This window comes from Chiroxiphia lanceolata, chromosome 3, assembly GCF_009829145.1.
Source record: "Chiroxiphia lanceolata isolate bChiLan1 chromosome 3, bChiLan1.pri, whole genome shotgun sequence".
NCBI lineage: Eukaryota > Metazoa > Chordata > Aves > Passeriformes > Pipridae > Chiroxiphia > Chiroxiphia lanceolata.
This window is the reverse complement of record NC_045639.1, coordinates 12926460-12998548: the sequence shown is the minus strand read 5'-3', so window position 1 is coordinate 12998548 and position 72089 is coordinate 12926460. Positions and strand designations below refer to the sequence as shown.

The 72089-nt window shown below is 38.6% G+C and overlaps 1 long non-coding RNA gene across 2 annotated transcripts; it reads right to left on the bottom strand.

Moving 5' to 3' along the window:
- Positions 1–20921: 20921 nt before the first annotated feature.
- On the bottom strand, positions 20922–43051 carry LOC116784562. Of its 2 annotated transcripts, none has more exons than XR_004356136.1 (3): positions 42871–43051; positions 41502–41581; positions 20922–21320 (listed from the first exon to the last, which is right to left on the bottom strand). It is a non-coding gene; the product is annotated as an uncharacterized LOC116784562 (long non-coding RNA). The 2 variants fall into 2 exon arrangements; XR_004356137.1 differs by lacking the exon at positions 20922–21320 and adding an exon at positions 37341–37467.
- Positions 43052–72089: the final 29038 nt, after the last annotated feature.

The following is a 72089-nucleotide window of genomic DNA, read 5'->3' as shown; positions in this document are numbered from 1 at the left end:
CTGATTGAATCTATTCTATTCAAGTCAATTTACACCATCAAAAGGTCTTATCTTAAGCATTGATCCCTTTCTCAGGAGGTAAATGTTTTAGACACTGTCATTATTTCTCTCATTTGAAAGAATATCATATATTTTAATTAGTGTTTAATAAAAGCTACTTCATACTGACTCACCATTTATGACTTCAGTTACTAAGAAAAAAACCTCAGCAAGCAAAAAAACAAGAAAATATCAGAAAGAGATGCTGGCAGATAGAAAAAACTGAATATGTCAAACTGTAGTCTTTAATAAAAATAGCTGTTCTCCAAAGTTACCTGCATTTCACTTATTTTACCTTCTTTAGCGTTTACAGCTACTTCTTCAATGGGCTTGGTTTTATTTATGTCCAAGAAACAACTTCCTTTTTGAAAGGTCAAACATAAAACATTATCTTTAACATGAGACAGAGAAAAATCTCTCAGCTGACTTAATACCCTGCAAACGGACCTGAAGTGCAGTTCAGAAATTTCAATATACCTGTTGTTCCCTGAAGTGAGGATACAAAACCTAACAGTAAGCCACTTCTTTTAACCATTTACCAGACAATAGTAGATTCAATAAGGTTCAAAGTTCTCATTGTTATGTCAGGTAGAATTCTTTGTGCCTGAATCATGAAACAAATCCTGAATCATGAAACTGCTCCTGGTATTACATTTCCCTTCCAGAGTTTAAAATTATGTTCATACACTTCCACAGAGGTCTGACAAAAAAGAACAAGGTATACTGGCATGTTTTCATAAATAGGCACAGAGTTATGCCAGTCTTAACAGTGATAATGATTTTGTACTTAACTGGAAATGAAATTATTTTACATAGTTATTAACAAAAGATATTTTTTTAATTTGCTTTTCTAATTCCCAAATCTACAGAAAATCTTACACACGTTTGTAATACCTGAAGATCCATTGCTGAATTTAGTCAGGGAAGAGTTTATCTGATTACCGCATAACAAACAATTTTATTAGCCCTCTCCAAAATCCATTACTAAATATGCTGTAAAAGCACTGCAATCAGGTACTATCCAAAACATAAGGAAGGAAAGATCATCCAGTCGTTTTCTGATAAGCAACAGAAAATATGCCTGAAGTTAAAAAGCTCTCCTAAAAACCATCATTGGTTTTGACTCCATGTGCACAGTTATTTCTTTCCTGAAGATTACCTGAGGAGAGCTGCCTGGCCAGCTCCAGACCCTGCGATACAATGCACTGGCCACCCTGGCACCACTTTGCCCACGCCAATTTGCAGGAAATGCCAATGGGAGGTGGCAAAGAGCGAGGAATGACACACCTTACTTGACAAACACCAGATTCAAAATGTTACATACTCCTAGTCAACCAGAGATGTTAAGAAATGGAAGAGATTCAACCACCTGCACAACTTTAACTCAGTCCCCTTCCCTCCCTGGACAGGCACTGTTTATAGGGAATTGCTTCACAAAAGGTCACCTGACTTGCTTATCACATTTGTAGAAAGAAATATATGGAGTAGTTGCTAGTATAATCAGGCTTTCTTGAAAAAAAGACACACACACAAAAAAAGAGTTTGAGATTAAAATCTAATCCACTATCACCTGCAGCAGCAACAGTTACTCTGAGTTTTGCCCTGGGTCCCTATGGTACATGCAGACATGTCCCAGTCCTCTCCTTCCCCTCCCTGTACCCATCACCCACCCCAAGCAGGACTACTCTAGTCCCACACGCACCTCACCTCCCTCAGATGGGACCCCAGCCCTTCTCAAAAAAGCACAACCTCCTTCCTCTGCAGCAAGACCCCAGCCTGGTCCCTTCTCTGAACATTCTGAGCCAGTCTCCCCCTCTCAACTTTCTTTGACCTCCATGATACAATCTGGCCAGCAGCCAAAGGGTGAATGACCAAGCCCCACAGGAGGCATCGTGGTGGCTTCTCCCCTTCATGGCAACTGTGTCTCCTTGAAATCAAAGAAGGATTCCTGAAAGTGCAAAGGACTAACTGGAAACCTTAGCCCACCCCCAAACTCCCCCAGCCACCAGTACCACAGTGATACCTAAGGAGGCATCACTGGTGGTGCCCCCGGGTGTGCCAGCAACTAGAGCCTTTGAGAAGGGCCTCTTCACTTCTGCAAGAGAGCCATGGCTTGCAGGTGTGGTACTACAGGTTGTCAAAAAGAAGGCAGTAGAAAGAAAGCAGCTCTTCAGGGAATGATCTGTTTTCAGCATGTTTTGTAGCTGGACTTCACTAACATCCCTCCAACGATCAAACAGTGCTGACATGTGCACACATGATGTGTGCGACTCAATCTCTCTTTTCTGCTCCTGTAACACCTCTCTGTTTCTATTTCCACCTTGACCATGTTCTTCCAAGCTGATGTCTTGGTTTGTTGCTCTATTGCAATTGCTCTTTGATAGACTCACTACAGAAAGATGAGGAGAAACCTATACAGCTGGTTTGGACATTTGTACTGATCTCAGGTGTTTGGACATTTGTACTGATCTCTCTCTGGACTACCAAAACTTGCTATGAATGTGCAAGAGAGTGGTTTCAGGCTGCCTCAGGACTAAAATGTATTTAATTCCAGCCCAAATCAAAAGAGGTCTTTTAACACTCAAAGTTGTTGTAAATCCTTTACTCCAGCATGGGGTCCATCTGCCACTGCCATTTCTTACTTATTATGTTCTTATTTCTCCAGGAATTGTTAGATGCAAAAGCAGTAACATCAGTGACACTGAACATTGTGACTAGCTAATGGTTTACCACTTTGCCTGGATGGTTATTTTCTATAATTTCCGACCTATGAATTAGCATTTATCTTGCTGATAGGGACTATTATCCAGTTGAAATCCATATTCTACTGAAATGAATCACTTAATTAAGACCATAGTGTGATTCTTATTGTGTAGAGAACTACTTTACCAGTCATTTACAGTACACTGAGTACAGTTATAGCTACAGGAGCAATGCAGTATAATAATATACTCTGGAACAATAATTTGCACTTATACAGTGTAAAGGTGGTTAGTATTTTTTGAAGAACACCACAGGATACGTCATCAAACTTGAACTTGTTTCATTCAAATTCAGCTAATGTGGTTTGACACATAAATGCATTTTCAAATAATATTCTCAGTAATTGCATCAGCTCTTTTCTGACTAAAATTTCAAAGAATCTTTGAAGCAAGTGTTCAGGCTGAAAATTCTAAAGCCATTCAAACAAAATAATTACTGTTTTCACAACCTCTAAAATTGCACTTTTTAATGAGTGGATTGTAGGCTTTCAAAATTAGCAGTTTCACATCTTATTGAACTTCCAGTAGCAGTTGATTTTTTCTCTTGGACACCAAAATGGTAGACTCCCACTGATCTCAAATGAAATATGTATAGTCTCATGGAGACAATGGAATTTTTCTTTCTCCTTAGAAATTGTCTCAAGCCTACAGCTGTCAAGACAATATCTAACAGTGCAAATATTACTTTAACATTGCACTTTCATAAAAGCAACAGCATCACTGAGGTGGTATGTAACTTCCAATGGGGGAAATATTGATCTCTATGACAAAAAAAAAGAGGAGTGATAGAAAATAATACACTTGCAGGAGTAAATATCAGAGCTACGCTTTGAAACATCCCTACTTGAAAAAAAATGCAATGAAAAATCTCTGTTGGATCAGCTTTGCGCGTGGCCTCATCCTTCAGTCATAAACAAACTGCAGTTTCTTCTTTCATAGGTATTCCCAAGAGTTCATTTTAGCACCTTGTTTTATTCAAGTTTTTCAATGGAGAGTAAAAGAAAAAATCCACATATAGTAATTCCATAGCAGTATAGACACTGTGAATACATGAAACATACGCAATATATATTTTTAAAATATTTTCTCAAACCTCAGGTTCATTCCCTTAATTATAAGAAGTGAGAGAGTTCAGATCTCAAATACAGTCTGTTTCTCCAGTGGAACTACTAACTCAAAACTGTCGAAGTTCCCTGACAATTCCCCTTCTTTCCCTGCCCTATGTCTGTCATTTCTGTGCCTGGTGTTGACTCAGAGCAGCATGGAGATGGAACTTAGCTGAGGACCAGCCGTCATCCCTTTACCAGCTCTTCAAACCAGCCAGCTCCTAGTGAACTTTTGCATCAACTCTTCTTTAACCCACAAAGAGCTAAAGACTGTAATCATTCTTTAACAATGATGTTAAAGAATGTTGTTTTATGATTGCTACCATCACTGCTACACAATTAAATATTTCACTGGCAACTGGAGAGGAGACCATGAATCATTTAATATGTCAGAGTGGTAAAGATCTTCAGCATGATCTCAACCAGGCTTCTCAGACTTTATAGTGAGGGTGAGCTATTTCCCTATTACTCCTTTTATGGGTAGGAAGCAGGTTGTGCACTGCAGGCTCTCCCTTCATTAAAGGATAATTCTTCACCTAAATTTCTGGGCAATTATAGTTTTACTCCAGCACTATGACAGTTTCAAAGAAGCAGTAAGTACCTTTTATCCATACCTTCTATTATATGTTGAATCTTCGGTGATGGAAGAGTAATATGATACAGAACCTCAAAGAGCTGATGCTTCAATTTCTTCCAAATTAAAAGCTAATCAAGTATATATGAAGAGTCTTTGTGTGATTAAAATCTATCATTAGTAAGGAATTCATTTTCATATCTACGTTTAAACAACTAGACTTAAGAAGTACCAAGGTGATCATAAAATTCAGTGAGAGCTTTTATTGATTTAATGGTAATAAACAAACCTTTTATTAATCTAATCTGTATAAGTAAATTGATTTATTTATATAAACTGTCAAAGGAAAAAGTAATATGTAGCAGTAGTAGAAAGTAGCAATAACATTGTTCAGCTACAAGGCTATTGTAGCTACTAGCTACAATAAAGCTAGTGAAAATCTTATTAACATACTTGCAAAAAGAAAATTTACAACGTTACTACTTAAAATTATTTCAGCACATTTCATGTGGTTTCAACAACAAAATGTGTCTTGAGAGAATGGGCAAAAAGTTGAAGGCACTTCTAAGTTACATATAGATGCTAAGAAAACAACCAATTCTTCCTGTTTGTGTTACTACCATAACAAAAAGTCTTGACTGCAAAGGGAAAAAAGGAGGGGTTTACTTCATGTGTATCTGAAGTGCTAATAATGTGGTGTTATTTAACAAGCCCAACAGGGCATTGAATTTCCAACTGCCTTGAACATTCTGACACGTGAAATCTTCAACACGTCTCTCGTACATTAGAATTCTATCTCATGCTACTAATGCCATATACTCTAGTCCGAGGTCAGATTACCATAATAAACGCACCAAATTTTAAACCACCAATTCACTCTATGCAAAGCCAAAGCCACACTGAAGGAGGAGAGATTCAGAGGACAAAATGACATGGAGAACAGATCCTCCTTTGAGGTCCCTACACATTGGCACATGAGTAAAGCAGAACGTAAAAAAATACAAGTGGTTGAGTAGTAAAAATGATTTTTCCAGTGTTTCACCCACCCTGTCAAGCTGTTTTTATGCAAGAATACCTCATACTCAGATCCATCAGAGGAGGTACTGAGGTGAACTCTTCCTAATCCACTCACATCAGAGTTAACTTTGTAGGTAAAAGAAGAATCTTTTTTTTTCTCATTTTGTCAGCAGTGCTGCCCACTGCTCACCTAAAGGAAGTTAAGTATTACCCATGTTTTACCACTGTGTAAGTCTCCACACTTTTGCACCTGAGCTTACAGGCTTCCCAAACAACTTGGGCTGGCAGGCTTAAAAAATCATTCTTGTTTTTACACACAGAAGAATTTATTTTGATGATTTGAAGCATACTTTTGCAAAATACGTTTATGGAGAAATGATCACACTAAAGTTGACAATCTGATTACCTAGTTTCCAAACAATGTAAATTAAAATGGCTGCATTAACATACAAAGCCTCTATTACAGAGATTTATAAAGGAAAACTGAGTGAACCTTAATTAGAGCAGCATTTCCCATACCACTGTATTACTGACAATACCTCTTGCTCCAAGGTAGGATTATGGCTTTACTCAAAGGCTTTCTGTTTGAGAACCTCTGGCATAAGGTTTCTACGACAAAGTGTATGAGGAAAGTGCCTAGAATTTCACTGTCTAAATCAGCATAACTCAGTGCTTTTAAAAAGGAAAATCTGGCACCCTGCAGGAGTCCTGATCTCTTCTAGAGCAGGTCAAGTCCAGCAATGGCACAAGGATCTGAGATCCTGGGACTGGGAGCCATGAAACAACTAGGTGAGATTGGTAGTATTGAAAAAAACATCAAAGCAACATCCCATTGAGAAATCAGGCACTCAGAAATCTGGAAATTCAAATATTATGATTGCTTCTTCACCATTAGCTCATATACCTTGTACATAGCCTACTTTCAAAGGCATAAATTAAACAATTAAGAAAAAGGTTTGGCCTAAGTAATACCCTGAGTCCCATCTCCAGCTGCTACAGAACATCCTTTCTTCATTAAAGCCACTGCAGTTTTGCTGATTTAGATCTCCTGAGAATCTGGTATAATAGTCAATAAGTGGCTGAGTTAGAAGGTGCAGAAGCAGGCCATAGATTTCAAAAGCCTGATTCTTTCTTTTCCTCACTTATCTCAGAGGTAGTTGCTGGGGGAGGGAAATCAAATTTGTGGATGTTTCCAAAGAGTAAAAGAAAACTTTAAGAGCATCTAGTGCCTAATACTGCTGAGGATGAAACAACAAGCCTTCTGTCCTCATGCCCTTACTGATAATCATCATAAAGAGTCACTAAAGGCCATGAATTTAAAGGTAAAGCTGACAGCAAATTGGTCACTGGGAACACTAAAAGTAAAGTTGAACATTTATAGACCTTTATAGCATAACAAACTCACAACTCACACAGTGCTTTCATGGATCTCTTCAGACTCAGTTAAGGCTGTTGGGAGACTGCATCTTGGTGGGGTTGTGTGACAGAGAAACAGAGGAAGGCAAATCAGAAAATCATGTCACCTTCTTGACTCAATTCCACCTGCAACCTGTGCACACATAAATTCTGCTTCCAGACAGCTTTAACTTCAGTCATTCCTTTGAGGTCATTAAGGATTTTCATACCTGGGGGACAGCCATACATGCAAACACAACCCTTACCCATCTCTGCACATCTTTCTACCAGAAAGGTTCTAGTGAAGCAAGAAATTTTCCCAGCAGAGATGATTTTCCTCCAGGTATGTGCTTTGGAAAGCCAGAAGGTAGCTGCAAAATCAAAATCCTTGTCTTTAGCAGATTTCTGCCTCACAGAACAATCTCAATACACACTCAGCAAAAGCTACAAAAAAAGCTCTGTATGCAAAAACTTAGGTAGTGATGAAACCATCTGTAGTTAGTGTGCAATTTCACACTCTATGTCCAGCTGAACAATCGTAAATCTCAATGTTTTTTGTGATATCTTAACAATTAAATGCAAGGTCTGCATAGCCAGTTGTGAGAACATCCAGAGAAATATACAATATGTGATTTCTTATGTCACTGACTTATGAGTGTTTATTTAGTTGCTGTTTGTACTTTCAGAAATCTAAACCTCCAGAAGATAAAAATACATGCTGCCCTGAGAGGCTGAAAATATTCTCATTAGTCACCCAGATGTTTTTATCTCACACCCCAGGGGCAGACCCGCAATGAAGGGTGTATTAAAGCAACACAACTTCACTCTGGGTCTCAATTCTTGAGTTATTGTAACAAGCTTGTCTGGGTCAACTTATTTATTGTAAAGTTATCACATTTGGACAGAAGTTCTTCACCTTAAACCCTGAAACTCATTCCTTCAAACAAGCGCCCTCTCCTTGGAATTCATATGAGTAATAAAGCAACCTTTAAAAGCATCACTTAAAAATTCCATCAAAGGCCACAGCTTTTCCTCGGACCAGAGCTCTCTCACTTCTGTATTAGCACCAGGATAGAGGGGGGGAAAAATCAGTCTATTATACAAATTCATAAAGGACAATTGGAGGGCTCTGACAGGGGACGAAATATTGACTCAAGACTTGTAATAATCACATTCTGAGACTCCTGGGGAGTCATTTGTAGGTTCAGAAGCACAGGGAGAACAGTTAGTTGAATAATTCCTTTGCTTTTTCTTATCTTTCAAATCCAAGAAGAGGATTTCCCTTTCTACTAATTCATGTTTCCTGATTTTGCAATCTGAAATCAATATAATTAAAAGAAAACAATGCTGTGGAGAAGTACCACACTCATGACCATATAAGCCATATATCTGTAAATATGATAAATCATCAGAACTAACTATCAATTCTTACATCCAAGTAGGAACGAGAACTTTCCAGTTTGTCTCCTGATCTGTTTCCACCATAAACAGAAACATCTTGCATGAACCATGCCAAGTTTCCTCACATACCAAAATGAAATCCCTCTTTGAGAATATATCTAATCTGAATACCAATGCTGTAAATGTTCTTCATAGGTGGAGTTCAGGACAAGATGGGAGGAGAACTGGTAAGACTTCTGCTAGCCCACAGAAATCTCTCACTGGTGCCTTTGCAACAGGGGCAAAGGCTATGAAGAATACCACTGTGAAGAGATAAGCTGAAAGGTGAATTAGAAAGGCCTTGCTGTCTGGGCCTGAATTTTAAAAAGTACTAGTCAAAGCAGCATTTAGCAATTCCAGTACCAGAATATTTTTGCATCCCTTGTCCTCTTACTTCATCAGAGCTTCTTTACATTTATTTCCTGCTCCTCTTTCTTCCTTCCTTCTCATTCTCTACAGCCTTGTCCACTCTATTACTTTTAGCTTTTCCTTGTCCACTTTTCTGTCTTTCTTTACATGCTATGAATTCTTATCTTATTCAGGGAAGCTCAAAGCCTACAAAATACCACCAGATTTATTCTGCATCCAGCATTCCTACACAATGTCCTAGAAAAAACCTCAGCATAAACCAATTCACTTCAGGACCCCCGAATAAGATAGTTAGAAAACCCTCGAGGGTTGTTTTGTTTGTTTGTTTGTTGGCTTGTTTGCTTTTTTAAGTTCTATATCTGTGGAGCCGGTGTTTTGCTAATACACAGAGTAAAGCTATTGCTTCTCTGCTGTAGCCCTGCCTGCATCCACTCAGGACAGCACATAATCCTGCTCATAATAGTCACGCCTCTCTCTCACATCACGCAGGGATGCTCATCCTCATGCATTCTGCCACTGCTGATTACGACTGTGCTGCCTCCTGGCTTGGTGGTTTTTGCTGAGATGGAGAGACTGGCAGGTATCTGTCCTCATGTTGCTCGGTAAGGAGCTGAAATTAGCAACGCCGAGACAGCTGTAATTCGGTACCGTCATTACAAAGGTGATTGAGCCTTGTTGATAGCAGGTGTATAACACCAAAGCAAACAGCCGCTGTAACTGGGATGGCTGTAACTCAGGGACCCACAGTGACATCTACTGGAATGGCTGGCTCTGAAGTACCATTAGAAGGCGTTAAAGCCCACACAAGAGCCTTTTTTTCCTTTCAATATCAAAGGCAAGGAAATTGATAATATGAAATCATCTGTAATCTTCAAAGCTGAGCGCCTTGAGTGTAAGGCAGGCTACTGAGTACTGAAAGTGGCTCACACTGAAAAATGAATCCTAAACCCTTTGGCATGCCCCTCTCCTACTCAATTGTTTTCTTCACACAGAAGCCTGAAAAACAAAGAATTCAAGCATACTGGCAGTGTAGTCAGAGACAATGTGTACACAAGCTGGCATCTTCTTTTCATCATTTCTTTCAGAGCACAGCTCCTGATCAGAGTGGGAGAATTGCCAGGTTTCTAACAGTGTTAAATTCATCCAAGTTTTCCCAACTACAGATATTTTTTTTTCCTGTTCCACCAAGCAGAGTATTAAAATCCTCCATATCTTAATTGACCAACTTGAGCATACTCCTACAGCATATCAAACACTTGGAACTGCTTTTCAGTAGCAGTTGTAACAGAATTTTAACAATATTAATTCCATTTAGCAGTTCTACCTCCATGGTCCATTTCCTAATTTTTTTTTTTTTTTGCTGCCGTTGTTGTTAATTGAAATGTCCTTCTTTAAAGCTGAAGTGCATCACAACATTAACAAGCAACTACTTTGGCACTGTGGGTCAAGCCTTTTCAGGTGACCTTTCTATATGCTGAGGGTAAGAGCAGGCACATACAAGCGAGATGCCTTGACAATCCTGGGGATGAGTGCACGCAGTTCATTTCAGGATACAGGAGTGTCCAGCCCCAGCGTGTAGACTGGAAGAGGAGTCCCGCTAAGTCAGGATTGCTTTTTGAACAGCAACATACAAGAAAAAAGAGAAACTAGCAGGGAACAACAAAATTCAGGAGAACAGAGAAGTTCACACACAGCTCACTTTGCAGGACTCAGAGCAGCCATGAGGTTGGGTACCTTGAAACTTCCAGGAGGTGGCAGCAGGAGAGAGAGAGAAAGGGAGGAAGCTACAGGAGAAACAGGCATCACAGGAACTGGAAAGGGAAGAAAGCTTTTTGACAGGTTCCTTGTAAGAAAAGCAGTTAACAGGTGTTACACACCTTTCTGCATAAAGAACTTGCAGAACCATAATGCCTTCTCTCCCTTAAAATTGAACGGGAAATAGGAAAGTGAGAAGGAGTTGACTCATGAATTTAGAAATCCAAATTAATTACCTAATTCTTAAATTTTAGTTACACAGGTACAAAGTCCTGACCCATCTATTGCCATGATCATAAATTTGCTGTTTATCCAGGAATGCAAACCCTATCATTACAAGCAGGTCACTACCTAGGGCACCCTCACCTCTAAAATGTGTGCCCAAAACAGTCACAAATAGCTCCTGTCCTGAAAAGTGTCAGGATGGAGTTGGCAACTTACCTGCCCTATCCAGCAGGGAAGCACACAGAAAATAGGCAATATGAAGACACTAGCAGGCCATGTGACAGGCAGATTCAGTACACTGTGCTATGAGGATTTTCTTGAAGTTAAGTGTATATATAGCTCAGTTGCTTAGACCACCCACATCAATTTACCTAGCCCATCTGAAAAGCTAAGAAAAGACAAAAAAAACAGAAAACAACCCCAAAATTACCAGTAGCCTTCTGATTACAACATTCACCCCAGCATGTGTGAGATTGTATTTCAAATCACAGTTACACAGAACAAGGATAATTGTATTTATAAAGTGCTTTATCTTCTTTTGGAAGCCTGGAAACCCCAACTACATCACGGCTGAACTAGAAAAACGCCTGTCTGGAGAGAGTTGTCACCAGTAGGTAGAACACTGTATGCGGACAGCTGAGGGAAAATTCAGAATATAAGTTACCAAAGGTGACCTGAGATGACCAAAGGGGCAAAAGGTGGTATAAATGGCTTAAATCATAGATTCAAAGAAAGCTTGAAAATGCAACAATTTTGTTATCATATCCTTGTGTACTCTAGATTCAAAACTGAACCGACACATTACACAGCTATTCAGTTAAAAAACAGAAACAGGGAGGAAAACAAAACAAAACAATCCCAGACAGGACAGCTGTCTAGATATTTACATAAACAGATCAGGTTTGCTGCTTTAATTTCAACAAAGCGATGTCTCACTGATGGAGGATCTGGCCAAGGTTTTCAGACTGCATGAAATTCTAACAAATTCCTATTCATGTGAATATGGGGAGTAAGAGATTTTTATTAAATTGTAAATCTGCTGCTAATTCATCAGTCTGCTCTGCAGCTGCCAATTATAAAATCCACATATTTTGAGGATAAAAATTAAATGTTTTGACTTTGATGAGACTATTCATGTTTATCACTGTTTATGGGCCCTTCTGGCTGTCGGTCTAACCAAAAATCCTTTATTCTTTAGTGTTACTGGAATAGAAAATAAGTAATAATACCAGTTTTCACTTTTCTCCAAGAAATTTTAATATTTGGCTTATAGTAGGTATTTTCCTGGGTTTCTCAAGAAACATTAAAACTTAGTGAACCCAGAAGCCTGGGTTTTTGTCTGCTTATTTGTTTGGTTTTACTGTATTTAAAATCTGATCTGTACTAATACATATAAAAACCATGGGATTTTTCTGTTTCGTAGAATTGGTCAGAGTGGATATTTTTATGCTTATAGGAGATCTGGGGAGGAGCTTTGCATATCTGGGAAAAGAAGCATATGAAATATATCTCCATGGTATATATACTACAGCAACACAGGAAGATTTAGTTTAATGTTTAAGCAATCCAACAAAACCCCTTCTGAATTAATGAAGCAAACTGAGCTACTTCTATTCAAGCAGTCTAATACAAAGATAATATTTGGTTTGCTGTTCATCATAGAAAATGTTTGTTGATTGACTTGGTTTCCCAAAATTAAGAAAAATTATTTTTAAATTACAAAAATAAATTCATCATCTTTTTCATTGAAAATTCAGTTATGCAGGAAATTCACTAACTACCTTTGACCAACTATCATCAACCTATTTATATGGGTTTCACTGCTATAATACACCTCAGCTGCTGACATTCTTACTGGATGAAAACATTTTAAAGACTTGATAACATTTCTATTCATTTTATCCATGTGGAAGTTGATGTTTATGTAGATGTACTGAATAAAATTCTCATTTTGTTCAAATCTTGGATCCTTGGTTCAAAGTTCCTTATTATGTCAAAATTTTAAGTTCCTAATAAAATAAAGTCTGAATATGTCCCATTTTCTTTTTATAATTGTTTTTCTTGAAAGCTATAAGTGTAAGGTTTATTTTCCAGAACATACATGGTCTGATTTTGTACATTCCCTTGAATGATTCCACATGAATACGAATGAATATTGTTCACTAAAAAAAAGGGGAGTACTTTATTTTTTTATAATCTCTGAAATTTGAGATTAAGGAACATTTTCTGAGTTGTTGTTTGATCAATGTATTCAACATAGTGAAAATAATGGTCTGATTTTCAATAACATCTTTTAAATTCTATGAATTACAAGAATATATTTACAAAGATGTAAACAATAGTTGAAATGTAAGGGCTTTTGTTTTCTTCAAGCCAGAAAGACCAGGATACAAACACTTCTTCAAAACAATGCAGTAATTTCACTGATAACTTCTATTAACACTGTAGGAAGAACCATTTTTAAATGGCAAATCCCCAACTTCTAATTCAGAGGACATCACCAAAGCTGAAAAAAAAAAAAAGGAAAATTATGAAACAGCATGGAATCTGAGCAAACTATTACAGAAAGACAATTTGTTTATTATTAAGAACAGGAAGTAAAGCCATCTCTGTACTAATATTACAGAATCATTTAGTCCAGCTGAGAGCTCTAACGCTTCAAGTGCTTCAAAAATTTCTCAACTAGAAATGTAGCAGTGCCAAAATCACAAATGGGCCTTTAAGAAGTCATTCTATGCCATCTGCTATGTTAACACTGTAATTTTTGATCACTGGCTTTAGCTCCAAGAGTTTATGAAATCCCTACAGCACAAACTTACCCTGTTATCTTGTCCACCCCGTAAAGCAAGCAAAATAAAAGGGACATTCTCTAGTTAGACTGCAACGTTATTAGCTCATCTGGAAACCATTTGGCAATAGATCACTCAGAAGAAGGCAATTATTCCTCTTTTAATCATTTCCAGCTGTTTGAGTGCAGTTGTCATTCCTTCATGCTTCAGACCAGTTCAAGCATTCTCTTAGGACCACCATGGCCCTGTCTCCTTGCAAGAAATAACACAACTAATACAAGGAGTTCTCTCCTCACTGCACAGTATGTACACAGGTTCATATACCCATTCTGATTTGGAACTATTAATTAATCAGACCCCTCTGTAGAATTTGTGCCTCAAGACATAGCAGCAATTGGTCTGATGCCAGATTGTTGGTGATTCCCTTTCTGATGCTATGCAACAAAGCACCTTCTTCCTGGCCAGTGTATTCCATCAAACTTTGGTTATTCAGTGCTGACTGGAAAGTAATTCTCCTTGTTCTCTGCTCATGATCACCTGCAACCAGCTGATGGTTCTCCTGGTCGCAGAAGCACAGGCCATTGCAGCAGAGCAACAGAGCATGCTCTCAGGCACACCATGTGATTTTGGGGCTGTCCTGTGCAGGGCCAGGAGCTGGACTTGGATGATGATCCTTGTGGGTCCTTTCCAGCTAAGGAATGTATGATTCTATGATTTTACTCAGCTAGCATACAGACAGGCTTGGTCATGTATCCCCTTCTGTTACCTGATAAGTATTCATGCTCTCACAAAATTTCAGACTTTTCTCACATGAATACATGATTATTGTTTACTGCCTAAAAGTCAAGGTGGGACAGGCTCACCTCCTGCTTGGAAGGCACAGCACCAACAAATGTCTTCTGCTTTTACTGGACTAATGAGTGATATGTCCCTTTACCTCCAAGAACCCAAATAAGAGAGTATTGGGCATCTCACAGACCCTCTTTGATGTAGTGGTGACGCTTTCAAACGTCATAATGAAACAGCCCCTACAAAGACCTAGGTAGAGTTGTTCTGCTACAGAAGTTGAAGAATTACAATTATATAAAGGCAGGTGAAGACATTGTACTACCAAAAATACCCGACCTTCAAAAATGTAAACCAAAATCAAACGCAGCATTATCTAAGAACACCTTTTTTTTTTTTTTTGCTAAACCGCAAACAACCTGGGAATGTTACTGCCTTGTAGGGTTAAGTCTCACTGTTTAATGTGACCGTCCCAAGTATGAACCAGTCCATTAGCAGTTTACTTAACAGGAGAACAGGCATATCAAATTAAATGTCAGAAACTAACCACCCCCAGCAATTCAAGGCCTGGTTGTTCCTACCCTGCCACAGTGATACTCTCAACCCAGAAATTCATTCTTTCACTTATAAATTAATTACTTATAAGTAATTACTTTGGCAAAGTGCAGAAGAATTGATAAATCATGGCAAACAGAGTAGCAGGCACCTCTGCTTCTGAAGCTGGTTATTTGATCATCCCAATTCTTTTCTGAATGCTGCTGATTTTAATCTGTATTTTACAGGGTAACAGACTGTTCTTCCATCTCTGCCAAGGGAGCAGGGAGGTAGATTTGAGGTAGATTCATGAAGAAACAATAGTCCTTGAATCAGTTGCAATTCCATCAACCTTCAGCCAGAAAATTCTCATTCTATTTTGTGTTTGAAGAACCCTGGTGGGATGGAAGTGGTGAAGGCACAGCCCGCTGCTGCGACAAACACAGAATGATGACTTCAGTTTTTAAAGTATGACATGAAAAGTCCATGCAACAGCACAAGACATCTCTGAATCATGCAGAGAGCTGTTCTGAAGCCTCCATCAGCTTAGTTTTTTCTTTCCTCTCCCTCTCAGAAGGCACTCATTTTCTGTAGACTCTACATATTTTTATCCATAGATTTATATGTCTTTTACTATATACAGACATTGTTGAAGCCTGCAGAAGGAACTAAACATACTCCAGCAATATTATTCCAGAAGATGTTCCAATTCAGCTACTTATAAAGCATTTTATAAAATGCCAACTGAAGTAAGCTCAGTAATAAATATTACTATCGACATCCTTCAATTTTTCACCCTCAGACACATCAACTCTGTCTCACAAAGTGGTTTCTGATTCAAACAGAATCCACAAATCATAGATTTGTGCTAACATGCTTCAGTCCAAACACATTTAAAGCTTCACAGTGATCAAAGACGACAATGCCAACACTTGCAAAAGATGTTCTTTAAAACACTCTGTTTGTGACACTAAAATTCTTTCCATAAACAGCCTTTTTTCCAGCATAAATTGTAAGAGCAACATTTTAACGGATGTCATATGTTGGTAGTATAATTTGCATTTCCTTCGTTGTGTTGTATTTTGCTTCCTCCTGCAAGCACCCCTGAAAGTTTTTCTCTAGTACAGTTTCTTGCTTTCTTCTAGAATTCAGCATTACAGAGAATATTTTCCAAAACCACAGCAATGCCGTATTTCTGTCTTTTGATAAAAACAACCAAGCCTCTTCAGCATTCTTAGGAAGTAAATGTATCAGAAATATTTGCAAGACTTTTCAAGAAATCACCTGGGAGGGTCAAAAGTTTTGAACCTCTGGCAGGCAATAAAGAACATTTCCCCTCAAAACAGAACATTTATATAATATTCACATGTATATTATAACCAATTCATACATCACAGTCCCAGTTAGACTGAGAGTAACTTTCACAGCTTGATGAAAACAAGTTTTTCTTTCTTGATTTTACAGGTAGAAGGGCCCAATTAAAATGGTGCAGCTGAGCTGCAGAACACCAAAAGCCACAGAAAGTCAGCCAGTGGTTTCCTTGCTGAGTCAAAATAATTCACAGGTGCACCTGCACACTCATCTGTCAAAAAGTATCCAGCTACGTTTAAAGACTTTACCCAGGGAGCAATATACCATTTTCTGCTTCTTATTTTTCTTATCTGGCTGATATCTGTATGTCATTGTTTCATAAGGGAATTTTCAGAGTCAGGTATCTCTCCCTCACACAAGAAATTTTAGGCATCAGTAGTTATTTTTTAACTTTTTCTTCAGCATATTAATATTTATACACTGTATTTATAAGTTAAAGAAGAAAATCTCAAAAATATGCTGCTTAGTCATGGGGGATGAATAGCATGACTCATAAAGACTTAGATGGTAACAAAGCTAATACTAATAATGCACTGTACCAAATGTTCCCATAGACAGGATCTAACAATCGTCAAAATTTTGCTTTCTGTGAAGAATGAAATGGCGTGATGTGTCTCATTATAAGGTTGCTTTAGTCATGGTGGTTTGGTTAGTTTCCAGGATTGCATATACAGTGCACATCGATGAACAAAGACACCTTTTCATCCATTTTCCATGCAATTTTTGTTGGCACATCATCCTGGGCACCTGTGAGTCACAGTGCAGGCTCCTCACAGCTCAGTGATGAGGTACAGAGATTCCCACACAGCTATCATTATGCCAGGAAAAGGTTTAACTGCACTTATCATACATTTTACATAAATGGCTTTCTGCTTTTTCAAACCTTTCAAAACACCTGTGGTAGTCTGAAACTCCCAGGAATCTAATTTGTAAGTTCAAGCCCCCCTCCCACAGTTTGCCCTTGTGAGAGGGTTTAGCGATGGTATGGACTTGATATCTTTTTCACCCCATGTGGAGAGGTTTCAGACAAAACACAACCATTCGTTATTGGGGGAAGGGGAAAATATTTACAAAGGTTTATTTACACCCACATATATATTTACATTAAATTAAATTTCTCCTCTTCTTCAATAAAAGTCCAAGAAGAAAAGAGAAAAGTCTTTCTATCACCTCTCAGGCCACAGTTCCTTCATTTCAGTTTTTTGTGGCACTGGTTAGTGTCCTTCATTTTCCTGAGGCAGCAGATGAAGTATGGCAGTCAGGATTTTATGTTCTTACTTGTGGAAATTCCATCCCCGAGCCTGAGCCTTCGGGGGATTTCCTTGTAGATCTTCACTCCTCTTGGGTTAGAACACTGAAGGCAGCTTTCAGTTCAGTCTTACCGAAGTTCTTTTGCTCTGTCTCAGCTCTGTAGCATGATAGAAACAGCAACAGCAGCAGCAGAGGGCACGGCCACCTCCTCCACATTCCGTCCTGGCTCAGCTCTCAGGACAAACTCCGGGTTTTCAGCTCCTTTCTCCCTCTCTCTAGCTGCTGCTGCATTTCAGGACTCCCTAAGGGTTTGGAAGTCCACCCCTCCTCTTCAGAGAGTCTCTGGTTTTGGGAAAATAATACAGTCTTACCCCAAACCAGCTCTGTTGAGTTTACCTCTGTTTTGTTGCCAGCTCTCCCTCCTGCAGGAACATCTCTGCGTCTCTCAGCTGGCTTCACGTTATCTCGTTGCTACTGGTTATCTTTTGGCTTTTAGCCATCGCTGTCTCTGTTCAGGACTGCTCTGCTGCCACTTGCAGTGTCTTCTGCTGCTGCTGACAGCAAGGAAGCTTTTCCAGCTCTTGATTACGGGACGCAGTCCAGCTTTAACACTATACCAGGTCTCCCGTAGCCTCGGCTGGGGTCTGGGGGCCCTTGGCCAGGAAAAGGTTTAAGTGCCCTTGGCCCCCAGAGGGGCTCACTGGTCCCCTGCTTCCTCCTGGCTCAGATCATGGCTACCAACCTTCTAAACTGTCTTCACTACCTTCTCTTCTGTTTCTATGGGTATGTAATTTCCGTAGGGTGCACGTGGACTATTGATTGGTCCAGTAAGAGTATTATCAGTGGTGCAAACCATTACTACCTCAAAAAAGGTTTTTCAAACCACCACAACACCTAATTCCAGTGCTAGTATTAGAAAACCTTCCTTTTGGCAAACATTATTTATCCCTGCACAGCTCATTAACACTTCTCCCTAATGGTTTGATTTTGGACGAAGGACAGGTGCAATTCTTCCTGCTTCTCAGGTGATGCTTTAAAAAGGACGGGATCCCCTTTAGGGTCTGTAGGTCATATACACTCTAACAAGGGTTCATGGACTCCTAAGGTATGCTCATACCATTAAATAAAAAGGCATCCAAGAAGCAAATCTGAGTACTAGACCTTTGATTGTTTGCATTGTTTCCTTGTAAGTTCAACATTAGATCCATTTTTGAATGCACTGAAAACCTCCGTAGACTCTGCTACCTATGAAGAAAACTCTAAGGAGTGTTAACATAAGCCAGTCAACACCACTTAGCCTTAAAAGCAAGAACTATTCTCTGGTCTTCTTATATTTAGCAGTAACTACTCTTTCTTATAGCCACAACTAGGGACATTTCTGGGTGAGACAGGAGTGCAGAAAACCAGTTTTTCATTTTGCCTCAGTCAAGACTCAAGTTGAACCCAGAAAGAAATCTTTACAAAGTGTAAAGATTATTCTTGTACTAAATGAAGTGAGATGAAAGTTGCTTGAGGAAACCACTTGTGCTGCTTGCAAGGTCTTCGTGCTCAAAGGGAAAAGCCAGGGGGGAAAAGTGTTTGGATGTAAGTGAAGAAAGAGGCTGTGATTGAGGGGGGGTTGGGCTGGTTGGTTTTTAGGGGAGAGGGAACAGGGTATACATAAGTCTTCAAAATCTGACCTAGTTTCTCACAGTTTAAAAGACAAAAATAGCAGATTAATTACATATCCAGATATTAGTTGCTACAAGCGTTTCATCTAAAGCCTGAAAGACAAATATAATTTCATTCGTCACTTTAAAATAGCTACAAGTAGTGAATTGGCTCAATGTAATTCTTGTAGTCTCCCTCCTCCCTCACTCTATTTCTTTCTCCCATCTTGAGCACTGTGATTAAAAACAAAATAAACCCAACACTCTCAAAAAAAAAACAACCAAACAAAAAATAAACACCAAAGGTAACAAAACAGGTCAAACAAATTATCCTAAATATATAATTCCCAACTGCCAGAGACTTCTATTTCACTTTAATTTTAAGAAAAGTATAGAGAGAAAGGTTCATTTTGCTTCCTATGCCACAGTTTTTAAATTCTATCTGCTCTCCCTGTTTCTGTCTATTGCAGAACCTTTACTTTTACCATCTCTTCCATCTATCTGGTATTTTTATTGATGTCCACAGCTATAGCTCAAGTTCCACAGTTCATCATATCCATTCATAATTCAAGTCAGCAATATCACTAGTGCATAAAACTTAATTTCTGTGGTTATCTACAACGAATGCCAAGTGAAATGAAAAAGGTACATCCATAACTCATTCCCAGAAGCCTCTATCCAGTCTTTCATGCCTGTTTCCAACCATGTCACTTGGTGAGGAAAACTAACATTTCTTAGCTTCAAACAAACTCTAAAGTAGTTCAGCTAGTGATGAAACATTGTTCTAATCCTCCATAGTTAGCAAAAGAGAGTGAAATAGATTGAAAAGACTGATGTCAAAATTACTTTCCACACAGATTAGCATAGAAAGATTAGAAGACTAAGTAGTTTTCCAAAATCAGTAATTTGAAAGAGAAGATTGTGATGAAAATCTTTATATCCTGCATGTGGATGAGAAGGAAAATGAATAGCACACAATTAATCATTAAAAAAGAGGGAAACTTCAAAATTGCTGCCTAACTGAAGTCTTTGTACTTTTTCCCTTTTATATAACATTCAAGGAGGAAGAGAGAAAATCTGAAGTTACAAAAATTATAAAGATATAGAGAAGGAGGACATCATACTCTTGAAACAGACACACAAAAATTAGACATTAAGAATAAAATGAGAATAGGAGACTTAATGACATAAGACACAGTATTTATGCTCATAAACACCAATTAGATACCAAATGGTAAACTAGTAGTCATAGAGAGGATTCAAAATAGTTTTGTCCTACAATTATTTTATAAATGATTGAGAGGAACAATTTTCCAGGAAATTTCAGTAGTGAAGACACTGCTCAATTCCAGGACATCTGTGTGGGAAGATACATTTGGAGATTCAAGACACAAGGCAGACAGCTTCAAGCCAACATGAACATCAACTGAATTCAATTACTACTAAGTAGAGAAATCCACTGATGACTCGGTTTCTGAACTTTGCTATCAGCTATAAATCTGTTGATTGCAGAAAAGAAGCAAAGGTTCTTGACCAACAGCAGCTCCTCAGGGGTGTTTTCATGCCAGGCATGGCTCTTATTAGTGTTGTCCACAAAGATCAGATTTGTTACCCCCTGTGCAACAACCCAATATTTACGCACTTGAAAGAGACATTGATTATTTATTCCAGAGTTGTGCAAGCCTGGGTGCTCAGTGGTATTCCATAAATCAAACACATCAACTATCAGAACTTTCTACTATTTATACATTTAAGCAAACAAAGGAATTGCTGCTCATTAGCTACAGGTTACGTAGTTCTCTAATTAATTAGTATTTTATCTTCTTTTTGTTAATTATTCTCTCTCTTCTCATGCTAATTAGTCCACATGCTCAGTCTTTCTCTTCTTTTGGGTCGGAAGTCTGTGAGTCAGTGCTCACGGTCTCCCCCGACAGAATTACCTTTTAACCAGTCAGGGCTGATTTCAGCACAGTCACTCAGTTGGCTTCATTAGTTTCTTCCTTATCTTGGGACTTCTGCCAGATGTCCTTGTGGCATTCTTTATGTCCACTTTCAGCACTATATCCTTCTTCCCAAGCTTTGTTAACCTCCCTCTAGGTCTGAGATCACTGAAGCATGTCCTGTCCTAAACCTTAACAAGGCAATTCTACCAACAAGGAATCTGTTCTTCTAACACATGAACATCACTTCGAGCTCATTAGCTTAAGTTTAATTAATCTGTGCTTCAAAGATTAAATCTTCCTTCTTGTTGATTAGGCCTGAAAGTATACAAAGATCAAATATTAAAGAACATCTTTTCTCGAGAAAATTTGCCATATTCCACATTTTGCAACATTAGTACAAAAAAAATTGTTTGGCAGTTGAAAAAAAGAAAAAACTTGAACAACCTTAGAAATCAGTAATCAGTGTCAAGAACTGAATTTTGTCTCCTTCCTGACAAGGAGAGCAAAAAACCTATTTATCAATTTTTTATATATTAATATTTTATTTTAACATAGTAAGGCTTTTGAAGGGGGAGGAGAAGGAAGAGGTTAAATATTATATGAATTTTTGCTGGATGTCTGGCCCCGTTGAAATGAGCGATTTTGCTATTGAGCCCAACCAGGGCAGGATTTCACATGTATATTATGTGAAATAATCTTACTCAAATTTCACGTGCAGCTACTTATGGGAATAATCCAGAGCCTAAGACAAAAATTCTTTCTGGTTTGTGTGAATGTTGGATGAGAATCTGAATAGCATCTTATTTTAACCTTCTTTTTTTTAACAAAAAGAAACAAGCAAACACACACACACCAAAAAAAACCAAAATCACCACCAAAGTAACCAAATCACAGTGAAAGAGGGAAAATGTGAGCTAAATTTTTACTTTAACCTAAAATTAAAATTTAATTTTTACTGCAATGTCCTTGGTTTATTAGTCAGTACTCTTATGTCGCACACCTGAATTCATTCACCATCAGAAACCAATAGAAAAAAGGAATTCTGGATATTTGAACCCAACACCAGACCTCGGGGAATGGAAAACCTCAAGTCAGAAGTAACCCAGCTGATTGCTTCACTGTATGCACACTCTAAGTTTACTCTTATTAACTGTGGAATGTATGGTGCTTGGTAATGGGAGTGATGTATTATGTGTGAGGATGGCCCTATTAAAAATTAAAATTAATCTGTGTTTTCATTAAATTGATAGCCCTGATAAGGTCAAGTAAGAAAGGGTGATATCACTATCTTTCAGATTAAATTCCTGAAATTCACCTCTGTTGAAACATCCTGTATGGGAAGGGTGAAGGTCAGCACACTGATTAAGAGGACAACCAGTTCATTGTGGAATTAAAACCCCCTGAAATTATAAGGCTTTAAACACAGGCAAGAGAGGAGGTTTGAGAAGGCTGCAGAGGAGCCCACACTGCACCTGACAATGATGTCAGCACTGAGCATAGTAATGGAACTTTTGCAGAGGCCAATGAGAGCAGTATAGCGCAGCAAAACCACCACCAATGACTCCCATACTGTCTGTAGAGTATCTACCAGGTAACATCATCCCAAGGCAGTAGCAGCAGAAATAGAACATTATACATGTGCATATGCCTGAATCCTTAGTTTTTAAAGCTTAAATATGTGTGCTGCATGGTAAAGAGCAATTAAAATGGAAACAGAGGGAAAATATATAAAGTTGATCTTTAGAGCTGCAGCACTATCCACAGCTGATCATCTACTGCCCGGGAAACCAAGGTCACAACATTTCCAAAGAGACATAAATCAGGATTATGCTACAAAAAATGTAGCATGCTATACTTCACAAGCACTGAGTGAAAATATAGACCTTACTACAAAATGTTTATGAACTAAATTATAATTAATTGCTTAAGCCACAATCTTTTTTTCCCCCATTGAACATTATCCAATAAATTTTTAATGTAAGTTGGCATAGGTAAATAGCTGTAACTAAACATCTGTTAACCTGATCCAGGAACAGCCTGATTTGTTTAGGCAGATTCAGGCATCACAGTAACATCAAAGAGTACACATAGATTGACCCTATGTTTATGAACTTCAGCTCTCCTGAATACTTCGATATGACCCGTAATTTACATTCACTTCACATCAACCAGTCTTCCCTGATGAGTCTTTCTTTAAAATGAAAGAAAACTATCAGCCTAATATTTTGAATTGCAGAAAAGTCTAAGAAAAAAACGTTTGCAGCTCCTGCTCAGCTGGAAAACATGAGCAGCTAATGAAATCCGTATAATAAATTATTCCACAAAAGCCATGTAATCCTCTGAACCATGCTCATATATTTTCGGGTTTTCATTTTATATGGACACTGACCAGGAAAGCTATTTATACAGGAACACTTTAACACTGCCTGTATGCCACCAGTTTTGCTGCTGACTTTGAAATGGGAAGTAGAATAGACTGACATCCGTGGTGTGCAGATCACAGTGTGTTGGACAGTCCACAAAAGAATTGTTTATCAGTTTCTAAAGTTGGGAAAATATGTTAATTTGTTCCTTGGCCTGTACATACTGAAAATACTAACAGTGCTAGTGCAACCTCAGAGAAAAACAGACATTTTTAAGTCAGATCATGACATATAATCCTCCTCTCTGAGCCTGCTATCTTATTTGCCTGAGCAGTAGGCATCAGGCTGGCCTTTTCTATTATTATTTTTTTAAATAATGTCAGAGTGCTTGAAACCTATTTTGAAACTGGGACAGTACTTGTGCCACTTCTGCTGCTGAAGAATTGATTAATTTCTCATTGACACAAATGGCCTGAGTACGCTAAGGGTGGTTGTTCATTTCCTGCTGACAAGGAGGTTTTGAACCCAAAATTTGATTGAGTCTTATCTACTTTTGGAACAATTCTCCAAGTAAACCTGATAGGATATATCATGCATCCTGAAACTAAGACCCAAAATGAAATAACATTATAAAGGAATCTGTCAATTTCTGAATGTTAAAGCGTCTGCAACAGGGAATGAGGACGATTAATTGTGCCTTACATCTGAGAGAATAAGGGGTCAGAGAAGATACAACCAAAGATAGCTAAAATGATGCTGCCTAAATTCTCTGGCTGAATAAGAAAATAATGAGAAAAATGAAAGAAAAGATATACCGAAAAAACCAGCAGTAAGCAACATCCTTGATTCCCCAATGCCACTAACAGAACTGCAAACAAGATGCCCAGGTACTCTAATTTGCAAATCCATCCCCAACACTGTCAAGCTGACAAACTTGCAGAAGGGTTCTAATTCATCAGTATTGATAGTTACTAAATACCTTTTCAAAGCAAAGCAATGCACGTAGCTACATGTTATTTCTACATCTGGAAAACAAATCTATCAAGAGGTAAATAGGGCTCTTGGATAAACTGTCTCCAGTGAATTTTGCAGCAGATGTTGGAAAAGCAGACCACAAGTGAGCATAACACATCAACCATCTAAGCCATGCCACTGTCATGTGAAATAAAGGAAAGTGGATACCTCAAATAAAGCACTTTAAAAAGAACATGCATAATGTTTGACATACGTAGATCATTACAAGGCAGATGTCCTTCCTCCAGAAACTGGAGAACAAGAGGGTAAAAAAGACTGTAGTAATGAAAGGATACGAAACAGCTACTGTATTTAAAGAGATGTGGTACAAAGATAAGAAAATAATTTGATTCACAGCCAACTCAGACAGAAAATGTGTTTGGGTAAAATATAGTTTACTACAGTCTCCAAGTTGACAGGTCCAGTAAAATCATACTATAACTGACAAAACATCCATAAATGTGATTAGAATTGAGATTTTTATATCAGAGCAAAAGACAGGACAACAGCCAGTTAACAAATAGCTAAATATTACAATTAGCCCAGTAATTCAGGTGATTTATCTTTCTATCTTGATATTGTTCATCGATACACCTCTATAGATTTTCAGATATTCTGGTATTAAATTTGCTAACAAAACAGTTTTTATTGGGTGCCTTGTCAAAGGGAATCCAAGTTTTTAATGTAATGACTCATAATTTTTTATAATCCAACTACAGCGGCCTGAAATTGAATACAGATTTAAGAATTCACTTTGTGATTAAGACTTCATAGCTTCGTTTTCAAATTTGATGACTAATTTAATGACTAATATATACACTCTAATAAACTAATCACAGTTACAAGGCTTTAGATAATTCTGGTCACTTTTTAAATTTGCTTGGAACTAAAAGAGAAAACTACAATATTTTCACCTCTCCTTTTAAACAAGAATCAATTTTAGTATTGATAGTGGAGACAAACTTACTTCAGAAACTCTTCAAAGTATATTTTTTTGTGGAATTTACAATGTCACATTATATGATGCATCATCATGGTTCCCTACTTTTATTTTTGTGTCCTGGTTTCATTTCCAGTCAGAACGCACACTTTTTGTTCAACAAGCTGCACAAGCAATTACTAATTTTCATCCTTTCTGTTAAACCATTATATAAAAAATTGCAAGTCTTGAAAAGAAGCTCTTCTTATATAGCATCCATTATCTCACAGAAAAAAACCTCCAAAATAAAGCTTAGATGAATCTTATAGAAGAAGGTGTGAAAATTTACCCTATGTGCAATAGACACTTATAATACATAAATTTCCCATAATTCTGATTTTGATTTGCATTCTCAACAGAAAAATCATAAAAATCAACACAACTTTTTGTTCAAACACAAGCTTAATGTCTGACTGTGCACTTCCAAGAAAATATAAGAAATTTTAAAGAAAGAACTCAGCCAAAATCTACCGATTTACCTCAGCCAAATATTACACAGAAGAACCAGAATATCACACACGCTACTAATTTTTGCTGAGGTTGCACAGAAACATCTTCAAAACTATTTGGCAGCATGATGCTATTCAAGTAGGTGTCATTTAAATATTTACAACATGATTACTTAGATAAAGTTTCAATCATTTCTGTAAGCAATTCCAGGGGAATCAAACTTGGAAAAACATGGAAATTACTAAAGCACTACATGGTCACACCTGCAGAAATACCAAATTTAATGTGCAGCATGAATCATTTTTAGCCCTGCTCAGAGCTTGAAATAGGAGGAAGTTATCTAGGATTTTTAATCAAAACAATTTTTTGAAGATGCAGGTCACTCCATAAACCAATAAATAAATAGTCTGCATGGACAAAACATACCTAGCTCAGGATATGTTGCAGGAAAGCATGTAAAGAAATAGAATATAAAAATCAACAGTTTCAACCAGTCAACTTTAAAGGGGCTGATTCCAATTTGATTTATACTGGTTTAAGTCAGAATCTTATTATATCTACATAATAATCCATCTTCCTGACAAGAGGCTAGGTGCCTTTGCAGGCCCAGGCTGCTCAGTAGTTGCTGCAATCCTACAAAGAAATGTTAACTTGGCTATGCTGACTTATTCCAGGATTTGATTTATTTCAGCTGGCAATAAGAGGAGACAGAGTGTGTCTGTGAGAGGAATTTGGCTGGGTAACTGTCAGGTGGGGAATGCCTTTGGTTTGTGGGTTACCTCATCATCAACAAAAAGTCTGTCACCATCCTCCACCTTCCCAGAGCCTTTGCTTGGGTGCAGAAGCCACAGAGCTATATTCCAGCCTAAAGGCTGTCAGAGAGCATGGTGGTTCAGAAAAGCAGAGGAACTCTGCACACCTTCCAAATCATAGAACCATAGAATCATGGAATCAGCTGGGTTGGAAGGGACCTCCAAGATCATCAAGTCCAACCTTTGATCCACTACTGCTGCGGTTGCTAGACCATGGCACTAAGTGCCACATCCAGTCTCATCTTAAAAACCTCCAGGGACGGAGAATCCACTACTTCCCTGGGCAACCCATTCCAATGTCTGATTACTCTCTCTGAAAAGAAATTCTTTCTAATATCTAACCTAAATCTCCCCTGGCACAGCTTAAGACCATGCCCTCTTGTCTTGTTGATAGTTGTCTGGGAAAAGAGACCAACCCCCACTTGGCTACAACCTCCTTTCAGGTAGTTGATGAATTGATGAGTTGATGAGTGATGAGGTCTCCCCAGAGCCTACTCTTCTCCAGGCTGAACAGCCCCAGCTCCCTCAACCTCTCCTCATAGGACTTGTGCTGGTGAGTCCCCTCACCAGCCTAGTTGCCCTCCTCTGGACCTGCTCCAGCACCTCAATATCCTTCCTGAACTGAGGGGCCCAGAACTGGACACAGTACTCCAGATGTGGCCTCACCAGTGCTGAGTACAGAGGAAGAATCACTTCCTTGGACCTGCTGGCCACACTATTCCTGATCCAGGCCAGGATGCCGTTGGCCTTCTTGGCCACCTGGGCACACTGCTGGCTCATGTTCAGCTTCCTGTCAATCCAAACTCCCAGGTCCCTTTCTACCTGGCTGCTCTCCAGCCACTCTGTCCCCAGCCTGTAGCGCTGCAGGGGATTGTTGTGGCCAAAGTGCAGGACCCGGCACTTGGCCTTGTTGAACCTCATCCCGTTGGAATCAGCTCAACTCTCCAGCCTGTCCAGGTCCCTCTGCAGAGCCTTCCTGCCTTCCGGCTGATTGACACTCCCCCCCAGCTTAGTGTCATCTGCAAATTTGCTGATAGTGGACTCTATCCCCTCATCTAAATCATCAATAAAGATATTAAACAGAACTGGGCCCAACACTGATCCCTGGGGGACACAACTGCTGAACGGCTACCAACTGGATGCAGCACCATTTTCCCCACCACCCTCTGGGCCCGGCCCTCCAGCCAGTTCCTAACCCAGCACTGGGTGCCCCTGTCCAAGCCGTGGACTGCCAGCTTTTCCAGGAGAATGTTGTGGGAGACGGTGCCAAAGGCTTTGCTGAAGTCCAGGTAGACACATCCACAGCCTTCCCCTCACCCACCAGGCGGGTCACCTGGTCATAAAAGAAGATCAGGTTGGTCAGACAGGACCTGCCCCTCCTAAACCCGTGCTGTCTGGGTCTGATCCCTTGTCCATCCTGTGGGTGCTGTGTGATTGCACTGAGGATGATCTGCTCCATCAATTCACTGTTTGCATTTGCACATTAATTATTGTTTATATTTGCCTCTAATCTGCATACGTATTTTACACCATCCACCAAAATTGTGCTTTTAAAATTAAGAGTAATCTTCAATTACTTCCAGCCTGTGTGTAGCCTGCCAATTAATTAAAGAGTTTGCGAGAAGTGTTTAGAAATTAGGCAATTGAAAGGCTAAATACAGCAGACTTCATCTTGATGAGGCAGGAAATAAAAATGCCCTCAAGTAAATTATGACTTTGTTCCTGTGTCCACAACAAAAGACTGAAGGGAACACATAAAACTCAATTGGCAATTTTCCAGGGTGCCAAAATGATGTTTCCTACATAATAGGTCTCCACAACTTGCAAGATAGGGCATTCCAAAATGAGACTCTTAATGGCAACAACAGATCAGTCCTTGTTTTACAAGTTACAAACGCTTTTTAAGAGCTTTTTCCTAACAGTCTTTAGACCTTGTAACAGCTGTAATTAATGCTAACAGGAGCTGTGCTCCCTAATTTTTCACGTTTTGTAGAAAGAAAGATACATTACTGATTTAAAAGCTAGAGAGAAAAAAAGGAACTTCTTGTAGGAAAATACCTGGTTCATTAAGTTCAGTCACCTAAAAATACATTTTATAATGGTTCTGACAACTTCTCGTGTACCTTCTTCAGACTGCCCCTAAAAGTCTGACTGGAATTACTAGCACCGTTCTTCTAATTTCTAAACTTAAGTATATTAATTCTAGTTTATATCCATTTGCTTTTGTGTCAACATTTTATCCTGAATTAATCAGGTAGGATTTTTTTTCAGAAAAGACATAATTATATTGTGGGATTCAGTACCACAAGATGTTGGAAGTATAAAAGGATAAATTAGAAAATGTGGATTTACATAAGAAATACATAAACTCAAAACCTGAACAGGAAGTCCATCAAGGGCTATTAAAAACTTCATGAAGTTCCTGCACTTCAGAGAATGAAAAGTAGGAAAAAATACTGTTCTGCACCCATCAGTCATTACCACAAGCATCCAATACTAGCTAATAGCAAAGAAAAGGCAATGGGATAGAAGATACCTCTGGACTGCCCATAAAAAATATTTTCCATGTGAATATAAATCAAGCAAAAGCTTTCATACTTAGTCAAAGATTCTTTTCCACTTAACTGTTTTCACTTTATCTAAATTACAAAAAAGAAAGCCCTTTAAGTATTGAAATATGCTGAAGGTCTCCATTGCAGTCACTGCTAGAATCTGTAGTGGAATGCCATTTTATTTTAGAAGAAAATAAGAGATAGCAGTGATTAGACACTTTTTCTGTTTTCTGTCAATGAATTCTTGAAAAAGCCTCTAGATATTAAATTAGAGCAGCTAAAACCAGGTCCATAATGCAACTGTTCATAAACAAGGCCATAAATAGCAACCTTTTGATTAGCCTTGTCCATGTGAAAGAAGTTTTCCTTTGGATTAATTAACTTTTTCAATAACTATACAGAACACTGAATATGACTTGACAGCACTTGGTTTGACAGTAACAAAAAGACCAATCTTTGCTTCTGAATCATGCACTCTAAATGTATTACCATGGGAACAATTATCCCTTTGCCCCTTTTATGCTGAGATTCATTCCCTTGAACATGTCCAGATATATAAGGCTGTTGGCTTGTATATTTTAATAGCTGATGAGGAAGAGACTGGGGGGCCATAGGAAGAGAGAAAAGATGCTTATATATCCTGGAGCAATATGTTTATGTTTATGAAAATCCCCTCACAGTGAACTATGTCTCCTGACTTAATCAGGCTTTCAGTGTTGCCCCTAAACTATGATCAACCATAGATTTTTAACAAGTATCCAAACACATTACCATATGGAGTTAGCAGGCAGGCAGAAAGTCCTGCCAGAAAATTATATCTCCTGACAGATATACTACAGCAACATCTTCTTTATAATTCAATGGGAATTTATTCAGGCAACAGGTGCAATGGCAGCCTCTGAAAAACCGATGCCAGCTCACATGTCCGAAAAGCAGTACATGCTTCTCCAGAGACCAAGGAAAGCAAATGATTAGGCTGTTGGCAAGATTAAGGGCTAAAGGCTGTTTTCTCCTCTCAATGAGTATGTTTTACTATGTTTAAATAACAGGATTTCGATTGTTGTCTCAGAAAACTAAATAGTAATCATAGAACCACAAAATAGTTTGGGTTGGAAGGGACCTTGTACACCCTCTAATTCCAACCCACTCCACAGTGAGCAGGGACACCTTCCACCAGACCAAATGGACCACAAGGGCTCTCTAACTGCAGGTTTCAGACAGCATGTGTGATTTCAGCTGTAATCACTTTGAGAATTCTTTAAAGCACTCATTCATGATACACACTAAGACCAAAATGCTGATTTCTTTTAAGTTCTTAGCAGAATTCTTCAAACCCTAGGAGCTTTACCACTCCTAGTCAGAGAAGGATACTCATCTAGAGATGAACATCAAAGCTATTTCCTTGCCTGGAAAAAAGTTTCTAATTTGTAGTTACGTATTGCTATTCCAGAATTATCTAAAATACAAACTTATACATTTTCATCAAGGTATCATAGTTGCTTAATGAAGTAGAAATCATTTATTTCCTTATAAATTACTGCTGTTCTCATTTAGATTTTTTTTTAAGGGGAAAAAAAAGTCACTGTTTACATTAAGTGACCATTTCTGGACTTCAATTCTTATTTGGTATTTTTGCCTTGCAAAGGTTTTTGTAGTATTTGTTATCTTGAAAACTTCAGCTCATTGGCTCAATTCTTTTCCCCCAAAAAATGCATCTATCCAATTCAGAGAGAGGCACAACCACCCCTAAATCACTACAAACATCCCTGCATCAGCAAAGTGCTAGCTGGGAGTTTCCCATCCGACTGTGCAGAGACAGGTGCAGAGATTTCCACTATCCATAAACTGCAGGCTAAACACCCAGGCATTCACAGGCTTAGCTTTCAAGTTTGAGGATTAAATGCAGAAGAGGAGTGCATTTATTTTTAGAGCTGGTCACATATTCTCTATTGCATTAAAGAGAATAGAAAAGCTCCTACCAACTACTGCTTTCAGATGAGACTCGTTTTGAAATTGAAACCACATATATATAATTTTATAACACGTTTCAATAATAAAAGCTTATCTGGAGGGTAATGAGGATTTTGGAGTAACATGTCTGAGAAGACTCTGGAGCAAAGAAGAGTCTTAAGTTTTCAAGAATAATTAACTAAATTAGGTATTTTAATTATGTTTCTGTGCTATCTAAATGTTATGAATGAAGTCTTCTTATATAGAGGGGTTTTCAGAAGTTAAACAGTTTATTGTTATAAAACCTAAAAGAAAATTTAAAGATTAAAAAATCTGGAGAGTTTTATCAAATCTCATTTTAAAAAGAAGGAAAACTAAGTGAAAATTTACCAGAAAGGAGCAGGTGTTACTCTATGAAGTGACAATAGACTAAATGAGAATTACAGCCTGAGAGGAGCTTCGCTCAAGCCATAATTTCAGGCACTCAACACCCACAATTATGGTCAGATTCAAAATAAGTTACCTGATGTGTGAAATCTTAATATATTCCATTGGATTTTTTCCTAGTTATAACCTAACTTTCAATACTAAAATGAGGAAAAAGGAACATATGTTACTGCTTTGGGATGCTGAGCAGTCATTTGTCAGAAACTTTTCAAAATAAATTTTTCAATATCATGATATGAAGATAAATTCAGACTCAGTATCTTGCAAAAATAGGACTTTGGTCTGCAAAATATCCCCTAATTTTTTGTTTTAACATCAAAACATTTGTATGTTTCATTTCAATACTATTTTATATTTGAAACTCTTTTATTGTACTGTGTTATCATTGCTCTTATAATGGAAGTTCAGAACAAAATTAAACAAAAACTATTAAAAAAACACACTGTCATTAAAAACAGACAAAAAGAAGACCTCATTTCCTTCTTAGATATTAAAAAAATGTATGTCTTCAATCAGATTCAGAAAGAAAGCAACATTCTAGTTCACAGTTCCCATCCTCCACACAACTCAGCATATAGCATTTCTGCTGGGATTTCTGTGTATCCCAATAGAATGTCACTAAAAATGTACCTATTCACCTGAAGCTGAGAGTCAATGAATATTTTATTGCTGGAAAGAATTGCCCTTGGATCCATACAGTGTTACTGTAATTAAGTGAAAAATATATGATTGTTGCAGAGGGCGCTTGTTGCCCAGCTTTGCAGAATCTATCCCAGCAATTATGCTCATACATGTCATAAGCTGAAAGTTCCTTTAATAACTTGTTTGCTAAATTTGACTCCTACCTACAAAAGTGCTTTAATTCCTTAATTTGAAAAATACCTTAGCATATAAGCATCAAAGCTGTTTTAAGAGCAATAGAAGTGTCATCCACTATAAAAGATAGCAGCAAATTAAATTGGGAGTGGGAGAGAGGAGGGAAAAATTATAATGGGTGTTTGTATAGAGGTGTACAGAAAATCAGAGTATTGAGTCAGAAAGGTACATTTAGACTAAAGAAGGCTTTCTTTCAACCAAGTGTACTAACCAGGATTAACTCACTGTTAGATTTTGACTTGGCACTTGGGCTTATTTATGGGAATAGCACTTCGAGTTGTTCTTAGGTCAGGGAAATATAGTATCTGTCACTGGGAGATCATATGTTCCCTCACAATTCATACTCATCAGACATTGGTAGGTGAGCAAATTTTTAAAGCAGCATGTCTAAAAATATCACAGTGAAGTGAAATCCATGGGTATCTCCCATCAGAGATACCCAGTCCAGAGAAAACTACCTCCTGGAGATTTGGGGGAAGGACAATAGCATGAAGACACAGTTGAGTCCCAGTGAATGAGATCAGCCACAAGACAGAACACGTTGTATTTTGGTAATGAATATTATTGCATCTGGAAGAAATTAAAGTTGGATAGCATGCAATCTTTATATTTCTGAGAGCTTCAAATTCTTGTCAATCAGAACAAGGTGAACTGCCTGAATAAAAGACACTCCTCTCTCAGAGAAGCACAAAGACAAAACACCAAACTGGCAATAGAGCAAAGAAGAAAGAACTGATGTTCCCACACTATTCTCAATCTCTGTGAAAATTTTTTTCCTACTTGTTTATTCTTGTTCCATCTTATATAAGTAATCAAGTAACCATCCAAGATTTATTCTTGTTCCATCTTATATAAGTAATCTCCTACTTTAAGAATTATCAAAAATGAGAATGATCAGTGCTGGAATGTAAGAAATTTGGTGTCTAATGACTTTTACTAGTTCCTACATTTAGTTACTTTTTAAAATCCTTCTTAGTAGGGAGAAGTGGATTAAAATCAGATTGCAGAGCAAAAACTTGGGAGTGAGTGACCATGCCAGGCTTCACCATGTGAATGTGATATACAGTGGCAAGAAACCATAGGCAGTAGCTATGATGGAATGAATTATATTTCAAAAGGGAATTTCACATTTCCCAAGATGCAACAGAACATAATGCTGCACTGCTTCACACATATGTGCACAAGAATACAATAGCCTCAGAGATGCAAAAAACTTCAAATAAGTTAGAGGAGGCAATATCAATAACATCTTCATTTTAAAATATATTTCTTGTCTGTTAACTATTTTCCATATACATCCCACCTTAAAATTCAGTGCATGCCGTCAGTTCAATGAGACTGAAGTGTTTTGCTAAGGAGGATGATTATGAGGAAGACCAAGCTCCTCCCTCCAAGCAACTGTAAATCCGAAATTAAGAGGCTCCAATTGAGGAAGCATGATGAAAGAAAAAAAGATAACAGCCCTTTATTAAAAGATATATGTGCATTGGCAGAACAACAAAAAGAACACAAAACCAACTAAACAATAATCCTGTACCCAAAAATCCCCTTCCAAAAGGAAACAGTTCAGTACTTTCCGCCTTTTGGTGCAATTCTAACCACGACCAGCAGGGAGTGCTGTTGGGCTCTGGTGGTCACCGCGTGAGGGGTGGGAGAGTGTGGCCCCGGAGTGTGGGAGAAGCCAAAATGGAGATTCCCCCACACTGAGGAGGGGAAGGGGAAACGGGGGGGGGGGGGGAGGGGGGGAGGGAAAGGAGTTCTTCCCACAAACTCACACTGTCGGCAGCTGGCTCCGGCCAGGACTCCCCCAAAGGTTCCTTCGCAGAAGGGTCAAGCCTCTCCGATGAAATCTGAACAAGTCCAGGCTGGGGGCAGAACAGGGTGCAGGAGAACGGAGGCAAACCGGAGCCAGAAGCAGCCAGATGACTTGGCCAAAACCAAAATGAACCACAGAAATCCCTCTATGAGAAATAAAAATATGGGTTTATAGGCGTATCGCGAAGTTGTAAGATATCCAAGTCTCAGAGTGGACTTGGGTGTCAGGGTCTTTTTTGGCCGGTTAAGGGAAATATAAAATTCCTAAAAATTAAAATCTTTCAGGGCCATGTGAGACTTTGGTATACAGGGCTTTCTTTTCTCTCTTTGGGCTAAGAACAAAGGAAGATCCATCACTTTTGGCAGGGGATGGCCAGTGGCCAAGTAGAAAGAAGGGAAAGACCCTTTTCAGAGAAAAGGAACCTTTTTTGGTAAAAGTGAATATATTAAGCTTATCTGAAAAAAGTGGGATTTTGTAAAACTATAAAATACATGAAATTTAAACCCAAGGGGTCTTTTCTCCCCGAAGAACTCGGTGTGAGACTAGACCCAGCATGCTGAATAAATTCTTTCTTTTTGTTTCATGAGTTTTTGCCATCCTTCTAAATTCAAGGGAGAAGTTTTTCTCACAGCTCCACACACACACACCCTCCCTGAGTCAGGGCAAAAATGGAGTCCTCCTGTTTCCTGAGGAGCGATAAAAAAACTCTCACCTCCACCAGCACAGTCTTCTGAGGGCTATCAATCTGGAATGTGGGCTGTGGCCAGTTCTTTTGTGTGTGTCAATCACTCTAGGAAAAAGAATCACCCTCCCCCTCCCTCGTTCAACATCCCCCTTTCATAATGATGCAGGGAAAAGAAAAAACAAATTCCCACTTGTTTTTTTCAGAATAAGTAAACCTATAACATAGTAAACTTAGCAATTTATTAGACAGAGTGCATTGACGATTTCTCTAAGTCTTAAAATGAGCTAAATCAAAAATGGAGGAAGGTACTCCAAGAAATTCCTGAACAATTGTTTTTTCAACCAACTTCAACCCTTCCTTAAGCAGTCACGTTGCCTGAGAATCTACTGAAGGCGGGAGACTATTTCATTGTGGGATCTAAACATCAAGCAAATATTAATAGGCAATGGAAGACCTGGATTAAAACAGAAATAATTCTGTAACCTCAGCTATAGGCTTCTGCTCAAAGATTAAAGAGAAAGCAGTTCTAACAGGTAGAATCATTAGTGTCATTGCACAATCTCCTCAGAACAGGTTTATTAAACCAAAAAAGGTAGACCTGCATGCTTAGAAGAAAAACCTGCTTATGCCATTCTGAATCCTCTCCAGTAAAATAAGTTCACCTTTGTAAATAGGGACAGAGGAAAGGAAACTTGAGATGCAGGAGAATAATAAACTCCACGACATTCCCTTTATCACTAGAGTTTTCTTGAAGAGTGTTCTTTCCAAAGAAAAAGATATACTGCAAGTATTGAACAAAGTACTGTATTCAGTCATGGCTTTGTGATGCAATCAGGTTTTAAACATTAGTGGGATGGTAATTTTCCTTACAGTGCCCACAGAAATGTGTGTTTTCAGCAAAAAAAAAATAGACACAAAGTCTATCACATCTGACTCTGAAGACAGAGAGCCCGTGCCTAATGAGCTGGAGAAAAAGCCTAAAAGCAGTTCATATCTCTGAACTCCCTGAGTGACCCCTGTAATGCAGTTGCATCTAGCAAGACATATTGCACAAAATGGGCAAGGGACGAGTGTGTCAATGACAGTTAAAACTTGTGCACTTGGTCAGTTTTTCAAAACATTTTGAGGCAAGACATCAGCTTGCCTCCTAATTCATCTGAACAGCCTAACATGGCCACCTTCAGTACTGTCAACAGATTAATCTACATGCTGCCAAAATGCTTAAGGCTAAATATGTAGCACTTAGCCAAGAGAGCTCTAAATGAGATACATTATTTTCTATCTGCGTTTAGACACTACGTGCAAAACACAAACAGGTGTAAACCTATAGTTACTGCCAAGGCATTACCAAGCCTTATAAGTGTTGTGCTTCCTACAACCCTCAACAGCATCACACCCCCAATCTCCTTACACCACAGCAGCATCAACCAGGAAGAGCAAGCAGTTGTAACCCCCAAGACAGCCATATTCAGACAGTGTGAATGAGACAGTCACATAACCCACTAGCAACTCAACGCTAGGCAAACTTAGGACAGATGCAGTGTCAGACCTCTCCTCTTTATTGCTGGACACTGCTTTGAAAACAGTACTGGCTCTCCGAAACAGAAGAGATGACCAAGTGACAGAGGGATTACTTTGTTTCATCCAAACTCCAGCAGTCCTTTGCTTTCCAGGTTGTGGCCCCAAAATGTGGAGCACACAAAATCCAAATACAAATTCAACTTAGTGAATTTGTATGTTCATTCAACATTCAGTGAATGTTGAAATATTTATCCTAGAAGTTTCCTACAGAAAATCCTGGCAATATTGCTTCCCAGCTAGACTGCTACCTAAAGCAAAGCAAAAAAACCCAAACAAACCAGCAACAAAACAATGAAAAAAAAGAAGGCAAACCGTGCAGGATGGACAAGTCTCTTATGAATTTTATTGCATTTCATTCAGTGTGGATACACAAAACACTCCAGCTTTGTGTAGGCATGTCTTAGGGTAGGCATGTCCCTGTTCACTAAGAAAAAGGACCAAAATCACAGGAAGAAGATCAGGTTGGCCACTGTCTGTCCTCCAGCATACTGAATACGTCAGCCTCCCTGGTTTTGAGAGGCAGCATCACTGGGAAGTCTGGTAAAAACAGTTTTTCTTTCTGTTGAGTGGAGCAAGTTACAATTAAGTTGGTGAAACAACCAAATTAAATGGGGTGTGAAATTTAGAGGGGAAGGGAGAGTGAGGTAGAAGTTTTTTCTTTACATTGTTCACAAAGCCCAGCATTGGTAAACTCTGAGAAGGGGCAGTGATACAGTGACATTTTCCCACCCTGCAGTTCAGGACTGTATTTATTGTTCCCAGCTGTGAAGCAAACAGAATACTACATCTGCCCCTGGCACATACTTTGTCAGCAGCAGCAGCATCCTCAGTTGACCCTTCTCCCTCAGTAGCATTTCAGGTAAAACTGAAGGAGTGAAATGACAGACTCATTTTGGGATTACATCTGACTTACCAAGCCTCTTCTGCTGTCTGTGATCTGCAAATCAGGAAAAGGATTGTTGCATGTCAGGCTGTTTACAAAGCTGGTAGGAAGAATTTGGTGGTTTGGCTATAGGTTCCCTGAACTATGTTAAAATAAATTAGCAAGTTTTAGGATAAAATAACTTAGCAATTATTTTCTGATAACAGAAACAATTTCCTGAAGTCCCACTTCATTCTCACATTTCCCAGAACAAAAACATTTTTTGAGGGGAAATTTTCTGCAGAAAGAGGACTAGGTGTTTTGAACCCCTTTATTCATTAAATTAAATGCCTGTAGTAATTATGAAGAGCCCAGCAAAACAGGAAAAGGATATTGCATCTACATCCATCTCCCCATAGCAAAAAGGAAGAAAGGTCAGCACTGACCTTTATATTGCACTTCAGAATACACATGAAAACCTTGAAACTTCTGTTGAACTTACTTGTACTACCCCACACACAGAGCCCTTTGAAAAGCAGATCTGTGTCTCTGTCAAGGTCAATTCTGCCAGCAGTCTCCTCTCTCAGGGCTGGAGAGACTCCCAGAAGTCCTCCAATAAATATCCCACAATGAAACAGAAGAGAGGGTTGGTGTTTTAGCTCTCTTGTGATTTTCCTCAGTGTTCAGTGCACTAAGCAATAAAGGGCAACCTTAAAATTACAAATCAGAGTTATATATCAACTCTGCTTGGCTCCACCACAGAAAGAAAATTCTGAACTACATTCTACCATGGGCTCTCTTGCTCTCTGGCTGAGGACACCAGAACAACTGTTCTGCATTGAAATTTTGGCTGAAAAAGGCTGAGCTGTAATTTAGCACCTGCAGACTACTGTAGTGATACTACACAAAAGGCATGCATTATTTTTTCTTAACTGTATTTCTAAGCAGCGTCTTACTGCTCTAACCATTTTTTTTTTGGGGGGGGGGGAGGAAGGGGGGCATTATAGAGATTTCCCTGGCATTGATGAATGTAAATTCTGCCACAGATTTCAATACCTGGGATTAGTTTTAGCATCAGGGTTAAATCTTTACTCTTCATAGCCTGAGAGGAGAAATCTTTGAAAACTTGTATCACTCAGATCACTGGGGTTTTTTTCTCCATTCTAAGCCTGATTTTGTCCCAGAAGACCTTAAGAGTTATGAAGTATCATAATACCTGTTGCAATATATGTTTGTACCTGGAAACACTGAGGTGAATTCTAGTTCAATTTATTCTAATTCTGATTTTAAAATAACAACAACCCTTCTTATTTAACAGCCAATTCATTCCTGAAATTCATTTAATCTTGAGATTCAAAGTACTGCCGCTCAGATAAAAAAAGTTTTAATTTTACCCAGAAACAGACAGACTAGATAGGCAAAGCTTTCTTTTTTTCCTTTCCTTCTTATACAAGAGTAGAACAGCAGAACTTCAAAACAACTAAGGCAGAGAGAAAGGTCCATAGCCTTTACTATCACTTGTTTTGAAAGGAGAGCAATTTCCCCCAGCCTTCAAATCCTCAGCATTGAATTTAAGCCCAAAACATATTTCCTGCTGCAACTGGTGGAGGAGCTGAAAGACAACAGAAAAATCCATGTGCTCTGATATATTCACTTATCTTGAATCAGTAGTCATGAAATAGCAGTACTGAGCTCTCATCTCTGTGTGTAATAAATAGGGGAGATGAGGTGGGCACAACACACCCACAGGGGTGCTATACATCACCCACTTACATCTGGGGAGAGGCAAGAGGTGAAATTAAAGGGTTTTATGTGATACTGTGATAATTCTAGATGATTTGCCTTTTATCCCTTCTCTTTCTGCTGTTAGCAATGTCAGCATCACTAACCAATTAATGGGCACTTGAGTAATGTTAATCAAGGCAGAGAACATGCCTCTTCGATGCATAAAGTTGATTTTACTGCGCCAACTTGTCTGCGGAGCACATGGAAACACAGGAAAGGCAGACACCGTGAGAAGCAGGGCAGACCAGCGGAGGGAGCCCCCGGCACTCGCGAGGGAAGGTGCATTGCCGGCGCTAGCTGTGTCATTGACCAGCTGCCTGCTTTTCCCCTCTGCATCTATAACATGAAGACAAGGGTGTTTACTGCAATTTTAAATGATTTTGGGATGCGAAGCATGCATAAAATTTGTCTAGCAGTTTTGCATCCCTACCAACAAGTCCACTGTCTCCAGTTATAGGGGAAAGAAGAAAAAATGAAATAGTAATGGTTTCCTGCGCTATTTAGAAAATCATGCCACATCCCTGGACCCTGAACTGCCTACTCATCTCTGCTGCATCCATTGACTACCAAATTCTATTTAATGTTTCATTAATGTCTTGGATGATGAACTAGAACATATACTTGTAAAATCAGCACAAGGAGAGGGTGGTGCAAGCGGGCTGAGGAACTGAATCAGAATCCAAAATGAACCTGATAAATTGGAAAGATTTATATCAACAAGACATATTTTGATAAAGACAGGCTCAAACCACTACACAGAGTAAAGAGAAACTGAAAACAGAAATACAAACTGGTGATGCAGCCATGCAACAGAAAAAGACATGAGTCCTAAGTTTGTAACACAGAGAAGATACATACACATCAACCACTGGACAGTGCAGAAAAAACAGCGAGCTTTAATTCCAAGTACATTAATGTCATGTCACACACCCCCTAAGACTTATTTTTTTGTCAGTCAGGTGAGGCCTTGATATGTAGCCAGTTTTGCATGGAGTGCTTGCAATAGCAAACAGATTGATTTGACATAATCCAGGAGAAAACAAAAGGACTAATCAGGGTGGGGGGAAGAATTAGGAGAAAAGTTAAAGAGACTGATAGCAAACACAGAGGTTTTCTATGAAAGGAGGGCAAGATGCAGCTTATTTGGAGTGGTTTTAAGAGATTATGGTAACTCTAATCATCAGAATGGTGAAACATGGAAATTGGCTGTGTAGGACTGTTGTGGCAGCTCCATAACTGGAAGCTATTAAGGAAAAGGTCAGTAAGGCATAATGTAGGTACGCTTGTCTGGGCATGTCAGAAATATGGTTTCATGACCTATTGTGGTCCAGAAGAGCCCTGCCTAAGTCATAAAGTGGAAAATTCATATTTTTATCATGTACTGAAAATGTACTATGTATGATGGGAGTTAAGCATCATAAAACTTTGTTGTTTTATTTTATTTTGAGATAATTCAAAGTTCTGAGAAATAACATTTATCTAGAGCAAGAAAAGGAACAAAAATGGGGACCAAGCATATTAAAGCAAGGGTAGGTTGAATCTTTACATAATACCAAGATAGAGATCAAAGAAAATGTAACAGCAGGCAACATAAGAAAATGTGAGCAGACAAGAAGAAGCTACATAAACCTAGAATGTGTGAATCTGTGCCAACACAGCCTGCTAAGTAGGACCTGGCAGATTACACTGGCATGCACAAGAGAACTCTTGCCTGTTTGGTGTTTGTTCATTCTTTCCCTCATTCTTGCTCTCAGTGCGGAAAACATTCAGCCCTTGAATTTCAAGTGCCAGTGTTTGCCAGCCCCTTTTCTGATTGCTTCTCCTTTGTTAAAATTACAAGCTCTTAGCAGCAAACACATTGTTTCATATTATGTTACAAAACACCTACCACTGTGCTGATGTTCTAACAAAGACAGACAAGACAATGGTATTTCAAAAGGCTGATTAAGAGAAACCATTACTCATCTCCAGGGTCTCAGAGAATTCCCTTCAGGAAGATAAATAGCGCTACAAATATAGGCCTTTGCGAATAAGGCACTGAGATGATAAGAACTTAATTTCCATAGGAGGAAAGATACACATTTGAGTTCTAACTGCTTTTATTTCTTGTGTGGGAGCTTCCAGCCAGAATTTAGCTGTAGCATCACTGAGAAAAAAAAAAAAAAAAAAAAAAAGTTGAAGTTATATTAAAGCATATGGCATCTGTACATTACTGAAGAGACTTTGGCAGTAACCACCATGCAATAAGAGAGTATGTAGATAATGCAGAAGTCCACAAGCAAATAAGTTTGTTGAGGGATATGAAACTGTCTGGCCTAACTAACCTTGAATCTTACATGAATTTTCCAAGCTGTAGTAGCATCTTCAACAACTCTGCCACAAACAGCTAAAACAAAGGCTTGCACTGGAAAAAACATAGACAAAACAGACAGTTCATGAGTTTCTAAAGACTCTTGAAGACTAGTTTCCCCTTAAGGATTTACTGGTATTACTGGAAGTTAAACAGGTGCATCCAGGGGAGAAAAGGACTTCAGGTATATAATCTGCAAAAGTAATGAATGTTCAAAAAGACAAATAGATGAACACTGTGCTAAAGGGAGAAAGGAGAAGTGCAAGTTTATGCTGTTGAAGTATTCTGCCTTCTGGTTTTAAGAATAAGGCCCATCTGGATTTTTGAGCATTTCACAACAGTGTCAGAAAAACAAGTACTGTAAATAAAAGTTCCAATTTAAGTGACTCCAGTATGTTTTACATTGTTTGTGGCATTAAAATTCCACTGGGGAGGAAAGTTTGCATGGTAAGTACACTTTCTACAAATATATATTTGTTTCTCTTCCTACAGCTTAAAGATGTAGCCATTATAAGAATTCTCACAGGCACCATATATACCAGTGTAACTAAGCTGACAGCCTTCCCATACTGCATGACATGTTTGACTTGAGTTCTTCCCAAAACTACTAGAACTCCATCATACAGAAAAAAAATTGTCTAAACAGTCCTAGTATCTTTTCCATTCCAATTCGGGAAGCTGGGCAATGGATCCTATTCCCAGTTGCACCAAGGGGACTACTCTGAAAAACCCTTTGAAGAACAAGAGCAAACATTAGATGTGAAGGAATTCAAGAGGGAAGTTGGGTTGAATTTCTGCAATCTGATGCAAGAAAAGTAGTGAGATTCTAAAGATCTCATTTTTTATGACACATCTCTCCAGTGGAGGAATTCTTTACTTTAAAAATACTACCACAGGTTGATGTGCCTTACTTTGCCAACACCTTCAGAAACAGAAATCACAGTTAACAGTCAAGGTTGTTTCCATATTAAACCTATTAAAAAAAGCAGAATTTCTGAAGAGGAATTGTTTCCTAAACAATTAAAAACTCTATTAGCAATTCCTCCTGCATTTTAAAAGACTTATCCAAAGACTTAGAAATGGCTATCAGTTACTCGGTTATTCAACAAGAAATGTCAAAATGTATCTCTGCAGATTTAAATTCCTCCTATTTAGAGGGAAAAAAATACTAAAAAACTAATCACAATGTTCATATACCTTATACTGTCAAAGACCAACAGGACCCAGAAATAAAGATTCCCTGATGTCAAAAAAAAATCTAGAAAGTTCTTGAGACAGATGTCTTACTTAATGATTCCTTTTAAAACAAACAAAAAAACCCCCAGCCATTCTCAAGCACACACCTCATTTGGGTGTTCATCCAACCAAATGTAATTTCTACTTTCTTCTTTTTCCCTGAGAGGAAATAAAGATCTCAGAGTATCTTTAATGTGGGTTCTAAAGCCTGCTAAACTGAAACAGCAGAACATACATGTTATAGGAAATTAATTGACTGTGTAAACTGCCAGCATGTGGAGCAGGTGGCTGGACTTCTCCTAATAGACCATCATAAAGCCTGTGTTTAGATTTGCTTCCATATAATATTACAAAATGTAGATACTAAAAACAGCAGCACAGCATGGATCTGCTCCATCCAGCATGGATTTCTCCTGATACCTATGGATTTTTTGGATTTTTAGCTTTTTGTAGATTTTAGAAGTAGCTGTAGGCAGCTCACCCTTTAGCACAGTAGTTTACACATTTACCCAACCCTATTACCCAATTTCATATTTAATTTTCTAAATGCCTTTATCTTGTTTAGACTTCTCTCAAAGTAGGCCTTCTTTCTGTTTAAGAACATCACACCCCAGGCCTCTACAGGAAGATACCATGACAGACAAAGCATCTTTCAAAATCCAGAACTTTGGAGGAGCTCCAAGGACTGAATGTGCTGTGATGAAGAGGAAGATGAGGAAGAGGGGATCTTAGGACCCCCAACTCATTTTCCAGAGGGACACGCCAGGGGTAGAGCTGGGAGGATCTGGGGAGCGGATAGATCTGGGATTGGATGGACAAACACCTTAAATTGTGGAACTCCCTGGACACGAGGCATGCAAGCATCTGTACTCCCATGGTGGTTGAAGGCCTTCTATTAAAGCTGCTCTCTTATCTGATCTCTACTAATAATTACCTGGTGAGTAATTTTTTGGCTCCCGATCTAAGACAACACTCCAGACATGTTAAGTAGCCACGACAGAAGAGCAGAGAGGAATTTAAGCTGTATTTTTCTAATAACAAACATGGAATATGACAATAATGTTCAGGAAGAGATCACCCACAAAGGAAAAACTGTATTTTCTACTCATCAGGGTCATGTCAGGATTGTAGATTTGAATGACAAAAGCAACACACAGCTGCTATTTTTTATTCTGATGAGGTTTGTGAAACAAGCAGAGCCAAGAGAGAAGGAGCCCCATTCTCAACACCACTGCTAATAAAGGCTTATTTGTTCTCTTCTGTATGGAAATCCACTGATATGTCTCTGGAGGTAGGAAAACCTTAACTATTTTCCCTAGTTAACTCCGGGATTTTGTTAGGTTTTACAGTCAGACAAAAGATAAAGTGCATATCCAAATTTACAATTCTTTCAAGCTACACTGTGTCTCTCAGCAGTCATTCCATGTCTGTCTGCTACTTGGTTCTCAGGTCACAGTGTCATCGACAAAAATGTATCACCAAAAATCTTGATATGGGGAGGGCAGAAGGATCAATCTTTTTCTAGGTTCCCCATTGTCCTTGAAGGCATCTGTCAAACTTCTTTTCTCTCCAGTACCTGCTGTGACCCCTGCATTTTCACCAATTTATTCTGTCACACTCAGCCTGCCCTTGTATGTGGAGGCCCTTTATTTTGAGATACTTGGGGGTACAAATCTCATCAGCACTATCAGTATATTTTGGCACAATATGTAAAGAAAAACAAAGGGAGGAACGCTGCTGGAATTTTGGTCGCCAAAATAATTTTTCAGTCTTGTCAGTGGGGAGAAAATATGGAAGCCTTCAAAATTAATATGAAACTCTGTAATGTATTTTCTACCAAAAAAATTCCTTTTGACAGATGTGAGCTTTCAGGCTTGTTTTTCTGTACTCTGCATATTTAAAAATTGATATTAATATGAACACTTAATGCAACTTTGATCTTACTTAGTAATGCTCCCTATAAAAGGGAGTTAGTCCCAAAGTACCTTATTCACCACATGGCTCAAGGGAATTAGCTTGTTCAGAGCCATCCAGGTGTTAGCTAATACAATACAGAGATGCCTTGATTGTCTTTATGGATCTAACTCAATGATAATTTATTGATACAAATATAAAGTACGTAATTTGCATTTGATATAGTCATAATGTAATCTACTTTTTTAAAAAGTCTGATTTTTTTTAATATAAAGTAATTAATGGGTTTTTTTGAATACTGTTTTGGTATAACAGAAGTTTTCTTAATTTTCAGGCATTCCAGTCCTTTTCTAAGTTTCTATTTAAAAAATAATTAAAGTTTCTTTTTTATACCAGCAGATAAATATGCTATATAACTATTCAAGAAAAATAGTCAGAAATATTTAATTAGCTGAAGCTACTGGAGGAATTGGAGGTAAGTAGAATGTAATGACCCAAAGCAGAACTTACTCTCAAAATTATGATTAATTTCTGCAGAGGACAGAGAGAATTTTAGAGGCAATAAATCAATGGAATCTGAACTTTACATCACATTTGAGATATTTTTTTCCAGCAAATTCAGAGACCATTTGTTTCGATGGGGATGTGTACATACAGATGTGTGCACATGTGTGCACAAAGGAAGAAGAGAGGGGTATTCTTGCCTACTTTAGAATAAAGGGTCAGCATCTAAACAACAGCTGATATAACTTGTGATTTTTCCTGGAATATCACTGATTTTTTAAATTAGTGCGATTTTTTTTCTTAATTATAACAAAAAAATTTTGAAACAAAAAAGCCACATGGAAATATTCCTACCAGTAGTTTTCAAGAAAATGCAATCCTCATCCATCTCACCTTCTACCCCCTGAATTTTTCTCTTACAATGACACCAGTTTCTATATTCTTCCACACTCTAAAGAACAATATTATTTACTAATTTCTTAAAATATTTTTGTTTTTATAAAGGTCAATAAACCCAAGATTCCTCTTTAAACTATCATAATCCTCTCTCATATATATTATTGATACAAATGAAAAGATATTTGGTCGGACACATTCTGTCTCCCAAGATCCCCTACATTTACCCTTTCAGTTGAGTGAAAAACACAGCCTTCCAAACTTTCTTTATTTAGGCAACCACATGCCCCAAGTTTTCTGGTAGAAATCATCAGGAATATGCTGTGATTGAAATGGTATTTCAAGGAAAACCTTGCAGGGAGACTTGGGATTTTTGTGAACTGGTTGAACACACGAGAACCTGCAATGGACCTGGTAAATTTGGAGGTGTTTGTGGCTTTTGTTAGACAGCAGAACATCATTAGCTTAAATTTGGTTTGCTGTGCTTATGCATTTTAAGTTGAATGTCAGGAGAACTACATTAATTTAATCAAGCAAAACTGATTATATATATGCATTTAGACACTGGTTTCTGCCAAGGATTTTCAGTGCTCTACTCCACACAATGACAATGAGCTGCAATCAACACCTTAGGAGTAAACAAATTATAAGCCTAAAAATTCCTTCCTTTACCAAGGATTGTGTCATAAATTCTCTACTTTGTGGTAGTGTTTCTTGTTTATAGTAATGCAGTATTCATAACAGACTTAATTTTGCATGTCAGCAAGCCTGCCATAATATTCTTACTGGAGTTTTAATTTTTCAATACAGTAATTAGTACATTTGTATTCTAATTGATAATTTTCACTGTACTCTCATGAGCAGTAAAGTTTCTCACGTTTCAAATATTTCAAAATCACTTGAGCTCTAACATTTTTTTGAGGTAGCTAAATTCTACTCAGCTATGTACTGTCTACTGCAGGGCCCTGCAGGCATGTTGTGGTAAAGGGCTTTTGATGCCCAGCTGTTAAATAATTAGAAAAGCCAAATGGAAATTTACTTCAGTTCAATTACGCTTTATACTTATGTATTTATATCTGGAAAGTTGTCAGGTGCTGATTAACCAGGGCTGTTCAAAATTCTTTTCATGAGGCATTCAGAATATGGGGAGGACCAAAAAAATAAATAGATTATTTTGTGAAGGGAAGTGAAAAGGGGGGTAAAAAAAGGAATAAAAGTTGCTAACATGATGGGCTTGGACATATATCTTTTGGAATTAATCAGCATTATTGTCAGTGTTTTATTTAGACGATGAAAATGAAATAATTCGGTCTGTCAAGAGTAATAAGAAAACCAGAAAGTAATAAACTTTTTACAACAGGACCATACATGGGCACACTGTATAAGCTTTAGCTTGTTAATAGCCTGGTTTTTTTGTACCTGTAATAAAGACAGACATCTCCGATGAAGCTTCAAAATCTCCTTAATCAGTAAAAGCCACCTGGATAAAGCAATTTAGACAGCTGTATAGAACCAACTCATATTGTCGGCATTATTGTTCCCCAGAACTAAGAAACTGTAATATTATAACAAAAACCACATAAAGCCACAAAGAAATGACAGTTATCTTAATGATTAGTTTAAATAAAACCAAAAAGCATAAATGGTTAGGCAGCTATTCATATTGCTATGGAAGTAGCTGGGCATAGTATCAGTTGTGGGGGGGGGTGTCTAAATGTGATGTAAAGGATCACTTTTACACAATTCTTGCCCCACAATGCTACAAGAATACCTTTCATATTTCTTTCATATGCTGTTGGAGAAGGCCTTGAAGGCTTCAGCAAAGCTCAGAGAGGGAAACACTAAATATCTTTCTGGTAACTGAATACAAGTAACAAAATTGATGAAGTAGAGCTACGAAAGAAGAGCAAATAGGTATATAGTTAATTCAGGTGAGTTTAGAACTACTTATTACCTACAGCAGAAAATGTCTGGGTTTTTTTTTCCTCCACAGATTTAGGATATAAGTAATTTCCATTAAAATTAATGAAAATTCTCATCAAATTCAATGAAACAGGATCAATTCTAGAATTCTGTCTAACTCTAATGGTAGTTATATCTACAAAACAGATGTCTAAGGGGACTTAAGGCAAAATGGCAAAATGCTGAGATTATTTAGTGCAAGTGAAAATGACACTGACATCGTAAAACACAAGAATAGAGACTGCTTAGACTAGGGAAAATGAAGATACAGGGGAAAAAAGCTCCAACCTAACTGTTTTTTCAGGCTGTATTGATTAGAGTCAGAAAGCAGAAGAGCTTTCCAGCACAGAGAGAAGGCAACAAAAAGAGAACTTTAAGTTGAAGCTGATGACATGAGTGATAGGTTAAAATAATCAATCCTATCTGCCCCTCCATGGATCAATCCACATATACAACATGACAACAATTCATTGTTACCTATTCATCTTGGTGCTTGCTATCTCAAAGATGGCAACCCCAAAATAAAGCTTATCTGGCTTAAAAATTTCTTCCCCAGAAAGAATCCACGCCTTGCAGTCTGTAATGTCCGTGCCCGTGTGAAACGCCACAACCTCTCCTGGGCTCAGGGAGGGTGGGACCCTCTCAGCCTGTAAAGAAACATTCATACATTACTCTGCAGGCTGCCAGGGCTTCAGCTACCCTCTCTCTACTCCAGCGGTCTAACAGATACAACGTTTTTCCCCACAGTGAGATTACTTCTGATCACCTTAAATCAGTCCTTCCTTGTCTTTGTACCTTTGAATATTAGTTTTCAGGCTTCTGCTTTGCTTCTCTTATCTCCCAAAGTCCCTTCCACTTCATTAGAATTGTTTTGATTCCAAGTGTGCTTCTAAAAGATAGAATTTAGTTTCAATAAAACACTGTATCTTATCTCTTGAACACATTATTGGGGCTCTCACTTCCTTCTGTTTTTTTTCTCCTTTTATATTCTGGGGTGTGCACACTGTCCCCTCTGTGATGCTAATAAGGTATTCTTTATGTGCCTCCATGCTGAGTCCAGGGATTTAATTTCCTAACTTTTTCCTTTCAGGTGGTTTCTAATTTCTTTTAAATAAAAAAAAGTTTCCTTCTTGCAGTCTACTATTGCTTTTTTACCCCATGGTGTGATACCTCCGAACAGCGTTTGAATTGCTGACCTCGCCCCATCACTCATCTCCTCATAGATGCTCAGGACTACAGAGAGACATACCTGGTATTTTTACCTCTGTCATTGTGGTTAACTGACTTAGTAATTCTACAAAAAAAATTACCTTCACAGAGGTGTTAACACTGTTCATTTTGTGGAGTAGGTGGAGATCCACAGATAGGCACGGTCAATACCTGTGGCAAAGTCCTGAAGAACTGTGGAAGGCTCTGGTGCAGTTTCTAACCATAGCTCTTCACACAGCTTTTTTGAGGGCCAGCTCAGCTGCCTAAAAGCATTGTTTGGGCATCTGAAGTACTTTGAAAAATGTTATTTTATTGCTATTCTGTAACTTACCTGCCTTGCACCAGGGCTGCAGAGCTGTGTGTTGTCTCAAGGGAGGGAGGGACCCTGACAGTAGTGGCCCAGCTGGTGACAGGAAAGCAGCAGCTCTGCAATCTGGAGCTCCTGCTCCCGAGGCAGTGATTCCCTCTTGAGGCATGTTGGCTATGGGGAGAGATGTTCCCTGAGGAGAGACCAGGGCCAGACACACAGGAAGGAGTTGTTTTAATATACATAATGCTTTCAGAGTTTACCTTTTGGTTTCTCCCTAGTGAATTATGAGGATCAGCTGCAAAATATATACAGTTATCAGCCAGGTTATTGAGACAGGTAGAGGTCACTCTGCTAGGTTGAGGGAAGTAGAGAGTGGGGCTGCTGAGGCTGTAGGTGCAATTAAAGTCAGTGTATAAATGTTTACCTTTCATTTAAAAAGCTGTGAGAAAATACTTGATTATACTCCTAAATTTAATTCTCCATGGTCATTGTAGTTGAAAAGGGAGAGGACATTTTCACGAGGAAGAGGCCAGGAGCACTGTGCAATGGGAAGAAATGTGATCTGTAATGTAACCTCTGTGAAAACCTATGAAACAGTGTGAAGACATCTGTTTTACGGCGGTTAAGTAATACCCAAGCCTACTCATTTTCATTTGTGTCAGAACTGCCTTGCCATCTGACTGTCATCTGGCTTCCTTTCCAATTTTATTAGATTAGGGAAGTGGATGGAGAAAACTCTGAAAACACACAATAAGCAATAAAATAAATAAAAGAAAGCAAACTAGATTTATTAAATCAAGCAACTTACGCAACATAAGGCAGTTACTTATAGTGCTTGCATTTTAAAAAAGGTCAAATTAAATTAACCATTATTTTTTACCAGCGTTGCCCACAATTGTCTCAGAAATTTAATCTAAATCGGCTGATATAGAGCATTAATTTGCTCAAACTCCCTCAATCACTCTCTTACTGGACACAAACCAAGTGCAATGAAGGAGGAGATTCATTTTTGGATTATCTGTGTATCTGATAGATCTGCAGTTAGGACTGCTGTTATTATTTTTTAGGCATGATCAGAATTAAATAGGCTGGACAGAAACTGTGATTTCTTATTGTTTCTTTAGGTGAAGTTACAGAAAGTAAAAGAAGATGGTTTTATTCCTGCATAGTAGAAATGTGTTCATAAAATTTTTAAATGGCTCAACTGAAATGCCTACAAGCTTCACTGCTGCCCACACAAAATGAAAAATTTTTTATATGCTTATACCTCCATGTGCCCAATATATTATTTATATTGGAGAAAGATGAGGTAAGAGAGAAAAAGACTGCTGTACTCAGGAAAGCACATTAAACAGTCTCTTGATCAAAAATAAAACAACAAAAGATTCCTAAGTACATTCAGTATTTTTATTCACCTCTTTCACTATTTTAATTTTAGCTAGCAAAGTAAAAATTTATTTGAATTTGTTACTCCAGAACAAAACAGGAATTCCTCCTCTGTCTATTAGCCACAAATATCATTTAGTCAATGTTTTCTGTGGTATTTTTTCAGAGATATTCAGAAACCTTTGTGACTCCTCTGCTGTGCCCAGGAGGGAGGGAATCACAGCAGCTACCAGACAATACTTCCATTACAGCATATCCAACAATTTCAGAAATATCCTAATATTTTACAGGGAACTTTTATCCCTCAAGGCACATAGCATCACATCTGACATCAATCTCTCCAATAGCTAGTGGCATTTGAGGACTAATATCAAGCATCTACAGAATATGTGGAAGATTACAGAGATGTTGGAAGTGATGCAATTGCTTCACAATTCAAACCAGAGGGTCTGTGGAGTCACCACCACCTTTTTAGGGCTGTTTCCTGTGCCACAAGGCATGCACGTGAAAAATGTAAGCAGTGTCCTGCTCCACTTACTGTGTCCCATCTTGCAAATCTAGGCTACAGTTAAAATTTCATGTGAACTTAAATTCTTGCTAACTATACTGGCAGGAAGGTTGTCACCTTTCACAGCAAAGAAGCCAAAACTGGAACTAGGATAGAGAAAGAAGAATTCTCCTGATTACAAACTCTTTAAGCAGGTTCCTGGAGACTGATGACTAGGTCAGCTTGGATGGATGCACAGAGAAGTGCTCTGTTCAGTCATGAAACAAAGAGGTAGTGAGCTGTCAAAGGTAACAAACAAGTTGTTCCAAGACAAGTAGAATGAATGCCACCTTTCTCTGCGGATTTGTGTCTTTAAGTTCCACACTCTGGAAGTAAAAATGCCATTTAACAGAGTTAATGACATCAGTTCCCCTTCCTATTCACTGTGCTCTTGCTTCAGTAACCATTAGTCCTATTCCCTAGCCAAGACAGCAGTATCTCCAGCATATCCCATGCTTCTTCCCAGTCCTTTGCCACCTTCCCTTCATACCCTATGCTTCCTTTCCCTAGCTGCAAAGTGATATGAGGTTGCATTGCTGCAGTTTGAAACTAGACACCTGTGCTAACTGGCCAAATATGCGTTGAATGGCGAAGCGACAGGCCAACGAGAACAAATACACTACTTGGCTATTTTTTCCTGAGGATAAAACAGTCAGGGTCTCTTTCTTCTACAAAGCCATTGATTTTCATGAAACTTGTAGAAATTTAACTGTCTTTCAGATCTTCAACCTTTGCCTGGAGTGCTTAAAACTTGACATTACTTTCTGGGTAATGTGTGTGTAAAACTCTGAGCCCGGGGAGCTGCCTGCTCACGGGATTTGCTATGAGTTTCACTTTAGTATATCAGTATAGGGTTCTTTAATAGCTTCAAGAGAATAAGCCACAGCCTTGTTCACAAGGAATTATTTTATTAATTTAGGGGAGTAAATAAGGGGACTTGGCCAAAGTTCAAAAGGACACCACACAAGCGAGACAAAATATTCCACCACAATACTGATTCAACATATAGTGTTAATCCAAAACACTTAAATCAAAATCCAGTAAACTAGCAACACTTAAATGAAGATCGAATACACCAACAACACAACACAAAATCCAACCAATTCCACAATGCTTAAATCAAGATTCAATCCCTCCAGCTCCAAACCACCTTAATCTTCAAGAAAGGAACAGAGAAAGAGAAGCAGAGGGATCAAGAGAGAAGGAGAAAGAGGGAGAGATAGATTATATAGCTACTACTGAAGCCTTGTAGAAGACAGCTCTTACAAGTCATTCGACCAGAACAAGGCCACAACACGAGGCAAACACACTCTCCTGGTTTTATCTGCTCTGGTCCCTATGGCCAACCCCTCCAGGAGGGGTCTCTGACCCACCAGCCACCCTGTGGGTTCCAGGCCAGGGTGAGGGGTAGTGTCCTCACTGTCCCTGCCAATCTGAGCCTGGCTTAGGGGCTCAAGGAGCTGTGGTGTGTTATAGTTTACCTGGGTTGTTTGTGACTGACAGCTACTCCGGGGCTTCCCCATGTGGGCTCCACGGGCTGCCACGAAGGATGCAATGCCACCCCAGGTGGAGGTTCAACCCATCCCTTCACTCTCCACACACACACACACACACACACACATTCCCCACAAGTTGGTTCTGACCCAATAATAGCTGATCTGGTGTCTAACAGGGTGGGAGGAAGTCCCCTGGTAGAGAGCAAACTTAATTTTTCCTTCAGAAAATAAGATAAAATAGTACCTGGAATGTGTTTGTCCTAATAAACTTACCCCTGACCAACTGATCATGTAGGTTTCTGGGACAGGAACAGCATCTGTCACAGGATTTAAGTTCTTGAGTGCAGCACATGCTGCATATCTTCCATTCTTGCAGGTGTCTTTACAGAGCATGTCTTATTCTTCAAAGATCTCAGAATAATCTATACAAATGGAGCAGGAAAGAACATTTTTAAGGACAATCACACCTGAAATCAGGGTTTGGAAGAAAAAGGAAATAGGAACACGGCAGAAATAGACAACTCTGCATTAATCAGTGGGAAATCCTGCTGTTAGGCTTTGACAATTGATTTAATTTAGATTTAAATTTAGCCTGATTAGTTTATTTTTAGTTGCTGCAATTAACATATCTATTAAAACAGATAATTAGACTTATGTTTAAATGTAGTTCCTGGAATCAACAAGAACAAGCACAAAAGAGTTATTCCCATGGGTGTTACACGTGTTTGTAAGCCAAGCCTATACTCCTGAGTGAATCACTGGGAGCCTGACAGCTGATATACCCAGGCACTCACTTGTGTATAACAGGAGTTAAGTATGACCCACATTTGGGTTTCAGGTTTTCTGTAGTTGCAAAGTGAATTGCATAATGTGGGCTTCCTTACTCTGGGTGTGAGCAGAACCCATCTAGACTATCGCTACCACTTCACCTGCATGAAAGTGCTGGGCACCTCATGTTAAAGTTACTGCCCGTGCACTAGGGCAGGGATACAAAGATATCAGACCTATTGCAGAAGTATGTCATTCCCACATCACTCCTGCACACCAAATCCAGCACTTTCCACAGTGACAGTCTTCCTGCACATGACATTAACAGCTGAATTCTTTCCTCTTGGGCGGCTGGACAGACAGCAGCCTGGCCAGACCTAACAAGCAGTCTCCCATCGAGGTCGCTGTCCTTCTCAACAGATGTAGGAAGGGCTCAGAATCCACACTGATAAAATTTCCATGTGCAACTTGTTCAATAATATCTAGATGCGGTAGTTTCAAGCACCACACAATGTGAAAAGTTTAGCCCTGCGGCCTCTCGCGAAAGGAGAAAAGAGGAGGTCTGGTGGGAATGCCCAGATTCTCCCTGTTTCCACTATCCTTTAGCCTCACAAGGCATAAGTAATGAAATACAGAGAAATTAGTCTGAATATTTATCAGCTAGGCAAATTGCAGGCAGGGACATTAACAAAGACATCAGATATTTAATGTATTTTCTTGCTAATCTTACTTTCTCTGACACACTATCAATGCATATCATTCCAAGAGAGCTTTAGAATACAAACCAGGTAGAAATTCATGGTCCACACTGATCTTTTGTCCTAGGTCAAGCTGAAATGCTTCTCTCACACGGACAAGCATCTAAGTTCCCTTTTAGACGGGTGTTAGAACAATGTTGCCATGTAAAGACAGTTCTACACTGTCTTTGACACTCCAACCAAACTTTCATGCACTGAAAAAGCTAATTACCAGCTTTTTTTTCAAGGAACACAAATCCTATTCTCTAGGCTTTCTGTAAAATAGTTATATTACGAATACCATTTATGAGCTGCCCAAAAAGCACAAAGCCATGTTCCCTGACAAAGGCCTTCACACTATTTTTCTAATTTGACATTTTCAAAACAAGCTAATTAATGGAGTTCTTAAAACTCTAATTGAACATCAAAGTATGTCAGTTAATTAAATTACAAAGACTAAATTAGAGCCAGGACATGGACTTCCTTCCAGCATTCCAAGAGTTTGGTATGAATGTTAGTATTCAGACAAAAAGAAGTTTTTTATATATGTATATATACATATACACACATATGGACTTATATTTATAAGGTTCAGCATAGTGGTCAAATTTTTGTCTTCAGTTAGCATTACAAAATAACCAACTGTCAACATAAATTCAACAGTTCCACCTAATCTCGAATGAGATAAATATTAATGCAAACTTTATCTGTCTTTTGGACAGAACAAAACTGAATATACTCAAACTTACGCCTTGATTTTGCAAGTGTAAATTTTTCTGCATACAAGAGAAAATGCAGGATCTTTATGACGTAAGCTTGTAATGTGTGCAAAAGTTCCATCATATCTGTAAATGCTTACATACAAAATCCATATGCTAGGATACAGACAGGCTTAATTTGCTTAAACAAAAAAATATAGGAATAGTTCATAACAACTTATCATTACTCAAAGTTCAGTCATTTAGCGCTAGGTTCTGAGTGTGACCTGGATTTAATTCTGTGTCAACAACCACCATCAATAAAACTGATCCACACTTTAGTCAAATAAATAAATATTAATTTCACAGAGTTTTCTTTTTCAATTAAAAATTTATCCTGAACAAAGAGCACACATTGTTAAAAGAGCTTGCTACTAGAAAAAAAAAAGTATACATTCAATACTTGGGGGAGGTTTTGACATAAGAATCTAAACAATAGCTGTACTTCATTTGTAATGTGCAAGGCACTGAGCTAGATGACATTGCATTACAGCTGATAATAAAGAGGCTTTTCCAAAGCAAATATATCATTCATCAATAATTCCAGATCTTTTCACTTAAAAAGTCTCTGGAGATTATGCACACATTTTATATACATGTATACGTACACCTCCTTATAAATAAGTATATAAACAACATCACAGTTTGCCAAACCCCCTGCACTCCCAATAGAATATAAAATGAATGAAAAAGATCAAAAAATCATAGAAGCACGGAATGGTTTGTGTTGCAAGGGTCCTTAAAGACCATCTAGTTCCTACACACCTCCCATAGGCAGGGACATCTTTCACTAAACCAGGTTTCTCAGAGCTCCATCTAGCCTGGCCTTGAACACTTCCAGGGATGGGCCACCCACAACTTCTCTGGGCAACCTATTCCAGTGTTTCACCAGCTTCACAGCAAAGAACTTTCTCCTGATTCTAAACTCAACCCTCTCTCTTTTAGTTTGAATCCACTCCCCCTTGTCCTGTACTATATGCTCTTGTATATAGTCCCTTCCCATCTTTCCTATGGTTCCCTCCAGGTACCAGAAGGCTGCAATTAGGTCAGTCTGAAGCCTTCTCTTCTCCAGGCTGAACAAACCCAACTTCCCCAGCCTTTCCTCACAGGAGAGGTGCTCCATCCCTCTGATCAACTTGGTGGCCCTCCTCTGGACTTGCTTCTTCTTTCTGTGCTGGGGGCCCCAGACTTGGACACAGTACTCCAGGTGGGATCTCAGGAGAGCAGAGGAGAGGGAGAGAATCACCTCCCTTGACCTACTGTCCACGCTGCTTTCGATGCAGCCCAGGACAAGAAGGGCTTGCTGGGCTTCAAGTGCACGTTCCTGGGTCATGTCCAGCCTCTCATCCACCAGCACCCCCAAGTCCTCGTCAGGGTTGCTCTCGACCTGTTCATCCCCCAGCCTGTATTGATACTGGGGGTTGCCCCAATCCAGGTGCAGCACCTTGAACTTGGCATTGTTAAACTGCATGAGATTCCCACTCTCAAGCTTGTCCTCGTCGCTCTGGATGACATCAAGATAACATCATTAGAATTAAATGTGTAATGTAATGTTGTAGCGACTGATTTCATGGACCCGGGTTGTATGGACAAACTGAATCTTTTATTGATTACAACCTTTGGTATATATAGGGTTTGGGGAAGGGGTGGGCATGCCAGAACTTTTCCATTTCTTTCATAGCCAGAGTTCAGAGGGATGGATGTACAAGGGGTATTTTTCCATTAAACAGGTAAGCAAGCAGTTTTTCATTACAGTTACAACCACTGATGGGGCAAAACAAAACCATAAAGGGAGCTATCATGTGGAGTTTACAAGACTATTGGTTTGTCTTGCCTATCACAGATGGTGCAAGACCTCAATCAGTGAGTGCAAACAGTTCTTCCTTACTTTTGCTTAAATACCAAGGCTTTTTGCTGAGATCTCTTTCACTTCTGCAGTGTCATGAAGAATTTGCATTCCCACATAATATTTCAAAAGCAGACTACTTGCTTCAACACTAAAAAATATCAATGAGATTAAATTAATTTGAGCTTTAAACTTAAGAACATTTCATGGCTCTGGTTTCTGTATTCTTTGCTATTTGGTATGGCAAAAGCAACGAGATTAAAGCTTTTGAAGAAGAAACTGCTAACTTGTTTATACTATATTTTGGCAATAATCCAAGTGAGGGAAAAGAAAAGGTGTCTGGCAAGAAGCTCCAAACAAAAGAACTAAAAATTAGGTTTCATAATGCATAAATAAAAAAAGAACTCAGTTGTTTTCTTAATAGTCAGAAATTCTCTGAGGTTCAGGATATCCTTGATCGGTTCCCTTGTGATATTTTCCAGAAGAAATCCCATCCACCCAAAGTTCCAAATTAATATGAAGCATTCTCTTCTGCTTGGCAACAGCTAATTATGCATTTGCAGTACAACTCATCATAGAGGAATACAAGGTAATTACTGTCTCAGAGGTATTCCTTGCACTGTAGTTGGGATGACATATACTGTATACCATAGTTGAGGTGATGCATCTTGTGTCCAAGTATTATTTCTAAAAGCACACACCTCGACTACTCTTCAGCTGCATTTCTCTACTGATGGAAATACTAAAGGTCCTCCCTCAATGGAGAAAAGAATTAGCATACTTTCTACCTGGAAAGTGACTTAAATGTTTGCAGTGTAGACAGGTCAGAAAGTTGCTGGGTTCCACCTAATCATGCCAAGGAAGAAAAAGTCATGAGGAATGTGTGACAGACAGCAACCTACTCTTACAAACCATGTGTATTCCTGTTATGTCCAGAGGCAGGGTTTTTCTGAGCAAAACCAAGCCTCCAACAAACCAGAGCACTAGTTCTTCTAGACACACACACCAGAAAGTACAGCTGTCACTACTGTTATGGAAATGATAAGTGCATGGTGTAAGACCTTTTGTGAATGGAACAGAAGACAGGAGCAGCAGGTTTATGCAGCTGGTGGAGCAGGATGGGGCATAGCCTGCTTGTCTGGAAAACAGACGTCTTGACACCACCTTGCAGCACTTCCCTCCAGCAGCCCAAGATCAGTACATTTCACATTTTCATGATCAAAGATCAATAGGCAGTGTAGAGCAATTCACTCCAGGGAATGCAGAAGGTGCCTGACAACCAGACCTTCTCCATTATTATGGAGTTTAAAGCAGCAAAACAAAACAGCATGTTACCCAGACAGCTGAATGTCTCCATCCATGGCTTGAGCACGGCAGTGAGATGCAGCAGAGAAGACTCTGATCTGGAATATCTCAGATTTCAACTGCACTCCCATCACAAGCATTGACCTGCTGGGTGATCCTGCACTAAACCCTGTTACCTCCCCAAGTTTGTTTGCTTTTTCATCCTTTCTTAACTCTGAGGGAGCAGGGACTTTGGGGTTTGATCTGTAAGCTTCAAGGGTGCCCTGAAGCACTCCAGGAACTCAAATCAAAAAGTTTACATCAAAAGGACAAAGTTACAGATTTTTTGTTTTTCACCTCAGATGCCCCAAGTGTCCAGCAACCAGTCCAAACCTACACTGAGGTTAAAAGACAGGAAAATGTCCTTACTATCTTTCTGGGTGGGCAAGATTGTGAAGCTCTATAACTAATCTCCACAGTGACACATGTCAACTATGATCAGCCACGGGCAATTTTAGACTTAAATGGAAAAAGACAGTGACAATCGAGTAAGAGCAGCAGCATCTGAGCCTAGAAGATTCACTTCACTGCTGAAGTGAAAGCAGCACTAAATTCCTGTTCTACTTTATCTGTTGGCTTCACCTCCAACTCTTGGCTATTCTTTTGTCTTCCAATACTAAAAGCCATCACCAGCAGGTGAAGAGCACGTTACTGTCAGCAAGGCTCTATGTAAAAGCACAAAGAAAAGCTGATGTGCATGTTTGCAGCAACAAAGGGTAGTTAGGGATCACTCAGGAATTCTCACATACCAAGTCAATGTTTAACAGCAATATAAACACAGACTTCAGGAATGTCTGTAATAATGAATATGCTCATACAAAGGAGCTTATAAACTAAGTTAAGAGAAAAGTAAAGGAGAAGGAAGGGTGAGGCAGAAGGACAAGGGGATTATGTGCTTGCTTGGGAAACTAATACATATCAATAGAAGATAAGACAGCAGAATTGTTTGGGGATTTTTTAAATGCAACTGTATTAACTTTTAGTCTATAAATAGCCAAGGTCAAAAGTCTCCTTAGGGAAACATGCTCAAGGAGTAATTTCAGCAGAAGAATGTAGGATGCCTGTCCTGTGGAAACAGGCATGGAGATTCTGGCAAAGGAGACATTGGGCATGAAAGGGAAAATTGCAGTGAGCTTAACTTACTTTGAGCAGAGCAGGCAGTCACGACAGCATGTGTCAAAGAAAGAAAAAGTAAAAAAGAGATGACTTCAAGTGCTGAGAGTCTCTAGACTGAGAAAACCTTAGAAAAAAACCTAAATTACATTTTCTATTTGAATTAAACAAAACTAAGGCACTGGCTACACTCATATGCCACTTATAGGGGTTTTTTCTGACTTGTTGGTTTATTTTTGTCCTAATTAAAATGTAACATAATTAAACAAAATTTAACACACCTTAGTATTTAAAAAATATTAGAAATAAATATCTGAAAGGGATATGCCTTTCAAAAAAACCCAGTAGCCCCAAGAAAGCAGTAGGTTGCAAAGAATGCAGATATCAAGCCTCAGATGGTGTGGCAATAAGGTAAGGGGAAAACGTTCCAGCTTGAGCAATCTGAAAAGTAACTGTCATGGTTTCATCTCAGCCAGCAACCAAGCACCACTCAGCCACTCGCTCACTCCCCCACCAGTAGGATCAGAGTAATTGGAAGGGTGAAAGCCAGAAAACTCATGGGTTGAGATAAAGACACTTTAGGAGAGGAAGTAAAAGCCGTGCATACAAGCAAAGAAAAACAAATAATTAGTTCATTGGTACCCATGGGTAGGCACATGTTCAGCCATCTCCAGGAGAGTATCACGTGTAACAGTTACTTGGGAAGACAAACGCCATCATTTCAAACATCCACCACCACTTCCTCCTTCTTCCACTTTATATACTGATACTCCACTTTATGAGCATGATGTCATATGGTATGGAATATCCACTTGATCAGTTCGGGTCACCTGTCCCTGCTTTGTCTCCTCTCAGCCTCTCATGCACCCCCAACTTCCTTGCCAGTGTGGCAATACGAGAAGCAGAAAAGGCCTTGGTTCTGTGTAAGCACTGTTCAGCAATAACAAAAACATCCATCCCATCATCACTGTGTTCAGCACAAATCCAGAACATAGCCCCGCACTACCCACTGTGAAGATAATTAATTCTACCCCAGCCAAAACCAGCACAGTAACTTTGATTTTCATTTAGACATAAGCCATGCAAAAAAGAAATAAGATGTGCATGGGCCAACAATGGTTCATATATAAGATTATATATATAGCTTATATCCATGAGTACATGGAAACACTCCAGAAATTTCTAAACAAGAAAAGGGAAATAGAAGTCATATACTATGTACGCTTAATCAGAAAATCACAAAGACCTCTGCTGTGAGAAGATCACAAAACCACAAGCTTAAGAGAGAAAAGTAAACACTGAGAAATTGGTTTGGGAAAGTCTGATAAGCTCCAGACAAATATTCCTGCAAAATCAGGAAGAAATTGGGACAAACTTTAGTCTCCCAAAAAGTCTGCCAAAGTCCAGATGTCACGCACTGGCATCAACATGGTGGCATGTACATCTAGTGGATGAACAAGCAAGCACCAACAAGGTGGTGGTTTGCTCGACACAGGTAAAGATGACAAGACTGTACTTACCTCTGTTGAAACACAGGAGCTTCTCAAGGACCTTCTGAACATCTATCTACCCATCTATCTACCCTACCTATCTCCTTGCACATAACCCTCCTTTTGCCACCCACACTCAGGGAACAGCTGGTCAAGTCAAGTCTATTGTCTCTCAGTAGGTGACATATTATCCATTCCCTATTTTGAGATTTATGAGGCTGTTATAGGTGAAGGGGGAGGGTGTATGCGTGTTGCACTCTCTCACCAAGATGAGGGAAAAAAAATTAGGGAAGTTGGTGAATAGGCATTCTGTCATTATTGCCACATTTGCAGACAACGAGTAATTTGTGAGCAGCTACTTTGTTTCTGTCAACCTGAGGCTTCCAGTGAATTCTGAACTGTGTTTGCTTCAGTCTTGGCAACACTCAAAAGACCATATTGAGGAGCCCCAAAAGTAAAGGTGTCCACTGAATTATATAAATAAGAAGTTCATGCAAAATTGAACGTATTATAATGAGGATACTATCTAATCAGCAGCTCAGTTAATGACGGCATACTGCCAGTGACCCTCTAGGCTGGATGATATACATAAAGTCTGTCTTTTGGTGTTCCTGAGAGGCAGAGTCCAGTGCTATCATCTGCTGTCCTCAGCAAACAAAATGACACGTCAGAAACAGAAACTGCTGAATGCCTCACTCTGTGGGACAAATAACAGACGCTCTTCTGTTTAAGGGACAGACCAGCATGCACCCAAAACATTGCTTTTCTTTCTCATCTCTGGTTTTATTTCTTTTACATCCTGTTATTATTCTTATTCTTATTACCTCAATGTCCAGAGTCCACAGTACTTAAATCATGCAAACACGTAATGGGAAACAGTTGAGTTTCCAACTGAAATGAATAGAAAAAGATGTAAGCTTAAAAACACATGCCGAGAACAGAGATGCAGATAGTTTAAGTGACTTGTCCAAAGTCAGAGGTGAATTCTGATGACAAAATTAATCTATGCACTTTCTTTGTGATTAATTCAATTCAGGAAGGGAATTTATATTTTTCCCCAAGGGCTGTGTATAGGAGAACTGCTTTGCTGAAAGATCAGATCAGAGTAATATACCATGTTTTTCTTCTACAGTGAACAGCATGCACTAGCACCCTCCTTCAGAAAGCTAAATTTAAGGTCATGGACTTCAACCAGATTAAAGCTAAACACATAATTAAGATCTTGGCTGGAAAGAGGGTTAAGTTAAGCTTGCAAACTGGTGGACAACCATCCCCTGATTTCAGACCGACTGTACTTCTGCAACAATCTCTGTTCTCAGATATAAAAAGGAGTTGCAAGCGGATGTATCAACAGGAATCACGTTTTTGTGTCAGGAAGGTATAATTTGCTTCACTTAGGAACCAATGGAGTTCTCCCAGATTTTCATCTGCATAATAAAATGAAAATTTCTGTTCCCTTTCATTCTTGATACCTTGTTGATTTTTCCATCCCACTGAATAGCTAAATTATTTTCCAGATATATTAAGTTCACTTCCTTGAACTTTATTTTTTGTAATATATTTTTTGCAACATATTTTTTGCCCCCTTCTTCAGCTTCTAAGTGCTTGTGTAAAATTAAACTTGTCCACCCTCACCAGCATTCACCACTTTTCCTGATTTAGCTGCCTCTGGGAATTTCCATTTTATTTCTCCTCCAGATCAAAATGAAAGATAATTAGTAAGATCTGAAAGTTGCTCAACTAGATGTCTTTTCTTTGCATCTATCACCAGATATTCCAGTTTTCACATCACATGACAATACCCTTTATAAGTCAATCTGAAATATTTTTAAAATAAGCATTCAGAAGGCATTTGAACTCCTGTCTCCAATCTCCTGTGATGTTCATTGGTACGTTCATAGGCACAATACAGTCAATGGTACAATGGGATACCTGTGGAGACTAAGAGGTTTATCCAAATACAAAGGATGACTTACATACAAATTTATAATTATGGACAGTGTATGGTAAGACTTGGAGCGTGTCACCCTTCCCCTTTCACCTTCAAAGCATCTCCTCTGAATTCCCTCTCTGAAGCCAAAGGACTTTCCTCACCTGATTCTCACCTGTGCAAGCACCAGTTACACAGCCTGAATGAAAACCCCATACTGAGCAAAGAGCTTTTCCTCAACTACAACAAAATAAGTGACAGAGGTTTTTGTGCACACAAATAGCCCTTGCCAACTTTCTAACCTCTCTCGTTCCTCTCAGTGGATTTGTTTGTCATTTCCTCTAAGTGTGAACTCTTAGCGCTGTTCGTGACTTTTCATTGAGTACATTAGTAGAGAACTCACATTTTATCTCTAGCACACACTGGAATCTGTTATCTCAGTAATACATTTCTGCTTCTGTTCTTTAAAGTATTTTAAAACTCATCTTCGTATTTCTTTAAAAAACATAAGTATTTTCCCTAACAGTTCTGTCACTGCGGTTTCTGCTTTCACATCCAGTATTTTTATTCCTGCTGATGTGCAATTTCAAAATGACTAGCACAATGCTTTTAAATTATAAACATACTCTAAGCAGATTATCTGCTGCCAGAGCACTCTATGAATCTATCAACTCCTCCCTTGGATTACTAATTCAATGCCAATTTTGAAGGACAAGGTTATGAAGGTACATACAGCCACTGCAGCATTTATTATTTAAAATAACCTATTATAAACTCAGGTATCACCACAGCCATCCGTGAAGCATGAAAAAAAGTAAAACCCACCAAAACCAAACCATATGACCCTTGAAGGATGGCTTTTTTTCTGATTTTTAACCAGAACACATGTAGTAGACACATGATCATTTAGATACATCCTACTTAAAAACCAGACACTTTTACTGTAAAGACCAATTCTTTCTTTATCTTTGTATTCCTTGATTTTTTCACATAATTTAAAATATGAAACAGAATGGAAGATCTTTCTGGATTATTACACTCAGGTAAGAATTCTGTTTCCTGAAATTAGAGTCAATCTCAAGAATTTTAAAGTAATTCCAGAGGAACTGTGCTAACTAGAATAACAGGATTAGAAGTTACATACCATGTATAATGGTATGTACGACAAAAAATATTTCCTTCTTTCTAAAATCAGATTTTTAGTGAAATTTGTCTGCTCTGTTATAATACATATTCCTCCACTTTCCTCCATGAGAAACATCTAATCTACCACCTTGTTTTAGCTATTCATCTGCGCACACAAACCTGGTAAGCGGTATAAATATGCAAGTTTTTTTTGAAATTTTGAATTATGTACACTTTTTAAAAGACCAGCCTATAACGTCTCAACTACTTTCCTCACTGTCTTTAATCAAGTGCCTTATTCAAAACTTAAACACAATACTCACAACTATCAACAAGGTAAAATAGAGAAAACGGGAGAAAAGGATAAGAGCTCTTGCACAGGAAATTAACAGATTTATGACAACAGCAACGATTAAATGTGAATTAATGTGTAACCAGTGAGTGACAAGTCCTTAAAGCAATCTGTCATACAAGTATGTCTGAACAGGTAAATCAAGGTAGAAGAGAGATTTACTAAGTGTTTGCTTACATTTGATAGAAAATATTGTTTATTTTAAGAATAATTCATGATGTACTGTGATTCAACTGTTCCTTTCCTTTTTTAGACTTGGATGTTGTGAATGTTGTGACTGTCATTTCACAAGCTGTACTTATTATTTAAAATAGCATTTCTTCTAGATCCCTCATTTCTAGAAGTATTGGCAGAAAGGAAAAAGCTGAAAAAGGAGCACTAAAGAGATTGACCTACAAGGAAAGACAGATCTGCCAAAATGAATATACTTTCTCTGAGAAAGAATATCAGCATGAAATACCTGGACAGACTCAGTCAGCTTTTCAAAGGTCTGTCTTACAAGATAGCATAATGGTTCAGTTGTTAGGGCCCAAAACTAGAACTTGAGGCAGCTGGTTTCAGCTACACCTGTCGTGGATGACCACTTGTGTGACCTTGGGTAGAGACACTTGGGACTGAGAATAAATCAGCTTAACCCAAAGATCAACTGCAGCTCGATACTAGACCAGTTTTAGACTGGTCACTGTAGCCCTTCAGCTGATGTGACATGAGGTCACAAGTGACTCACCTGAGTGGCCACCCAGGTACCATGTGGCTTTTGCACTAGACTTCAAATTGAAGGTGGCCATACAAGTTTCAAGCCAGCTCAGACAGGTCTGCCTTTGGAGCTTTGTTTTTTTTCATTCCCACCTCTTCCTCTAATGGCATTGCAAGGGTAAAGGAAAGCTTGTTAGCACTCAAATTTCAGGAACAGAAAGAGGAAAGGAGTGAAATAGTGTCACCTATAATGGGTAAATATGAATATGAATATTAGAGAAATAACCTGTCAAGTTTGGATTGGCTCAGAAGCAGACTTTTAAGAGAAGCTGCAGAAGTCCAACCACCTATCAACAATTTTCAGACTAATGCCAGTGCCATTACAGCTAACACAGAGGAAAGACTAACAATGAAAATATGTGGAAAAGCTCAGGTTGTTCCCCAGTGCATCTGGGTTTTTTACTTTTAAAAGCAGAAAAAACAAGAAAACATTGAAAACACAAAAAAGAGGTGAAACAGTGACATCTGTCTGATTTTGTGAAGGACCTACAAGAACTCTCACCAAGACATCCCATTCATTTCCATGTGCAAGATCTCAGAAGTCATGATCATAATTTACTGGCCACAATGATGTCTGTGTCAGTGCTCATCAACAAAAGTAAGTTTGGAAAGGGAAGACCACACTCCAAAGTTCAACACTGGTGACCCTTTTATAGTCATGCTCTGAACAAATACCATACAGAAAGAAATAAAACATACAAAATACAGCCTACTCTCTTTAAACAGATCTGCCTTCCAGATCTGGGGAAGAAAAAAAGCAGAGTGTTGTCTTGCATAAGTAAGGTGAAAGCAAAATGGAGGCAGAAATCCAGCAGTGGATGGCAGAGATTTCCTGAAAGACATTTCTCTTCAGCATTATTTGTATAGTGATTTGACCTGCTGCCATCAGAATGACTGGATTTCACACCCTGCTTTCCCTGCTCTCCTGTTAGCCTTTATTTTTGCATGCAGCAGTCTGTGTTTAACACAATTTCAAACCATTTACAGTACTGTGCATCAGTGCTGTAACATGATACAGAAAGAAACAGCTACTCCTCTCAACAGCCTGAAAGCAAACCTGGTAGCAACCACCATGTGAAAAAAAGAGAGAACGGCACATCAGAGCAGTGCTGCTCTCTGCAGGACAGGCTGCCTCTTATCCCAGGTGCCACTGCCTCTGAACCTCTGCCAGACAATAGGTATCTATTTCTTAAGCATCTTTTAATGGAAGCAAGAGTTGTGAAATCCTTAGGACAACATATCATAAGGCCTGAGATACAAATAGAAAGAGAAATCTGGGAATAAGAATATATTAGAAAGAATAGAAAAAAATGTCTATGTATCTTTTAAAAGAGCTTACTCTATACATCAGATTGATCTACTGGGTGTGCTTACAGGTTTTCTTTGTTAATTAATTTTCTACAGCAACAAGACCTTTGTCTTATAATCATTCTGCTATTTCTGACAACTTGTGATGTTGTAGACATACTTTTTGAAACACAGTCCCAGTATAAAATTAGTGGTTTGAGGCTCTGATCTAGGTGGGGACCTCATCTGCCAGGGGTCCTGGAAAGTGGGAACCAATTCAGGCACACAAGAGTTAACAGAAGGATGTTGTGTGATTTAAGGGGGATGTGAATCAATTTGTACTGCCTAAAGTAATAACAGTGTTTTTCAGGGCAGATGAGACAGAAAGTATAATGCCTTGAATTTAGGTGGTTGGAACCACAGGGACACAACACTGCAGAGGAGAGGGAGGTCTTCAGTTACTTGCTTTTTCACTATACGTAAATCTCGTAATTCCTTTTTCTCCTCAAGAGTATATCCATAATTTAGATTTCTAAAGCCCAAACTTAAAATCTACAAAATGTGCATTTAAACAGTACAAATAAATTATGTATATGCCAAGGATGCGTAGGTGTAAGTCCATAAGGAACCACAGGATACTCGTCTTGGCATTAATAAATCTTGGATTAGGAAAAGTGAAATTTCACCAGCTACCCAAAATTCAAAACCTGTCATCACTGCTCACTCTATTTTCATTTGACTGAGTGCTGGTACAAAAGTATTTAGAACTTGATATTCTTCCTTGTACTTGTAGCCATAAAGTCTCCCATTGCTTTTACATTCTTCTCTCTTTGTCTTGATTTTATCTCATTTAATATTAATTTATATTCTCTTTAAATACACAGAACCATGGAAATGTGGAAATTAAGGCAGGCAGTGGTCCCTGGAGCACATCTTGGCTGCCATGGAAAGGGGTACAAGATGTGTCTAAAGGGTTGGAAGAAAGTTAACCCACCATTCCCATGAGGGCAATATCCAAGGAGCAGGAGGCTACAGATACTGGGAAGAAAAAAATATCTTTTGCAAATTTCCTCTTGATTTGTTGAGAATCAATAATTTATTCAGCCTTCCACCTGTAACCGTCCCTCTTGTGTACTTCTGTCCAAGCAGAAAGAATAATTCATAGTCAGGTAAGGCAAATATATGTTAGAACAACCTCAAAATTTCCATAACAAAACCACTTTTCCTATCAATTTTCCTACAGTCTCCTCGTGAAGTAGTTGCACAGCTTAACATTTCATTGACCTACAGGAAAAAGAGCTTGAAGGCTACATAAATGGTTAAAGGCCATCACTCTAGGATGGAAAAGCTGTCTCAGTAGTAAAATAAATAATCCCAAGCAGATGTCTGTTCTACCATACACAGACTATTACAGGTATCCATCCCAGCTAGACTTAAATCCAACCAAAGCAAAAACTAAGTGCATAAGAAATGCCGGACTGTACTGGAGCAGTCATCCTCCCAGCCCAGCACTGTCTGTCTGTCTGTCTGTGGTAGGAGGGCACACCAGTCAGGACATGTCTGGGCACTCGCTGCTATTGGTTCCCCAGCATCCACAGCTGTTGCCATTGGGTTGAAGGAGGGCACCCCTCTTCCTGTTCCTGATGATGAAATTTTTCATGAATGTGGTAATGCCTCTTTGATCCTGCTGATATGGCCTGCCCTGTGTCTGTGAGTCAGCTTCTGTGAGTCTATGTCCTCTTCTGGCAACAAATTCCAGATGTTCACTAACCCCCAGATAAGGAAGTACTTCCTTTAACTTTTTCAGGTGATAGTTTTAAGAAATACCCTTAGAACTGAAGTTATACATTTGCTCTATTCACCACCTCCCAGAGTTTGTACATCTCAGTCCTACCCCTTCTCAGCCTCATGCTGTTTAAAACGTGTGCCAAACCAGCCTTCCTCCTGCCTCTTTGTACAGCAGAAGTTACATCCCCAGCATCAGTCTGGTTGCCTTTACTCACATCTGCTCTTAGCTTTGTCCTGCCTGAGATATGGATACCAGAATGGCAGCAGTCTTGAACCCACCACAGATGTGCACAGGAGTACAATCATTTCCTCTGTCTTTTCCCACTGCCTCTTCTGCTGAGCAGACACTGCACAAGGTATTGCATATAACCTATTTAAACTGTCTGTGAATCAAACACAGAACAATTTATGTGATTATTCCACATCCTTCCTTCTGCTTCCTAATTCTCTTTCCTGCCCAAAGCACAAGTAAAATGGCAATTTTTACAGCAGATCATAATACTTTTAAGCCAAGGGCAACACGTGCAGAAAACACATGCATCTTTTTTTATCGGATTAGGACCATTTCCATGCTTACCATTAGATCTTTTCTCACAAACAGTGGTTTAACTGTAGCCTCTCCAGTGCTAGCTCCAATGCTGTCAGGACAGAGCTGTAGAAGAAGGCCTTATGCAATTTCCCATTCAGGGTTAAAAGGTAGAACAGATCATTAATTTTCCTGGTAAAACAGATCATTAATTTTCCTGAAAGCAAGCAAATACTCAAACACTCAGAAGGGAAATGCTTAAGTGCATTCCCAATATTAGGTACGTTATTTAAATACCAGCAAGAATAAAGGCTCAAATTAGCTACATCAGCCACAATGTCTTTACCAATACCTGTGTCCATTAATTACATCTCATCCTAAACCTTTTCATCAGAGATGACTGTTCTCAAAACATTTTCATCTGAAAGACTATTTTCTGTTTCTCTCGATTGTAAAGAGCTGTACAAGCAGCTCAATTGTAAAGAGATTATGAAATGGTATATATAAATAGTATAATCCAAAAGTAGAACATAGTATCTTTTACAAGTCTTTTCAATGTAAAATTATTAACAGCGATTAATGCTTTATGAATAGCCAGTTCACTTGGGTTTTCAAGTTTTATTGTCAGAGTTTTACATATGTATATACAATTCTAAGTGTATGCTTTAAAGGAGGGAAAATAGAAAAGTTAACTACCCTGTGTTAATACATCACAGTCATCTACAATCATCAAGGAACTGTGACCAATCAACAACAAACAGCAAACACAAAATCCAAGAGAAAACCAGTAACATAAATTTGTCAACTCAAAAACTTGAAGTTAGGAAGATAAGCAGCAACTGCATCTAATAGAACATGAAAAGAATACATTGCCATAAATTAGCAGCTACTAAATCAAGCAATCTCATGATCCTGCAGGTTTGAAGAATGAATAACTCTTTGCATAGGCAGAGACTAACAAGGTCAGTTTTTAATAATCTTTTTCATTACTGTATAAAAAAATCCTTACATAAAGGCTGACAGTATTGTGTAGAAGTAGTTCATCTGACTCTTCACATCCAATTGAGCTTCAGAGTGATTTTTTTTGTCCATCTAGGTCCATTATCAATGCCTCTTCTCAGGATATCTCTGGATAAAACAAGTCCCCAGCAATCTTTCAGCTCTCAAATTTCTTCACCTGAAACTGTTTTCCCATTTTATTTTCACTTCTCCTATTTTGTTATTTGCCTCCATTTGTCAGAGGACAATATTTTTTCTTTAGTCTTCCAACACGGTACTTAATGCCATACTCCTACCAATATTCTCTGTATCATTTCTTGTGCCTTTTCAGACTGGAGCTTCAGGAGGATGCTCTTTCTCTCTCTGTGAATAAGACAATACTGGCATAATTTTTTTCCTAACCTGCTGAAATCTGAACAGACACATATCAGACATGAATACTAAGTTTGACCACAACTGAGAGCTTCTTGCAAGCAGAGCTGCACCTTTGAAACTCTGTGGCAAACAGATTGGGGTCCTTTGATACTTGGCAAATTTACATTAACTACAAACATATTCTAGTGAGAATTAGTCATGGATCTTTCCCCCTTTTTCTTGAAACATCTGTCTTTTCAGACAGTTTCACATGGTTTTAATCAAAACAGAGAAAGATTTTACATTTCTGCATGGATACTCAGTAAGAATATTTAGCTGACAAGACCTCATAGGTGTTCCAATATTTCTCTGCAACAGGAATATATTTGCAACATTTTTTTCTCTACTTTTCAGTTTTTGTAATGCTTGTCTCTCAGCCAATTTAAACAAAACCTCTAAAAAATATTTCAGAACTTTAAGGTTTTTGACAGCTATGTTATAACACACTTACCAACGTGTATTTCTGAGCTAATTAAAGAACTGCACTTAACATATCTATTACTGCAATTTTACACCTTAATGAAAACTGACAAGAAAAAGATTAAATATTTTGAACCCACAACCTCAACAAATACCCTACAAGTTGCCTTAAGGCCCATGTTTCTATAGCAACAAGCTACTAAAATTTCTTCCTCACTATCAGCCACTGTTATATGTTTGATTAACTTAGACCCAAAATGTTGCCCTCTCTTCTTTTTTACTAAGAAAATGCTAAGAACTTGATTATTTCTTTTTGACTAACCATTTCAATTGTCAAAGGTGGTAGAAAATATCTTGTTTTTTTAATAGTTAAATTTAGAGATGCTAATAAGTAAGCTTCTCAAACTTTCAGTCCCTTTTTCTTACAATAATCAGATTTTTTAGGATTCTGTCTCATAACAGCATGCCTGAATTCTCTTACTCATCTGAGACATCTGACATTTACAAAGGAAAAAAAATCCTTCCCTAATCAAACCTAAAAAAGAAACATTTTTGCATATGCAAGATAGAATTAATTTAAACGTGTGAAGAAAGGTATGATTTCCCTCTCAAAGCCGTAAGGATTTGTACAGAACAAAAATCTTCAGAACTACTAGTATATCATTTTTCCCAAAATAATTATGGAACTGATTCACTCTTGTATTACTTCAGTCCCAAAATACATTGAAATCAACTGACTTCAAAATTAGAATTATACAGCAATGAATCAGTTTTTACATATATTTATAAACCAAACTATTTCCAGATATGTGTCCTTTTAATTAAACACCCTCTACAATGCATGTGTTTCTGCACCTGAATATCAAACTACCTACGTGTACTCTAACTAAACCTTAGAGATTCCCTTGGCCACTTCTTTTTGTTTGTACAAGACAGAAATTATGAAATACTGAAAAATTATATAAAACAATAATGAGGGATGAAGAGCTCCATTTTCTCATCTTCCCTCATAATGGCCTGCAAGTTCTGCTCTGGTTTTAGCTTCACAAAGAGGCATATACCCCTTTTCCTTAAGGATCCCTTTCCTGGCCAAGTATTATGGGGCTTTCAAAATCCGGGTCCTTTTCAGTATCTTTCCATCTCATGACTACAGATGAATGTCCAAACTAGAAGTTTCCTTACAGTATGTATTGTACAAACTATGAAAGTATTTATGTTATCTATATAACAAAGGCTCAAGGAGTTAGAAACCATCTTGCTCCTCAGCTACTACTGAGGGCAGCCACACTATAGAGAGGTGAGTGGACTGAAGTTGTACACAGTTTAAGGAGGGTGGGCAGAAAGCATCAGATGCAAAACTACAAGATTCTTGTGTTACTACTGACTTTTCAGGGTTATCTCTCTGCGTACCCTGTAAATGAAAGTATTTTACATACCAGAAAGGAAAAGTAAAAGATGGGGAAAGAGCTCCATTATTGCCTCTTCCAAAATATATTTTCAAAAGTTGTCACAAAAAGAACCATTACAAAGAAGGTGGGTGGAGTTTTTTAGTTCTGGCTATTCAATGCCATCCACATCACACCCGGGGGGCGCGGTTGTTTTTTCTTTTTGCCAGGAAAAAGAAAGAAAAAAGAAAGAAACGCCAGCGCCGGAAGGAGGAAGGGGCATTCCTTTTCTCTCTCTGCTGCCACCACCAGAGCCAGCATTTTCAGCAGCATAACTCCTTTCAGATGAAACAGCTATCCAGGTTTTGATTTGTCCCTGTTCTCCATTGTTTCTCTGGCTGGGAAAGGGCGTTAAACCGTGGAAATTCCTTTGCCGCATTGTTTTCCTTGTTCCCCTGAGCCATGTGGTTTCATCTTACGAAAGCTATTAGCAGAACAGTGAGCTTGAATTTCTGCTCAACTTATTTTTTGAGTAGGCTTGCTAAAAGTAGCAGTTACATTTAC